At 42.1% G+C, this 52,980-nt stretch overlaps 1 protein-coding gene across 3 annotated transcripts; it reads left to right on the top strand.

Annotated features, from left to right (window-relative positions):
- The first annotated feature begins 24,958 nt into the window (after positions 1-24,958).
- On the top strand, positions 24,959-51,040 carry NAA30 (N-alpha-acetyltransferase 30, NatC catalytic subunit). 3 transcript variants are annotated; one of them, XM_048855218.2, is made up of 5 exons: positions 24,983-25,107; positions 25,375-26,136; positions 34,833-34,956; positions 37,174-37,229; positions 47,761-51,040. In XM_048855218.2, exons 2-5 carry the CDS (start codon positions 25,378-25,380, stop codon positions 47,896-47,898), a joined length of 1,077 nt encoding a protein of 358 aa, XP_048711175.1. In that variant the 5' UTR covers positions 24,983-25,107; positions 25,375-25,377; the 3' UTR covers positions 47,899-51,040. The 3 variants fall into 3 exon arrangements, with proteins under 3 accessions (XP_048711177.1, XP_048711175.1, XP_048711176.1); XM_048855219.2 differs by lacking the exon at positions 24,983-25,107 and having other exon boundaries at positions 25,158-26,136; XM_048855220.2 differs by lacking the exons at positions 34,833-34,956; positions 37,174-37,229 and having other exon boundaries at positions 24,959-25,107.
- Positions 51,041-52,980: the final 1,940 nt, after the last annotated feature.

Here is a 52,980-nt window from a genome sequence, read left to right as displayed (position 1 = left end):
GCTGGAGTGTGAGTCAGTGTGTTGCACTGGGATTCCCTGACCCAGTGGTGAAACTCTCCTGGGCTGGGACCAGGTGGAGTTGGAAGGGCCCGGATCCCCCTACCCCTACTACCCTAACCCTGGGGTGGCAGCCTCCCCTCCTTTAGGCCCAGAGGCCTGCATCTGTCGGCAGTCCACTGGAGTAAGGACGCCCGACTGTTTGGTACCCTGCCCTGCTTGAGGTTCTGGGCCCCTAGACTCCTTTGCTACCCTGCCCTGATTGCAGGCCTTGGCTGTTTGGTATCCTCCCTCCCCGCACCTGAAGGTGCTGGCCTATAGATTGTTTGTGCTCTGCCCCATCCAGGGGGAGAGAGCACCCTTATAGACTGTTAAGTACCGTTGGCCCTAGCCGGACATGCTGGGCTATAGGCTATTTGTGGCTCTGTCCCACCCAGAGGGCTGAAGTTTCCCCTACAAACTGTGGCTTGCTATCTGCCTGCGCCCAGGCAGGTTTTAGTTCCCACTCGAGATCGAGGGACCACTGCAATGAGGAAAGACAGAAGGTGGCAGTAAAGGGGTGGGGGTAGGGCCCAGATGCCAGGGAGCCAGCAGCCCTTTTCCAAACACTACACTTTTTATTATTCATATCACTTCTATTCATTGTTAACATACATCTAAAAGCCCTGGGATCCCATCTCCATTTAGTTTCTTTCTGGCAGCTCTCTGGTCCTTAAGAGGATGCCTGAGTCCAAGCTTGAGTCCAAGGGCTCCCACCAATATGACTTTGCCTGTGGACAGGCTCTGAGGGAAGAGAGACTCTTTTTAGATTTAAGCCTCTCTCAGTTTTTTGCAGCTCGGACCCGCCCCTCAGTAATAATACTTGATGCGACAGCACTTTACATCTTTCAAATGCGACACAATCATTACCTAATTAATCCTCCCCACATGCCTGGGAGGTACTGCAGGGAAGCAGATGTAAGCAGTGTCAGGATGAGCTCCACCCTGACATCTGGTGGTGAGGTGTGGCAAGTTGTGGAAAAGAAGTTCAGGGGCTGATCTCATTTGCATAGGCACACCTCCCCCAGCCTAGAATGAGGCCATAGCTGCCCAAATGGTCACTTTGGCTGCTGTGGGATCCCCAGTGTCTCTGTTATTGGGGCAGGAAGAATAAATTGTTATTACCCTGATTATGGGAAGTGTGCTTGGAACTGTACTTGGCCTTTTGTTATGATGGAGGGACTCACCATCAACTAAGTAGCACTCGCTAGGCAAGGGTCATGGGTTCCAAAACTCTGTGAATTGAGAGAGGCTGGGGACAAGTATTAATACTTGGTGGTATGGGTTCCTTGGTGAGGGCATTACATGCTAATTGTACTTTTTCCTCTCTCTACTGTAGAATGTCAGAGCTAATTTTGATTCTATTAGAAATCTAGTTACAGGCTACTGAGCTCACTTTGGGCTAATGGTGCACCAACACTGAGGCTCCCCTACTACAAGCTGAATTCACCAAAGAGCTGAACTGACTAAGAGCTGAAATCACTGAGTGTTGTGTTAAGTAGTGGGGGAGCCTGAAGATGTATTGTGGAGCAGTTTGCAGGATGGCTGGAGTGCCTTGTGGACAGGCTGGTGGAGCAGTTCATAGGATGGCGGGAGCGGCTGGTGGGATGCGGAGCAGTTCGTGGATCGACTGGTGGAGCAGTTCATGGGACGGCGGGAGCTGTGTGTGGGCTGCGGAGCTGAGCGAAGCAGTTCGTGGGGCGGCTGGCGGAGTGGAGTGAAGGCCTATGGAGCTGTGGGGTGGTCAGCTTCAGATCACGTAAGGTGCCTTTTACCTCCGCCCCCATCTCCACCCAGGTTGGGAGGTAAAGCTCTGTAGATAAACTTTTGAACTCTGGGGCTGCCCTGACGAGGGATAGAGACTTCTGAGTCATTGGACTTTTGGGACTTTGGGGTTGCTGGACTCAAGAACCAAAGGGAAAGGGTGTGCCCCAATTTGCTTGGGGTGGTTTTTTTGCTCATGGGTTGTGTTATGAATCCTGTTGGTGGTGTTTCCCCAACATAATGCCACATTGTTTCTCTCTGTTATTAAAAGGCTTTTTGCTACACTCAGACTATGTGCTTGCGAGAGGGGAAGTACTGCCTCTTGGAGGTGCCCAGCCGGGGTGGTATATATTTGTCTCATGTCACTGGGTGGGGGCTCGAGCCGGTTTTCATTGTGCTATTGGAATGGATCCCCTAGATATTGAACCCGGCCCTTGTTGCTGCCAACTCTGACGGGCAGAAGGGTTACACAGGTATTATGAAATGTCTTTCAAAATGTCCTCTGCTGCTCCCAAGCACCTCTGGGGCTCTGTGAGCAGGTCCCCAAGCTACCTGCCTGTCTGCTACTTGCATTTCCTCTTCAGAGAGTGCTGCCAGGGCCGCTCAGAGCCCGGGAGGAAGTGAAAACCTTTGAAATTGACACAACTTTCTCTGATCAGTCAGAGAGCTGGAGGGAGAGGTGTTTTTACGCCCATTGCTTTCAGAGGGCAATGGGGGAAGGGTGGCGGCTGAGAGCAGCCGAAGCGAAGGATTAAAGGTGACCTGCTAAAGGAAAATGAATTGGGCTTTGCTTTTTCACAATGCATGCAGAAGGCTCGAGGGGCTTATGTGCCTTCCCTTGCAATTTTTTCCCCCTTTTTTTTTAATGTTAGAAGTTCATGTTCTAAGACTACAGTGACTAGAGGGCTAATGAAATGGTGACTTTATCTAAGTCAAGAGGGAAAGCTGAGCAACTGAGAGGGCAAGGGATTTTCAGTCAGACCATTTAAAATTCTTTGGGCCAGATTCTGCCCTATGTCAAGGTCACTTTGCGCCCTGACCAAAGTTACTCTAAAGGGGCATGTAGCTAGGCAGTTACCCCGCTCCTGAGAGAAAAAACTAGGCTGACTGGGGAAGCAGGCCATACCTGGACCTGTTATAAGGGCAGGGAGGAGGTGGGTCTCTAGCTGTGGAGAGAGAAGGACTGGCTGCCTGGGAGAAAAGGGTACCTGGAGTGGAGCAGGGCCGGGGAGGGCATGTCAGGGACAAGGTCAGAGGGCACTGTGCTCTGGCTGATCCATACCAGTGTAATGGCTCTTAGGGGGCCATTGTAAGATGGCAGAAGTTAAAGCAGAGCTGAGGTTGCTTTAAATTGCAGCAGAAGCCAATCTGGCCCCAAGCCCACCCTATGCCACCCTTCTACCTCCCCTAAGCGTAAATCAGCTCACAAAGGTACAAAAAGCAGGGTATGGGTAACGGGATGGATCACTTGATTGCCTGGTCTGTTTATTCCCTCTGGGGCACCTGGCATTGGCCACTGTCGGAAGACAGGATACTGGACTAGATAGACCTTTGGTATGACCCAGTATGGGCATTCTTATGTTCTTGTATTACAAAGTTACACGATCCCAGTTCAGCAAATTACATAAGCCTATGTATAACTTTAAACATGGGAGTAGTTCCAGGTTGTGTTTAAATAACTTGCTGAACCAGAATCTTAGGCCCTGATGCTCAAAAGGCATTTAGGTGCCTAACTCCCATTAAATGGAAGTTAGGTGCTAAATACTCTGAGGATCTGGGCCTTAGTGATTTTAAAAATGATTTTATGAATGCACAGTAAACAAACAAAAAAAACCGACAGTGCTTTAAATTGCATAACTGCCTACCCTGTGGCATTTTGGAGTTGCTGTATCTAGGCATCTGGAATATTTACATTGTGTCTGAGTTTAAAACCTAGGGAGTTACAAAAGCTGGACTGGGCAAATCCACCATGCAGCACACAGGGTTTTCCTTTTCTTTCCTTTCTTAAAAACAAACTGAGGAAGTGTAAAAGCCTATATTAAAGCTCCAAATTGAAATGTGTAAAATTAATGGGTGGGTTTTTTTTGTTTTTGTGATTTTTTGCACAAATATGTAGGAAAACATGATCCCTGCCTTTCTTTGTTTAAAGGAAAAGTAATGAAGATTAGGGTTTGTTTCCCGCAGGCAGATTTTAAGATTATATATTATCAGAATAAAGATACATAGTCTTGATTCTCAATCTGCCTTAGCTGTGAGGGAAAGGTAGATTTATACTGCTTTATACTTCTCCATTCTGTAGTGCCAGCCGGGGGTGTACCCCAGCCCCTGGCATCAATTAGACAAGTCTCAGGGCTGCTCTAACTTAAGCACAGCTGCAACAGTCCCCTGAGGGCTATTGTGTTAGCTGAGAATAGCCAGTGCAGCAGTGTTCTGGACATGCAGCCACAACTGAGCCTATGATGGGGGGAGGGGCGTAGAGCCAGCTACCTTAGCTATATGCTCCATGGGGAAATCACTACGCTAGCAGGCCCGGATTTCCAATTAGGCACAGTAGGCACGTGTCTAGGAGCGTTCTAGGGGCGCAAAAATTAAAAGTGGGTTAAAAGTTTCATTTTTTTAATGGAAAACACAAAGGTCAGCTGTCAGCAGGGAGCGTGCTGAAGATGCTCTGCCTAGGGGCGTGTAATGTGTAAATCGGGCCCTGTACATTCGGGATTTGCTACTGGATCAGTATAAAAAGGCCACATGCCCCCATAACGCTTAATAATAATAATTAATCCTGCCATGAGTGCAGGGGACTAGACTAGATGACTTCCCGAAGTCCCTTCCAGTCCTCTGATTCTATAAGCATTTGTTTAATAGTCTGTGAGTAGTAATCTACTATATAATTAAGTACCAGTTATGTAACAACCTGCTAGTTCTAACCTCATTTTGCTTCAAATGAAGTGTAGGTTACAATTTTTTTTTTGAACTAATGTTGTGTATCTAAATTTATAGTAGAGCTTTGTGGCTGATATCCACCCATCTGTAGTATAAAATCCACAGTAGACTACAGCTGAGCAGCATAGTGCTACAATCCAAATAAGATGATCATAGAATATCAGGGTTGGAAGGGACATCAGGAGGTAGCCAGTGCTTCACCACCCTCCTAGTGAATTGTTTTTTTACTAATATCCAACCTAAACCTCCCCCCCTGTAACTTGAGACCATTATTCCTTGTACTGTCATCTGCCACCACTGAGAACAGTCTAGATCCAATCTCTTTGGAGCTCCCCTTCAGGTAGTTGAAAGCAGCTAACAACTCCATTTAACTCAGTACAGTAAAAACAGTGACCTGCTGAAGAGTTTAAACTGCTGTAGACAGATTAAGGGTTAGATTTTTCAAAGGCCCTCAGCATTGGTCTAACTCTGCTCCCACTGAAGTAACTGAGGGTGTCTGCATTGCAATTAGACACTCAGCACTGGCCTGTGCCAGCTGACTGGGGCTGTTTAACTGCTGTGTAGATGTTCAGGCTCAGGTTGTAGCTTGAAATCTGGGACCCTTCCACCTTGCAGGGTCCTAGAACCCAGGCTCCAGCCTGAGTCCAAATGTCAACAGTGCAATTAAACAGCCCTTTGGTCCCAGCTCAAGTCAGCTGGGATGGACCAGCCATGGGTATTTGGTTTTTTGTTTGTTTTCATGTTTTTGTGTCTGGTTTTTTTTTTTTTTTTTTGCAGTGTAGACATATGCTGAGAGTTTTACCATTAACTTTAAATTGGTCCGATATTAGGCCAGCAAGCACTTTTGAAAATTCCACCCTAAATCTTCAGTTCTCTGACATGGGAGGTTTTAAGGTAGATGAGAAACCTATTGGCTACTGTACAGTTTTCAGGAAACTCACGTAAAGGATACAGAGACTCAATTTTAAAATGGACTCAAATGATTATCTTTTGGGTTTGGTAGAGTTGATTAAAGTGGTTGAACTGATTCTGAAACTGCTCACTGGCTTCACTGGAACACAGCTTGTACTTGTGTCAGATGTGTTCCTTGCCCCTGCTTGCTTCACGTAATGAAGTAAGGCTGTGCGAGAGAGTGGTTATGTGGTTTTGGTGAGAAGATTAAAGCATTAACTCACTTGAGGTACAATCCCTCCTGGTGCAATATGGAATATCTTGTGCTATTCAGGCTGCACTTTTGTTGACTGTGTCAGTAAATGGCTTCCATGGAGCCCACTTATTCTTTCTTTCTCCATCATTTTGATCATACATCTGGATGACTAGGTGAGAAGAGCCGTTCCTAGTGATTCACATGAAATATGTGTCATTTGTAATCCAACTGTTCACCATTAGCTTCATCCCCACAAAAATCTGGTTGTACTGCACAGTAGAATCTTCATTTAGTGAAGGCATTTTTTTTTTTCATGGGATAGCTTAATTGTGAGCTGACCCACCAGGGGAAATTTGGTACATCATGTTCCCCGGAGTCCCACACCCTCCCATTTCACTTTATTTACACAGATGTTTGGGGGGAACCACCTGAGCTCCAGGCCCCAGTACAATTGTCTCCTCTTTCAACCCCTCTCATCAGCCCTGAAATTTATGATACATATTCTGAATGGGCTTGTGAGCTCCCATGAGGCCCAAATGCAGCAGGAACACTAGGAGCATCCTTCATTCCCTTCTGCAACTTCAGCCAACTTCAGAAAGGGCTAATATGTAGCTATGAGTGTGGGAGAAGCCAGTGGCAGTGCAGCTACCAGGGCAGACATGCTAGTATCAGCAGAAGCGTTGATACAGAGGAGTAAAAACGGAAAGGTCCTCCCCTAGATGGTCGAAGTCCTGCGTGATTGGGAATAACACTCCCTGCAGATCATTAGGTTTTTTGGCCAGACCTCTTGCCCTTTCCACTGGGCCATCAAGTTTTCCTCTTCAATGGAGCATGAGACACCAGGAATTTATGTACATTTCAGGATTTTGGCCCATGTGTCCAACTTTAGTTACCACGAAATCAGGGAACCTCACCAGTAGTACAAAAGAAAGAAACTGAATAAACAATATCAAAGCTAACTCACCCTGCACAGATCTCTGGTTTTATTACTGTATCAAAATCTGACCTGCCAAATCTCTATTATTTATCATTTCATACATGGCTTCAGTGTAGCCAAAAAGGTGAAGATGGCAATTTTTCGGTTGTATTGATGTTGAAACCAAGTCCTCGCTTTACATGTAAACAAATGTCATCTTCCCAGAGTTTCCTGTCTGAACAGAATCCTGGCAATGATTTGAGTTTTCTTCTGGTAAAAATAAGCTCAGCTTATTAAGAGTTGGTGCTTTCGGATTTCAGAGACATTTGAATCCGATGCAACACTGCCCTCTTGTGATTTCTCTTGTTAAAACATTCTCTCTTTTTTTTTCTTTCTTTCTTTTTTTTTTTTTTTCAAGCATTGCACCAGATCAATGGAGGAGTGTTAGTGGGCCACTTTACCTGGAATCAGAAAGGAACTGTGCTGGAAATGGCCCACCTGTTGATCACTTTAGATAAGCTATTACCAGCAGGACAGTGGGGTGGGAGGAGGTATTGTTTCATATTCTCTGTGTGTATATAAAGTCTGCTGCAGTTTCCACGGTATACATCTGATGAAGTGAGCTGTAGCTCACGAAAGCTCATGCTCAAATAAATTGGTTAGTCTCTAAGGTGCCACAAGTACTCCTTTTCTTTTTACCTGGAATGGTTCCTTGAAATATGGCTTAACTACTTCTGCTAAACAATCTGTTCCATCGTATATTTAGCAGTGACACAGTTAAGTTCCCCACACCTGAAGAAGAGCTCTGTGTAAGCTTGCAAGCTGGTCTCTCTCACCAACAGAAGCTGGTCCAATAAAAGGTATTACCTCACCCACCTTGTCTCTCTTTTTCAAGAACACATATAGAGACCAATTTTAAAGAGCAGACTCCCTTTCTGAGAACATTTTTAGTGGCACAACTCCTATCATTTAGATAGCTAATTTCCTGATTCTCACAATCAGGTGTTTAGTCATCTAATTAGTAGTATTTGATACGTACACATAAATTTGGCAGTTTTGTTTTTACTGAAGTCCTCTTTTCCTACGCATAAACCTATGACTTTCTAGGAAGTTGAGTCCCATGAGGAAGGTTTCAGAATTTCTTGTTTCAGCTGACATGGGCCAGGTATTTCCACTGAAAGCAGAGGGCATTGCACCGTATAACTGAATGCAGAATCAGGTCCAAACATGCTAAATATACTTGAACATTTTTCCTTGCCATTATACTAGTTAGAGGTGTGGAGTACAAGAGTCAAACAGCTTTAGTTTAATTACACAGCATCTATGTCAAAAACAATTTCTGAGGGACAGAAGACAAACAGGTCCTACCTACAAGAAGGAGATGCAGAGTCTGACAGAAATTTTCAAAGGAGCCCACATGACTTAGGATCATATGTCCCATTTTCAGAAATGACTTTTACATCTACACTACAAACACTACAGTGGGACAGCTGCCGTGTTTTAGCTATGTCGTAGTGTAGACACTTACTACAGCGACGGAAGGGGTTTTTCTGTCACTGTATTAAATCCACCCCCTTGAGAAGCCGTAGCTAGCTGCATATACAGTGGTGGTTAGGTTGACCTAGCTACATCACACAGGACATGAAACTTTTCACAGCCCTGAGCAATGTAGCTAGGCTGACCTCAGTTGAAGTGAGCTGTAGCTCACGAAAGCTTATGCTCAAATAAGTTGGTTAGTCTCTAAGGTGCCACAAGTACTCCTTTTCTTTTTGCGAATACAGACTAACACGGCTGCTACTCTGAAACCTGTCAGTTTTAGTTTTAGACTAGGCTCCTAAATGCCTAATCACTTGAAAATGGGTCATAGGCTCCTAAATCATTTAGGAGTTTTAGAAATTTTTATCCTGAGCCATTAACTCCTAATAAGGTTTCAGAACATAACCTGAACTAGAAGGTACAGGGAAAGTTCTTTTTTATTTGAATTGCTGCTCTGAGTCTGAATAACACATTTAATATTACAGGTCAGTCAACCCTACTTGGCTTTAAAATATCTTTACATGGGGCCAGCAAAAAGGAACCATGTGGCATCAAAACCTAACTAGAAACTATTTAACAAACTACTGATAACACATGGGAAAATTTGGAAAATGTTTTATTTGGAAGCAATTCTACTCCTATGTCATACTTTGTTATTTTTTAATCTATTTTTTAAAAAAAAATTGGAACAGAAGGCTTGGTAATTAACAGTTCACTTTATCCTGCTGGCTTACTCCACAGCTAAAGTCTGATTCCAAATTCATTTTCCATGACATCACCATCATCGACATAGCAACAAGCAGTGACATCACATATAGTATTATGATTTCAAGCGGGGAACAACACCCCCACAGATTGCCGAATCCCACTAGGGTTTCCTACAGCATATCTTTTGTGGAGCAACACAGAAGCTACATTGGAGACCAGCTACTCACGCTAAATATACCAGAATGAGGAAGCGATGCCAATGACAGGCCACTCCCTCTTATGGAAATATCATGAGTCTATGGGAGGGGCCTGATGACAGCAGGTTTGTTACTATTTATTATTATTATTTAATGGCATTGTTATAGAGACCCATTGGTATACATGGCTATTGAACAGGTAGGAAGGAAGGATGTAGGAAGGCAAAGAGGCTACTGTTGAATAGAGAAGGCTACTTTTAGCCCAGTCTCCACTTCAGAAGATAGTGTGATGGTGAGGTGAAATGAAGCCACTGGTGGCTCACTCCTCTTTTGTGGAACAGAGAGATCTCTTCCCCTGACCTACTCCCAAATCCTCCTGTTTGCTTTATATACAGCGCTGGGCCTTTTTTCCCCACTGTGAGTTTTTTGTTTGGAAGTACACTCAAAATAACAGTGTTCCCACCTGTTATAAGAAAAAACACGTGCACCATTCTGTTTCAGCCATCAGAATTTGAATACTGTTAGCACGTCCTGCTTTTGGGGGGGCGGGGTGGGAAGAGGGGATTACTTTTGGCAGAAGATGGAAGAATGCCAGGAGTGAGGTGGAAAGACTCTAATTAAGCCACAATGTAAAAATAACTGCACTGAGGGCATAATCAAGACTTGGTTAGCTGGTCAGACAGCACAGTCAACCAGCAGCGGGAACAAGTGAACTCTGCTTTTTTACAGAAAGTGGAAGAATGACAACATTAAGGGCTAGCAAAAAGGGCTTATGCCAGGTCTTCAGCAGCCAGGGAGGGCTCTCTGTGCAGAGGGTATTCTCAGGGGGCCATTTCCATCCACTTTAAGACCCTTTCATGGTGCCAGAATGGTGTAAGAAGTCATTAGCGTAACTGAAAATCAGACTCTGAATTTCTCTGTGCAGAAGCAGTGCATAGCTCCCCACAATACTTCTCCAATATGCCTCAACCCTGACCTGCAGTGGCAGTGCCTGGGGGAAGAGGGGGAGAGAGAGTGCATTTTCCAGTACTCCTTTATTTTCTTCTCTGCTGAAATTGCCAACAATTGTATTAATTACTCTGATCCAGTAGTCATGGTAATTATTTTGAAGTGGACACCTCTTCCTCCTTTATAATCCTTTCAGTAGTACAGATAACCTTCACAGTGTACATGATCCTGCACTGTTGCCATGTTGACATAGCCTTGCTGATAAATGGGAAGTAATAAAGAGGAGACATCTATATACACCCTTCACCTCACTGCAGCATTAACGCAGGAGCTTAGTTGTGACCAGAGCAATTTACTCCATCCATGTTGGCTGTATTATTTTTATACAAATATTTTATAAGAAATCCAGATTCTGGGCACATTTTATACACTTTAGAATGATGCCATGCAACAATTTCCCAAAAGTAGGGAGCACGTACATTATGATTCTTCATAGCAACTCCCCTGGGAGACAGGAAAGTTGATCTTATGGTGAAAGCCCTGGACTGGAATTCATGAGATGGAGGTTCAACTTCTGGCTCTGCTGTGAGCATCCTGTTTGACCTTGGGCAAGTCATTCTTTCTGTCTCAGTTCCCCATCTGTACAATGAGGATAATGTTATTCCCATCCCCCAACCATTGTTTGTCTTCTCTATTTATATTGTAAGCTCTTTGGGACAGAGACGTGTTTATACAATGCTGGGGACCAATTCTTCTTAGCATAATGCAAATAATAAAGAACATAAATCATAACAATGAGAAGACCAGAGACACAGTATGACTGTCAGTGGACTAAGGGTAGGACAACGAACTAACAGCCCATTACCCTGGCCCCACCTCAACTTGTGTGGAAAATGGTTCGGCTGCTAGCATGGATGGGACAAAGCTGTTTTCAGCATCGTAACAGAAATCATTCCAGCAGGTCTCTCATGCTTCCTGTGACTGTGCGGTTGATGGCACAATATTTTTTTTGCAATAACAACTCAACCATTTTCACCCCAGTTGACAACTGTTGCCAGCAAGACATCATTTTCCTGACATAGATGGACTCACAATGTTGCGGGGGCCATTCATTTCCAGCTCCACTACTGCAACAATCCGCACTGAGCCATAACACTTCTTGATGCCATCATGCCCACTTTTATGCCTCTTCCATCTCATGCCTTCCTCTGTAGACTTAGGAAGTTTCTGTTTCTCTTAACAGTGGTTCCAATGATAAGTAAAATTCCCCTCCCCGAAAACTCCCTGAATTGCCAAAGGTTGTGAAGGATCAAAAGAAATCATCAGTCACTCCCTGAATTTTAAAGTTTGTTCCTTCTGTGACCGTGCTGGCTGGCGAAGTAGCTATACTTTTGTGGCCTGTATTCCAGTTCTGGTTTTGAATGGATAAAGCTATACACTTGTGTTGCTCAGCTTCTTTATTATTTTTATTTCTTGGAAGCGTTTTCAATTTTACCTTGCTATTTTCTGGCAGGGAAGACACTGGACCCATGCACACACATCCAAAGCCAATGGGACCAGTCTCATGAGTCAACTTACTTGTGTGTGTGTTTGCAGGATCAGGCTCTTAGATTGTAGGCACCTCAGATCAGTGAGCATGGCTTCTTATCTCGCTGTAAAGTGCTATATACACTCACTTTGCTATATCAGTAAGAGCTGGCTAGGAATTATAAATGTCAATTCATAAAATTAAAATAAAATACTAGTAAATAATGTGTAACAAAAGCCGCTATTGGGTGAATTCTCCACCCCCGACCCCTGTACATACTTCTATTAATGCCAATGACAATTTCAGACAGCATAAGCAAGACAAGGCAGCATAAGGCACAGACCAGTCCGACCCTACTCCCTCTTGACCCAAAATTGTGAAGGGGAGACTCCCCGACGCTCTGGGGGTAGTAGGTTCCAGATGGTAGAACTTGTAAAACATGGGGTAACGCACTCAAGCCCATGCAATCCCCTTCCATGGGCTGAGGCAGGCCTTTCAATTCCTATCCCCATCTAAAGGAGAAGGCTAGATAAAAGCCCCATTTGGCTACTCCCACAACATAATGGAGGTATATCCTTTCCTCCTGTCCTTCCTTTCCCACTCCAACCACTCCTTTGTGCCCATTGTCCATACTGGACATTCAGGGTTAGAATCATAGAATATCAGAGTTGAAAGGGACCTCTGGAGGTCATCTAGTCCAACCCCCTGCCCAGAGCAGGACCAATCCCCAACTAAATCATCCCAGCCAGGGCTTTGTCAAGCCTGACCTTAAAAACTTCTAAGGAAGGAGATTCTACCACCTCCCTAGGTAACGCATTCCAGTGTTTCACCACCCTCCTAGTGAAAAAGTTTTTCCTAATATCCAACCTAAACCTCCCCCACTGCAACTTGAGACCATTACTCCTTGTCCTGTCATCTGCTATCACTGAGAATAGTCTAGATCCATCCTCTTTGGATCCACCTTTCAGGTAGTTAAAAGCAGCTATCAAATCCCCCCTCATTCTTCTCTTCCATAGACTAAACAATTCCAGTTCCCTCAGCCTCTCATCATAAGTCATGTGTTCCAGACCCCTAATCATTTTTGTTGCCCTTCGCTGGACTCTTTCCAATTTCTCCACATCCTTCTTGTAGTGTGGGGCCCAAAACTGGACACAGTGCTACAGATGAGGCCTCACCAATGTCGAATAGACGGGAACAATCACATCCCTCGATCTGCTGGCAATGCCCCTACTTATACACCCCAAAATGCCATTGGCCTTCTTGGCAATAAGGGCACACTGTTGACTCAGATCCAGCTTCTCGTCCACTGTAACCCCTAGGTCCTTCTCTGCAGAACTGCTGCCGAGCCATTCGGTCCCTAGTCTGTAGCGGTGCATTGGATTCTTCCGTCCTAAGTGCAGGACTCTGCACTTGTCCTTGTTGAACCTCATCAGATTTCTTTTGGCCCAATCCTCCAATTTGTCTAGGTCCCTCTGTATCCTATCCCTACCCTCCAGCATATCTACCACTCCTCCCAGTTTAGTGTCATCCGCAAACTTGCTGAGGGTGCAATCCACACCATCCTCCAGATCATTTATGAAGATATTGAACAAAACCGGCCCCAGGACCGACCCTTGGGGCACTCCGCTAGATACCGGATGCCAACTAGACATGGAGCCATTGATCACTACCCGTTGAGCCTGACAATCTAGCCAACTTTCTACCCACCTTGTAGTGCATCCATCCAGCCCATACTTCTTTAACTTGCTGGCAAGAATACTGTGGGAGACCGCGTCAAAAGCTTTGCTAAAGTCAAGGAATAACACATCCACTGCTTTCCCTTCATCCACAGAACCAGTTATCTCATCATAGAAGGCAATTAGATTAGTCAGGCAGGACTTTCCCTTGGTGAATCCATGCTGACTGTTCCTGATCACTTTCTTCTCATCTAAGTGCTTCAGAATTGATTCCTTGAGGACATGCTCCATGATTTTTCCGGGGACTGAGGTGAGGCTGACTGGCCTGTAGTTCCCAGGATCCTCCTTCTTCCCTTTTTTAAAGATGGGCACTACATTAGCTTTTTTCCAGTCTTCCGGGACTTCCCCCAATCGCCATGAGTTTTCAAAGATAATGGCCAATGGCTCTGCAATCACATCCGCCAATTCCTTTAGCACTCTCGGATGCAACGCATCCGGCCCCATGGACTTGTGCACGTCCAGCTTTTCTAAATAGTCCCGAACTGCTTCTTTCTTCACAGAGGGCTGGCCACCTCCTCCCCATGCTGTGCTGCCCAGTTCAGTAGTCTGGGAGCTGACTTTGTTCGTGAAGACAGAGGCAAAAAAAGCATTGAGTACATTAGCTTTTTCCACATCCTCTGTCACTAGGTTGCCTCCCTCACTCAGTAAGGGGCCCACACTTTCCTTGGCTTTCTTCTTGTTGCCAACATACCTAAAGAAACCCTTCTTGTTACTCTTAACATCTCTCGCTAGCTGCAACTCCAGGTGTGATTTAGCCTTCCTGATTCCATTCCTACGTGCCCAAGCAATATTTATATACTCATCCCTGGTCATTTGTCCAATCTTCCACTTCTTGTAAGCCTCTCTTTTGTGTTTAAGATCAGCAAGGATTTCACTGTTAAGCCAAGCTGGTCGCCTGCCATATTTACTATTCTTTCTACACATCGGGATGGTTTGTCCCTATAACCTCAATAAGGATTCTTTAAAATACAGCCAGCTCTCCTGGACTCCTTTCCCCCTCATGTTATTCTCCCAGGGGGTCTTGCCCATCAGTTCTCTGAGGGAGTCAAAGTCTGCTTTTCTGAAGTCCAGGGTCCGTATTCTGCTGATCTCCTTTCTTCCCTGTGTCAGCATCCTGAACTCGACCATCTCATGGTCACTGCCTCCCAGGTTCCCATCCACTTTTGCTTCCCCTACTAATTCTTCCCAGTTTGTGAGCAGCAGGTCAAGAAGAACTCCACCCCTTGTTGGTTCCTCCGGGACTTGCTCCAGGAAATTGTCCCCTACGCTTTCCAAAAACTTCCTGGATTGTCTGTGCACTGCTGTATTGCTCTCCCAGCAGATATCAGGATGATTGAAGTCACCCATGAGAACCAGGGCGTGCGATCTAGTAGCTTCGACGACTTGCCGGAAGAAAGCCTCATCCATCTCATCCCCCTGGTCCGGTGGTCTATAGCAGATTCCCACCACAACATCACCCTTGTTGCTCAGGCTTCTAAACTTAATCCAGAGACTCAGGTTTTTCTGCAGTTTCATACTTGAGCTCTGAGCAGTCATACTGCTCCCTTACATACAGTGCAACTCCCCCACCTTTTCTGGCCTCCCTGTCCTTCCTGAACAGTTTATACCCATCCATGACAGTACTCCAGTCATGCGAGTTATCCCACCAAGTCTCTGTTATTCCAATCACATCATAATTCCCTGACTTTGCCAGGACCTCCAGTTCTCCCTGCTTGTTTCCCAGGCTTTGTGCATTTGTATATAGGCACTTGAGATAACCCTCTGATCGCCCCTCATTCTCAGTATGAGGCAGGAGCCCTCCCTTCTCACATGCTCCTGCTCGTGCTTCCTCCCGGTATCCCGCTTCCCCACCTACTCAGGGCTTTGGTCTCCTTCTCCCGGTGAACCTAGTTTAAAGCCCTCCTCACTAGGTTAGCCAGCCTGCTCGTGAAGATGCTCTTCCCTCTCTTGTTAGGTGGAGCCCGTCTCTGCCTAATACTCCTCCTTCTTGGAACACCATCCCATGGTCAAAGAATCCAAAGCCTTCTCTCCGACACCACCGGTTGGCTCTGGGGTCCAGATATAAGCTATAATGCAGGCTAGAGTTCCTCAATTCATACGTTCTCTCCAGAAAGATATAACCGAAATTCGAAAAGTCCAGAGAAGGGTGGGGAAGAAGTGACTAGTGGTCTGATAAGGTTAATGCATGACAAAAAATGGGAAAGATCTGAAAGGGAAAAAAATTGCACAAGGGCATTTAAGCAAGGTATAAGAAATTATGAAGGATGAATGGAAACAGATGCCAAGTATAATAAAATATGTGATAGAATGAAGACCCCAAGAAAATGAAAGGTGGTACTATTTACCAGAAACAAAAGGGAACACTTTGTTACACAGCTTCTAAGTCAACTGTGAAATTCACTGATGTAAGAGGTCATTGAAACTCTGACCTTCTCTACACTAAAAAATTTTAGCAAAACATTCCCTCTGGGTCCTCGTATAGATGGCTCTCTGCCTTCTGCAGCTGTTGTCATCACTATGTCACATAACCTGGCAGAGCTGGAAGGCTGCTAACCCTACCCATACAGTTGCACCACTGTTCGCATTGGTGGGCATTTTTTGCTAAACAAAGACAAAGAAAAATAGTGTGGCTGCATTTAAAAAAAGGACTGGATACGTTTGGCACAGCTGCAGATGCTATGGGTGGTCAATGTTACAAAAATATTCTGTCATCTGATCACCTTGGTGGCTGGGAAGGAATTTTTCACACATATACAACATTGCACAATTTGGTTAGGTGCACTCGCTTTCATTCCTAACTCATCAGGTATTAGCCAGGCCCGAGGTATTGATTGGATCTTATATGGTAACACCTATTTACCTCTCTGTATTTAAACTCCTTATCAGTAATTGAAAAGATTAGGTCTCCGAGATGAAACATTTTAAAAATTGCTTTAATATTTACCAGTATATAAACATTTAAATTTACAGTGGTGCAATTATCTTTTAAGCACTTCTAGTTATCATCTTAAGAAATTTGTAATTAGTAAACTCTCTGGGCCAGAATAAGCTCTCAGTTGTACCAGTGTGTATTTGGAGTAACTCCACGGAAATTACCGTTGTAACTGACAACAGAATTTGGCCCAGTGGTACATTAACAGGACTTTCTTACAGGGTAACACACTTTCCTTTTGGTCACATAGGGTGACATTCACTCATCTTGCATAAAACTAGAGCATCTGGACTCCCTCCAAGCAGAGAGCAAAGCAGCGGTAGGACAAGAAAGGCCAATATTACTAAGAATAATATGCATACATTTTTCTGAAGGAAATCTATTAAAATATTTAAATATAAATGAATATAGGTTCTATTTCATTCTTGAAACTGACAGATTGCTGTTATTAATCTCTGTGGTTTAAGAAAAATAAGGCGATTCATTCATTTTCAATCAGCATTTTACTTTTCTCCTACTTTTCTTCAGAGCTCAGCAATGCATAGAGGGAAGCTTGAAACTCAGGGGTATTTCTAATTAAAGAATCCTGTTATGACATGTACAGCAATCACAGGAGTTTCCTTTTAAGTCCAGACCTGTCTCGTCTTTGAAAAATACTTAAATGAAGATGAGTAAGTTCTACATTCAGCAAACCTGCAAAGTTTCTTTATTTGGGGAGGAAGAAGCCACAATTTTTACAGGCATTTTAAGATGCTTTTAAAAGTATCTCCTTCTTGTTAGACAGGATTTTGCTTTGTTTCAAAAAAACATTTAACATTTCACTGATAATTTCTTTCAGTCTCCATTTGGATAGTCCCAAACTCTCTACAGTCCCACATGGAACCGGGTAGAGAAGATGATTTCTTTGAATCATAGAATATAAGGGTTGGAAGGGACCCCAGAAGGTCATCTAGTCCAACCCCCTGCTCGAAACAGGACTAAATCCCAGTTAAATCATCCCAGCCAGGGCTTTGTCAAGCCTGACCTTAAAAACCTCTAAGGAAGGAGATTCTACCACCTCCCTAGGTAACGCATTCCAGTGTTTCACCACCCTCTTAGTGAAAAAGCTTTTCCTAATATCCAATCTAAACCTCCCCCACTGCAACTTGAGACCATTACTCCTCGTTCTGTCATCTGCTACCATTGAGAACAGTCTAGAGCCATCCTCTTTGGAACCCCCTTTCAGGTAGTTGAAAGCAGCTATCAAATCCCCCCTCATTCTTCTCTTCTGCAGGCTAAACAATCCCAGCTCCCTCAGCCTCTCCTCATAAGTCATGTGTTCCAGACCCCTAATCATTTTTGTTGCCCTTCGCTGGACTCTCTCCAATTTATCCACATCCTTCTTGAAGTGTGGGGCCCAAAACTGGACACAGTACTCCAGATGAGGCCTCACCAATGTCGAATAGAGGGGAACGATCACGTCCCTCGATCTGCTCGCTATGCCCCTACTTATACATCCCAAAATGCCATTGGCCTTCTTGGCAACAAGGGCACACTGCTGACTCATATCCAGCTTCTCGTCCACTGTCACCCCTAGGTCCTTTTCCGCAGAACTGCTGCCTAGCCATTCGGTCCCTAGTCTGTAGCGGTGCATTGGGTTCTTCCATCCTAAGTGCAGGACCCTGCACTTATCCTTATTGAACCTCATCAGATTTCTTTTGGCCCAATCCTCCAATTTGTCTAGGTCCTTCTGTATCCTATCCCTCCCCTCCAGCGTATCTACCACTCCTCCCAGTTTAGTATCATCCGCAAATTTGCTGAGAGTGCAATCCACACCATCCTCCAGATCATTTATGAAGATATTGAACAAAACCGGCCCCAGGACCGACCCTTGGGGCACTCCACTTGATACCGGCTGCCAACTAGACATGGAACCATTGATAACTACCCGTTGAGCCCGACAATCTAGCCAGCTTTCTACCCACCTTATAGTGCATTCATCCAGCCCATACTTCCTTAACTTGCTGACAAGAATACTGTGGGAGACCGTGTCAAAAGCTTTGCTAAAGTCAAGAAACAATACATCCACTGCTTTCCCTTCATCCACAGAACCAGTAATCTCATCATAAAAGGCGATTAGATTAGTCAGGCATGACCTTCCCTTGGTGAATCCATGCTGGCTGTTCCTGATCACTTTCCTCTCATGCAAGTGCTTCAGGATTGATTCTTTGAGGACCTGCTCCATGATTTTTCCAGGGACTGAGGTGAGGCTGACTGGCCTGTAGTTCCCAGGATCCTCCTTCTTCCCTTTTTTAAAGATTGGCACTACATTAGCCTTTTTCCAGTCATCCGGGACTTCCCCCGTTTGCCACGAGTTTTCAAAGATAATGGCCAATGGCTCTGCAATCACAGCCGCCAATTCCTTCAGCACTCTCGGATGCAACTCGTCCGGCCCCATGGACTTGTGCACGTCCAGCTTTTCTAAATAGTCCCTAACCACCTCTATCTCCACAGAGGGCTGGCCATCTCTTCCCCATTTTGCGATGCCCAGCGCAGCAGTCTGGGAGCTGACCTTGTTAGTGAAAACAGAGGCAAAAAAAGCATTGAGTACATTAGCTTTTTCCACATCCTCTGTCACTAGGTTGCCTCCCTCATTCAGTAAGGGGCCCACACTTTCCTTGGCTTTCTTCTTGTTGCCAACATACCTGAAGAAACCCTTCTTGTTACTCTTGACATCTCTGGCTAGCTGCAGCTCCAGGTGCGATTTGGCCCTCCTGATATCATTCCTACATGCCCGAGCAATATTTTTATACTCTTCCCTGGTCATATGTCCAACCTTCCACTTCTTGTAAGCCTCTTTTTTATGTTTAAGATCCGCTAGGATTTCACCATTAAGCCAAGCTGGTCGCCTGCCATATTTACTATTCTTTCGACTCATCGGGATGGTTTGTCCCTGTAACCTCAACAGGGATTCCTTGAAATACAGCCAGCTCTCCTGGACTCCTTTCCCCTTCAAGTTAGTCCCTCAGGGGATCCTGGCCATCCGTTCCCTGAGGGAGTCGAAGTCTGCTTTCCTGAAGTCCAGGGTCCGTATCCTGCTGCTTACCTTTCTTCCCTGCGTCAGGATCCTGAACTCAACCAACTCATGGTCACTGCCTCCCAGATTCCCATCCACTTTTGCTTCCCCCACTAATTCTACCCGGTTTGTGAGCAGCAGGTCAAGAAAAGCGCCCCTCCTAGTTGGCTCCTCTAGCACTTGCGCCAGGAAATTGTCCCCTACGCTTTCCAAAAACTTCCTGGATTGTCTATGCACCGCTGTATTGCTCTCCCAGCAGATATCAGGAAAATTAAAGTCACCCATGAGAATCAGGGCATGCGATCTAGTAGCTTCCGTGAGCTGCCGGAAGAAAGCCTCATCTACCTCATCTCCCTGGTCCGGTGGTCTATAGCAGACTCCCACCACTACATCACTCTTGTTGCACACACTTCTAAACTTAATCCAGAGACACTCAGGTTTTTCTGCAGTTTCGTACCGGAGTTCTGAGCAGTCATACTGCTCCCTTACATACAGTGCTACTCCCCCACCTTTTCTGCCCTGCCTGTCCTTCCTGAACAGTTTATAACCATCCATGACAGTACTCCAGTCATGTGAGTTATCCCACCAAGTCTCTGTTATTCCGATCACGTCATAGTTCCTTGACATCACCAGGACCTCCAGTTCTCCCTGCTTGTTTCCAAGGCTTTGTGCATTTGTATATAAGCACTTGAGATAACCTGTTGATCGCCCCTCATTCCCAGTATGAGGCAGGAGCCCTCCCCTCACAGACATTCCTGCCTGTGCTTCCTCCCGGTATCCCGCTTTCCCACTTACCTCAGGGCTTTGGTCTCCTTCCCCCGGTGAACCTAGTTTAAAGCCCTCCTCACTAGGTTAGCCAGCCTGCTGGCAAAGATGCTCTTCCCTCTCTTCGTAAGATGGAGCCCATCTCTGCCCAGCACTCCTCCTTCATGGAACACCATCCCATGGTCAAAGAATCCAAAGCCTTCTCTCCGACACCACCTGCGTAGCCATTCGTTGACTTCCACGATTCGACGGTCCCTACCTAGGCCTTTTCCTTCCACGGGGAGGATGGACGAGAACACCACTTGCGCCTCCAGCTCCTTTATCCTTCTTCCCAGAGCCACGTAGTCCGCAGTGATCTGCTCAAGGTCATTCTTGGCAGTATCATTGGTGCCCACGTGGAGAAGCAGGAAGGGGTAGCGATCCGAGGGCTTGATGAGTCTCGGCAGTCTCTCCGTCACATCGCGAATGAGACTACATGTATTCTTTAAATATATACTTTGCAGTATCTCCACTCAGCAAGCTGAACCACTTTCTTAGAAACAATGAAATTGACCCACAGGAGCTACACCAGAAGAGGAATGGTGCTGCTAGTTGTTGTTTCTGGCAGGAAGGGAGAGGATTAAAACTGCTATTCATCCCCTCTGGTCTGCAGGAGAGGAGCTGAAATACTGCTAGTGACTAACATGTCTACTAGACTGTCCCTGCAGAGCCTGCCAACTATATTTAGTGTCCTGTAACCAACCAGATATGGACTAATACTAATGACTGTCCCAAAAGCAACTAATATCTGCTAGTGACTATCTCTATAGGAGCTAATAACGCCAGTGCATAAAGGGGAAGGAGTGATTTCAGGAGAAAAGAGAGGTCACATACAGGGATTACTCTTTTAGGTCCCAATGAACACAGTGCAAGCAGATCCTTGCGCCTGTGCAGAATCCATTGCAATTTTGGGGTCTTAGTGGGCAAGTGGGTGGTATGTATCATTTGGGCAGCCAATGTTATAAATAGCGTGACATTAGGGGGTTTCCATATAAATAAGGTGAGCCCACATTGTCATAACTCCAACTACAGGAAACCATAGTGCCTGTCTGCCTGGAGTTGGGGACAGGCAGCTTCAGCCCTCAAAAATAACACTTAGTTTCATTTTCCATTCCTCCAGCCTCTCTCAAATTCTCTCTCAGCAGTGACCAGCCCAGGTAGTGGGAGAAGGGAAGCCCAGTACATTCTTGTCACTTGAATGTTTTAATCTCTTTTCTTAAACTTGGTAAAAAACCCAAGAGTCAAAGAAAAATGCTTCAGTTATAAGTCAAAGGGAATGTACACAAATAAAGACAGGTTTCAGAGTAGCAGCCGTGTTAGTCTGTAGCCGCAAAAAGGAGTACTTTTAGCTCACCTTACCTGATCGCTCTTGTTACAGTGTGTATGGTAACACCCATTGTTTCATGTTCTCTGTCTATATAAATCTCCCCACTGTATTTTCCACTGAATGCATCCGATGAAGTGAGCTGTAGCTCACGAAAGCTTATGCTCAAATAAATTTGTTAGTCGCTAAGGTGCCACAAGTACTCCTTTTCTTTTTACACAAATAAAGTGGCTCTCCTGGGCTAGTCAAAGAGGGGCTAACAGTGCAAGTGGTTGTCCTGGTGGGGTTTTAATATCTATGGCTAATGGGCGAGACTTTAGTCATGTCCTCAAACTAGCCTTATAGGGGCTAGAAGAAGGTCAATAACTGTTCCTGGGAGGGGTAATAATGCTAGTGCATCCCCCCTGGCTACTGAGATGGGATAAATGATCCTAGTCACTGGCCCTGTGGGGGTTAATAACACCAGTGTCTACCCTATGGAGGGTGAGAGGGGGGTAGATGGTGCTGTTGACTGGCCCTGTGGGGTTCATAACAGCAATGTGTGTCCCACAGCTGGAGATGGGGAGATGATGCTGGAAATTCCATGCTCTAATAATAAGAATATTGTGCTAGGGATATATCACCAACCACCTGACCAGGATGGTGATAGTGACTGTGAAATGCTCAGGGAGATTACAGAGGCTATTAAAATAAAAAACTCAACAATAATAATGGTGGATTTCAATTATCCCCATATTGTCTGGGTACATGTCACCTCAGGACGGGATGCAGAGAAAAAGTTTCTTGACACCTTAAATGACTGCTTCTTGGAGCAGCTGGTCCTGGAACCCACCAGAGGAGAGGCAATTCTTGATTTAGTCCTAAGTGGAGCACCGGATCTGGTCCAAGAGGTGAATATAGCTGGACCGCTTGGTAATAGTGACCATAATATAATTAAATTTAATATCCCTGTGGCAGGATAAACACCACAGTGGCCCAACACTGTAGCATTTAATTTCAGAAAGGGGAACTACACAAAAATGAGGCGATTAGTTAAACAGAAATTAAAGGGTACAGCGCCAAAAGTGAAATCTCTGCAAGCTGCGTGGAAACTTTTTAAAGACAGCATAATAGAGGCTCAGCTTAAATGTATACCCCAAATTAAAAAACATAGTAAGAGAACCAAAAAAGAGCCACTCTGGCTAAACAACATAGTAAAAGAAGCAGTGAGAGGCAAAAAGGCATCCTTTAAAAAAGTGGAAGTTAAATCCTAATGAGGAAAACAGAAAGGAGCGTAAACACTGGCAAATGAAGTATAAAAATACAATTAGGAAGGCCAAAAAAGAATTTGAGGAACAGTTAGCTAAAGACTCAAAAAGTAACAGCAACATTTGTTTTAAGTACATCAGAAGCAGGAAGCCGCTAAACCACCAGTGGGGCCACTGAACAATCAAGGTGCAAAAGGAGCACTCAAGGACGATAAGGCCATTGCGGAGAAACAAAATGAATTCTTTGCACCAGTCCCCACAGCTGAGGATGTGAGGGAGATTCCTAAACCTCAGCCATTCTTTTTAGGTGACAGATCTGAGGAACTGTCCCAGATTGAGGTATCATTAGAGGAGGTCTTGGAACAAACTGATAAATTAAACAGCAATAAGTCACCAGCACCAGCTGGGATTCCCCCAAGAGTTCTGAAGGAACTCAAATGGGAAATTGCAGAACTACTAACTGGAGTCTGTAACCTGTCATTTAAATGAGCTTCTGAATCAGATGACTGGAGGATAGCTAATGTGACGCCAATTTTATAAAGGGCTCCAGAGATGATCCCGGCAATTACAGACCTGTAAACCTGACTTCAATACCGGGCAAACTGATTGAAACTATAATAAAGAACAATATTGTCAGACATATAGATGAACATAATTTGTTGAAGAAGAGTCAACATGGTTTTAGTAAAGGGAAATCATACCTCACCAATCTACTAGAATTCTTTGAGGGGGTCAACAAGCATGTGGGTCAAGGAGATCCAGTGGATACAGTGTACGTAGATTTTCAGAAAGCCTTTGATAAGGTCCCTCACCAAAGGCTCTTACGCAAAGTAAGCTGCCATGGGATAAGAGGGAAGGTGCTCTCATGGATTGGATAACTGAGTAAAAGATAGGAAACAAAGGGTAGATATAAATGGTCAGTTTTCAGAATGGAGAGAGGTAAATAGCGGTGTCCCCCAGGGATCTGTTCTGGGACCAGTCCTATTCAATATATTCATAAATGATCTGGAAAAATGGGTAAACAGTGAGGTGGCAAAATTTGTAGATGATACAAAATTACTAAAGATAGCTAAGACACAGGCAGACTGCAAAGAGCTACAAAAGAATCTCTCAAAACTGGGTGACTGGGCAACAAAATGGCAGATGATATTTAATGTTGATAAATGCAAAGTAATGCACATTGGAAAGCATAATCCCAAATATACATATAAAATGATGGGATCTAAATTAGCTGTTACCACTCAGGAAAGAGATCTTGGAGTCATTGTAGATAGTTCTCTGAAAACAACCACTCAATGTGCAGCGGCAGTCAAGAAAGTGAACAGAATGCTGGGAATAATTAAGAGAGGGATAGATAATAGGACAGAAAATATCATGTTGTCTCTATATAAATCTATGGTACACCCACATCTTGAATACTGTGTGCAGATGTGGTCGCCCCATCTCAAAAAAGATGTATTCGAATTGGAAAAGGTTCAGAAAAAGGGCAACAGAAATTATTAGGGGTGTGGAACGGCTTCCGTCTGAGGAGAGATTAATAAAGCTGGGACTTTTCAGCTTGGAAAAGAGACGGCTAAGCGGAGATATGAATGAGGTCTATAAAATCATGACTGGTGTAGAGAAAGTAGATAGGGAAGTGTTGTTTACCCCTTCTCATAACACAAGAACTAGGGTCACCAAATGAAATTAATAGGCAGCAGGTTTAAAACAAATAAAAGGAAGTATTTCTTCACACAAGGTATGGTCAATCTGTGGAACTCCTTGCCAGAGGATGCTGAGAACAGCGGGGTGCGCTCATGGTGGCTGTGGGGGGCGGGGTGCCAGGGAGAACGGCGGGGTGTGGCTCGGCGGGGGTGGGGTGCCAGGGAGAACGGCGGGGTGCGCCCACGGCGGCTGCGGGGGGGTGGGGTGCCAGGGAGAACGGCGGGGTGCGCCCACGGCGGCTGCGGGGGGAGGGGTGGGTGCCAGGCAGAACAGCGGGGTGCGCCCACGGCGGGTGAGGCGGCCGCTGACTCGTTGCTGCTCGAAGGACGGTCACAAGTGACGCGACTCGCAGGCCCCGCCCAGCATCCCCCGCTCCCTTCCCCAGTCCCCGCCCCGGCCGAGGCCTCTCCCGCTGTCACGCGGCTCCAGCCTCTGCCCGTCCCTCACCAGGGCCAGCCGCCAGGCAGGGAAGTGTCGCAAAGCCTGACAGGAAACTTTGCTGTGGGTACGACAGCGGCGGGCTCGCTTTCCGGCCACTGGATGAGTGGAGAGTGGGAGCCGAGGAGGAGCTGAGGAGACGCTGGGGTTAGTGGCCGCGGGCGGAGGGGGGGGGGCGGGGAAGAGGCCGCGCGGGGGAAGCGGCCCGGCGGCGGGGTCAGGAGCCCGGGCAGCCGCCGCTGGCGGCGATGTGAGGCGGGGCCGGGGGCCGTCTCTACCTTTGTTGGCTCCCCGCCGCCCCCGCCCGGCCCGGCCCGGCCCGGCCCGGCCCGGGAGGGGAAGCGAAGCGAAGCGAAGCGGCTGCCCCGTCTCACGCTCTCCTTCTCTCTGGGTCTGTGTCGGTCTCTCTTCTAGGACATGGCCGAGGTACCGCCCGGGCCGAGCAGCCTCCTCGCCCCGCCGGGGGACGCCCTCTCCCCCTTCCCCGGAGGAGGGGGGGCCGCCGCCTGCCCCGGGGCCCTGGACGAGGAGGAGGAAGAGGAGGGCGGCCAGGCGCCGCAGGCGCGAAGCGGCGGCAAGGGGGGGCCGCCGCAGCAGCACCGCCTCCTCCACCACCACCACCACCCGCCGCACCACAACCACCAGCTCAACGGCCTCCTCAGCCCCGAGCTGCGGCACCTCCGAGCCTCCCTCAAGAGCAAGATCCTGAGCTCGGAGGGGGCCGAGGGGCCGGAGAACAAGCGAGCCGGCAAAACAGTGGGCTCCGGACAGCCGCCGGCCGCAGCCCCGTGCTCGCCCCCCGTCCCCAACCACCTCCCGGAGCCCCAGGCCAGGACTGCGCCCCCGGCAGCCACAGGGGACAGGAGCCAGCCGGCGGCCGCCACTGCAGCCCGCAATGGACTGGCTGGGGGGCCTGGCCTGGAGGAGGGGGATGAAGGGGAGGAGGAGGAGGAGTCTCTGCTGCTGCTCTCCACATCCTTAGCAGCAGCCTGCAGTTTGAAAGGCTCGGGGACGGACTCTCCTCCCGAGGAGGACCTAACGATACGATACGTCCGGTATGAGTCCGAGCTGCAGATGCCCGATATCATGAGACTGATCACCAAAGATCTGTCTGAACCCTACTCCATTTACACGTATAGATATTTTATCCACAACTGGCCACAGCTTTGCTTTTTGGTAAGTGGTGGGGGAGGAGGGAAGACATTGGGAAGGGTCTGGGGTAGAGGGAGCTGGTTGGAAGGGGGGTGGAATTCGTGGGGAAGCTTGAACTGCCAACTGATGCTTTTTCATGGTCAGGGGATGGAGAGAGTTCTGGAAATACCCTGTCTTATTTACCGGTGATGTGCCCTGCGCACCTGTGGTGCTCTATGTAGACAATTCAGAAAGTATACGTAGTCACGCTCGTAAATGAATGATTCAAGTAGAGTAATGGGGTTTGCATGTGGGACTGAAACCCAGGAACTCCTGAGTTCTAAGCCTGCCATTGACACTGATTTTCTTTACGATCTCTTGCAGTTCATTTCTTCATTCTCTGCCTCAGTTTCCACTCTTGTAAAATTGAAGTAACAGTACTTAACTAGCAAGTCTTGTGAGTTAATTTGATAACTTTTTTCAAGGTTCTGTACAAAACAGTCCAAAGTAATTCACTTATACGATATGGTCTGAGTTAAGTTGTAAATGTAATGGTATGGACAGATATCATGGAATTGAATTTTTGCAAACCTCAAACTTTTTATCTGCAAAACTAGTTGAAAATGAAACATAAAATACAACTGTATCTTCTAGTGCAAAAGTCACAGTATATGTAAAAACATAATTGTCATGCTATGTCCAAATACTGTGCTAATAACACATCCAGTCTTGTTTCCTGCCTGCTATATTATACTAGTAGTCCATTAGTCTGCCTTTGTCAGTGGCTTGAACTTCTTTATCTTAAAGAAAACATAGTAAGTTCTAAAGCTTTTTTAGTAATGAAAAGTTTAGTGTTATACACTAATCATATGGGTGTGAGCACCATATGTAAGTTGTCTAGAGAAACATTTGTACCTCAATCCTGTAGACGTTTCTGCACGTTTGACTTTATGCACGTGAATACTTATGTTTAAAACAAAGTATGTGTGTAAGTGTATGGCCTTGATCCTGTAAACATTGTCCTTGGTAATAGATAATAGGTAGTTTCCATTTACACAAGGAAAGTCAACATTTGTATGAAAACATTTTTATAACAGTTATCATATTGAAATGAAGTTGAATACAAAGTAAAAGAAGGAAAAACATGTTATGGATCTTTTGGGAACAGTTTAAAGACTAGCTATTACACTACAGACAGGGTGTAACTAATTTTGTGGAGGCAGAAGTTCTTTCTGATAAGTTATTAAACTCTTCTCCTTTATGTACAATAGTATTCATTCATCACATGTGGCTTGCAAATATTCACTCAGGAATAATTATTATTACATGGGAATAAGATGTGACTTTACCTTTACTGTGTATTACTGGTGCTTATGTGCTTATATTTTCTGTGTTAACCGTGGGCATAATTTAATGGTCTGTACTAGAGTTTCCAAAACTGTGGGCCTTATGACCCCTACAAGGGTATACAGCAGGGGTATGGAAAGTTGTGCAAAAAATGTGAAATAGTTAAAAATGGATATATAACAGAAGCCTTATAATGGTGTATCCTATTTGGACCACCATATTGTTGAATGTAGGAACCTCAGTTAGTGGTTCAATGCAGAGTAGCGCAGGATGTGAGTGTGTACAGCAGCCTGCTATAGCTTCTTCTGATAAAATAGTATGAAGCCTGTACTTGGGTGTGTCTAGATTTACCTTATACAAAACAAGTCCTATTAAAAACACTTGTGTGACATGAAACTCAAGTACCCATATGTGCACACGGCACTGAATTGGGATGCTGGATGTGTCAGCAGAAATCAGGCCAGAAGGCACTGTTGAGATCACTGCATGATCTTATAGGATATGTTGTTTAGTCTGTGGAGCTCAGTTCTTGCCAAGGAGTGATTTAGGAAGACTGTTCCATGAAAAGGACAGTGACAAGTCATTCAGTGACATTCTCAAAGAAAATGTGGGAACGTGACACATGAGACATGGTTTTATATCAGTGGATTCAAAACCAGCATGTAGAGTGCTCTGAAGTGCTGGCTGTGGAGCTATAAAGTCTTTGCAGCTATAAAGTGATTGCAGCATCAAAGGGGAAAGAAGAAACCTTAGGTTTATCTTTAAGGGTGTGTTTTGAGAAAACTTGAAGCCTTAAAAAAACAACAAAACTTGAGTATTCAAACTGGCAGTGTTGATACAGATATCCTTCAGATTTGGTATTTCTGAATCACAACAGTGTAAAGCACATACAGTTGTGGAAAACCTTACACTTGTGACTTCAAATGTTAGTCTAATGCAGCTGACAAATTGAAAACAGTGTCTTTATCAAATAAGTTTTTCGTGTTATATTAGTAACATGGATGAGAATATTCAAGAGCAACTGCTTTCAAAACTTGGGAAAAGAGACTTCTTAAGCCTTTCAGTGTGCTGAGTCAATTGATGCCTCTGATGCAGCACAGATTTTAGCATTTGTGAGGTTTGTTTTTAAAGGGTCTGTTGAAGACTTGCTTTTTTTGTAAAGCTGAGCTATGTACACACAACAGACAAATGCATATTTGAGACATTTCAGGAATCAAAGTTTTCACATTTGTGGGGAGCATTCTATTGTAATTTGCATGAGCAGTGTCAAGATAACAGGAAAGAATAGAGACCTGGGCCTACAGAACCAAAACATCACATCTAATGCTTCATGGCTTCGTTGTTTTTCCCTGCACAGCAAGAACTTGGCAATTAAGAAAACTCCTCAAAGATTGCACCACTCCTTTAGGAAACTTATAGAGAAGTGAACTTCTTAAAAGTTGTCCAGTGAATACCTGACTGTTTGCATTGCTCTGATGGGTTCCCTTCACTGGCAACTTCTTTCATGCTGAAGGGAGGTGGCTTTCACAAGATAAAGTGCTAAGTCCACTCTCAGTTAAGACCAAGATGGCATGTTTTCGTGAATCATCCCTTGCTGAAACCTTCAACATGTTGGGCAACATACTTATCCTAACTAGTTGACATCTTTGGGCACCTAAATGAGCAGAACTTTCTCTTTGGGAGTGGACTAGGAATGCTGCATACATGGTTGCTAAGGACACTTGGAACACTTGGAAATTGGCCTTCATGAGTGCAAAAAGGAAATTTTGAGTTTGCTCTTATTTCAAATTTATAGGGCATTGGTTTCTTACAGCTTCAATCAGGAACTTATACATTAAAAACTGAGGGAACTGAAAACTCAGCTGGGAATACAATACTGTAACCTGCTTTGGAGGGAGTAGGGGGGAAGCTGAGGGGAAGCTGGATCACCGGCTCTTTCATCCAGCATGTTATTGATTTGACTGCATTGTCTAGGCTAGTGCAAGTCATAAGAATGGTCAGACCAAAGCTCCATCTAGCTCAGTATCTTGTCTTCCGACAGTGGTCACTACTAGGTGCTTCAGAGAGAATGAACAGAACCGGTATTTATCGAGTGATCCATCCCCTGTTGCCCATTCCCAGCTTCTGGTAAACAGAGGCGAGGGACACCATCCCTTCCCATCCTGGCTAATAGCCATTGATGGACTTATCATCCATTAACTTATCTAGTTCTTTTTGAACGCTGTTATAGTCTTGGCCTTCACAACATCCTCTGACAAAGAATTCCACAGGTTGACTTGTCATAGGAGTGGCCTGTCAAACTGACAGTCTTCGCCTGTGACAAGACCCAACAACTGACTTTAGTTAGGAACTTAGATTTGTGGCCATCTCTGATAACGTAGGCATCCATCTTAAGTTGCTGATGCCTTGAAAGTATTTTTTTTTCTCATCTCTGAGGGTCCAGTTTCTCTACAATGGTGGCAATTAAAAATGAAGCATGGCAATCATTTGTCAATCAAAAATGACTTAAGACCACATGTTTTTCCCCAGTTCAGCCTTGTGTATAACATCTTCAGTTAGAACAGGTTCATACGTCATACAAAATTGTGAGCGTATTTTTAAAAAAAATTGTAGCTCCTTTTTAACTTTCTAGTTTTGGCATGGTTAAAGTTACAAAACTTCTCCCATTTATGGCTGCCATTAGAGGGCTCAGGGAAGATGTTTATTTTAGTTTAGAAAGGGCAAGTTAAGTAAACCCTGGTCTATTTCAAAGATTTGGTAAAATAGGACATGTTGCTTATTATATAGAAGTAGATTTCTTTCTGATTATTGATACCTTTTGCAAATCTCCCTCTCCCCCCCACCCCACCCCCAAAAAACCCAGCTATAGATCCTACTCAAGTTCTATACCTTTATAGGGTTCTTAACTTCATGTGATTAGCAGTAGTAGTAGTTCTGTTTCAATTGAATTCTACAGGTTCTAAAGGTAATTTTTTTGTACTTCCAGTAAAGAGACTGCAGGTGTTTGGATATAAATCCCTAATGATTATAATTGAGATTTTTATGATTACTATTAATTTTTTTCTTCTGTATCATATTCCATTCAAGGATCTCAAAGCATTTTACATTAACATAAGACCCCTTTGAGAAAAGTATTTACTACTTTTCAGTGGGAAAAACTAAGGCATTGAAACTGAACCATAGAGAGGCCAGGAAATTGCCCAGACCTTCAGAGCAAGGTCACTGCAGACCCAGGAATAGATCTTAAAACACCTGACTCCCAGTCTTGCAGTCTACCACAACTATTTCTTTTTGTATTTCAACTTAACTCAGTTAAGAACACACAAGTTCCTCCAGAGCTTGTTACTTTTTTAACTGAAATACTTTGTATGTTGCTTCGGTCTATCTAAGGCAGTGGTTCTCAAAGCCGGTCTGCCGCTTGTTCAGGGAAAGCCCCTGGCGGGCCGGACCGGTTTGTTTACCTGCCGCATCCGCAGGTGCGGCCGATCGCGGCTCCCACTGGCCGTGGTTCGCCGCTCCAGGCCAATGGGGGCTGCAGGAAACGGCGCCCTTCCCGCAGCCCCCACTGGCCTGGAGCTGTGGACAAGGCAGGTAAACAAACCAGTCTGGCCCGCCAGGGGCTTTCCCTGAACAAGCGGTGGACCGGCTTTGAAAACCACTGATCTAAGGTACTTGTATGGTTCCCAGCATTGTATCTGAGCACCTCTCAGTCTTTAATGTGTTTATGCCCACAATGCCTTTGTGAGGTAGGGAAGTGCTGTTATCCACATTTTACAGATGGAGGAACTGAGACACAGAAAGGCTAAGTGACTCCCCCAAGGGCAGACAGGAAGTCTGTGGCAGAACTGTCAAGTCCCAGGCTAATGCCCTAACCACTGGACCACCCTTCCTCTCTTTTCACAGTTGGTGATATGATAGCAAAACCTGAGACATGACATATGTGGCTCCGAAAGGCACTCTAGCCTTTGGTTTCAAGACTTAATTAGGTTTTTATTTTAGTTAATGTTTCAATCCATATGTAGACGCTTGTGAAGCAAAATGTAGACAGTTTAGTAATAACTCTTGCAATTTGTGGATGAGATGAAATCATCTCTTTAGTTAAATATTTAAATTTTCTTGCTTAAAAAGCAGGTAACATGATGAAATTGAATTTATGCAAGTTAACACTCTTTGAGATTTAGACTAACATAGGTTTGAAAAATAATCTCACAGTACAAACACCTTTAGTACTGGGAATATTTAATACTTGTTTTGTGGAGTTGGTATCTTGGGGCCAAAATCTGCTGTTAAAAACTTACATGTGATTTCACTGGGAGCTGCATTCATGTATTTGAAAGCAGAATTTGGCTCTTAATCATTTGCTCTGAAATGATCCTTTATGGAAATTTCACTTTTGCTTCAGTCTGTTTTTATTTAGGCTGTTTCCACTTTCTCCTTCAGAATGCCAGAGAACTAAACTATTAATTTTACGTGCTGGAGTAGGTTTTTCACCTTTCAGTAAGAGGGAAAAGGGAAATAAGGGCCTGATCCTGCAGTCCTTATGCAAGTAGAATGCTACTGGAGTCACTGGGAACCTTGTCTAAGAACTGCAGGAAAAGATCTTCTGAAAAACATGTACAATACCACTTTGTTACTTATCACTATTTTCTGACAGTAACCACAAAGATCAATGAATCTGCAGTTTTGTGTCAGTGAACTGCTAGATCAGTAGTGCAGTTTTATTTTTAAATAAAAATGAACACTATTTGTAGCCAATGGAATGTTGGTATATACATTTATTATTTCCTGTTTATCTCGAATTTCACTTCTCTCAACATGTATCAAGTATGTTATCTATAAAGTTTTCTGTATGATTCTAAGTGAACAGTAATTTGCACCATTATGTTCTCTTAAAGACGAGGTGTGTGTTTGCTTTAAATCAAAGTGTGGGATCACATCAGGTACTCTGCATAATTGTAGCAGCACTATTTAAGAGTCTGTCAGTTCTTCCAATATACAGTATAAGCTATTTTATCTGGCATTTCACCAACCGGAAAGCTCTATAAACCAGCATTTCTGATTTTCATTGAAATTCCAATTTATAGTCTGGTTGGTGTGGGGCTGGCAGGGGGTTGGGGTGTGGAACACTGGCTCTGGGAGGGAGCTTGGGTGCGGGAGGGGGCTCGGGACAGGGGGTTGGGGTGCGGGAAGGGGTGCTGGATCCAGGGGGGTGCTCACCTTGGGCGGCTCCCTGCAAGCGACTACCTGTCCCAACTGCTCCTAGGTGGAGGTGCAGCAGGCAGCTCTGTGCACCGCTCCCGCAGCTCCCATTGACTGCGGTTCCCGGCCAATGGGAGCTGCAGAGCTAGCGCTCGGGGCGGGGGGGGCAGCAGATCGCAGAGCCGCCTGCTGTGCCTCTGCCTGTGAGCAGCCAGAATTGGTCGCTGCTTGCGGGGAACTGCCAGAGGTGAGCGCACCCCAACCCACTGCCCTGAGTCCACAGATGCACACTCTCTCTCTCTCTGCCCCCCACCCCCGCCTGCATTCAAACTCCTTTCATCTTAGTTAACCGGCTTTTTTCACTTACCGGCACCCCCCATTTCCCCAACATGCCGGATTAAACAGCGTTTACTGTAATGCTTTATGTTTCTCAGGGCCTGAGCTATACAAAACTTGCCTTGGGCTGAAACTTGGCATACTAGGTCTTAGTGTTGAAGAGGTGTTTTTTCTTTTAAAGAAATGGAAAGAAATTTACTTGATTTGCCTGTTTAAATTATGAAATGTCAAGCAAAACAACTTGTAGGGTGTGTTATATCTCAAAAGTGTTTTCTCCTCTCCCCCCTGTTTTTTAAATAGATCTTTTTAAAGCCATTTGTCTAAATTATAGACCAGTTCTTCTGGGTACATTAAGAAAATTATTCTTGCTAAGTTTAATTTAGAAACTTCTTTCAGTGCTTGATGCACTTTTGCCCAATAGTCTGCACACAAAATCTGAATAAACTGTTATAATCAAGGGAATAAAATCTTTCCCCCCATGTCATGGTGCTACTCTGCAACCACTGCTAATTTGTCAGTTGCTGCACCTCTCCTTCAATGGGGGCTCTTGGCGAGTGGATTTGTGTAGACACAATAATAACCCACCACTCATGAGCAGGACTATTAAAAGGACTAAAGGAAAATATTTTTTCCTGAGGGGAAACTTTGGTCCTCATCTTGCAACAGGAGCCACTTGGATGGATCCTTGTACTTATACACAGCCTCATTGTGTTAAATCTGTGTGAATGTGGTTAGCAATTATAATCATTCCATTTATTTAACATTTCATAATATGAAGTATTTCAGAGTGACTAAGTCATCATGACCATACCTCTCATGGCAAGTGTCACTGGGAGTAACTGTTAATGAGGAATTCTTAAGTAAATGAGAACTCTGAATTAAAGGTACTTGAAAAGCGTGAAATTACTGGTAAAACTATTTTTGTCTGAATGGTTTCTTTTCCTTGTTACTGGAATGAAAAGTGACACTTGTTAAAGATAAAACATTAGGGTTTCATAAGAGCCATTATGTTCTTGGGGTTAAAAAATTGCTAACAGAAACTTAAAACAAGTATAATCTTTCATAGCTTTTGTAAACAAACATGGAAAATCGTATGCAAAAATAAATTCAGTTTGTAGTTTATACGCTAGTCTTGACAGAATTCAGTTGGATTCTTTATAAATTTGATGGATAATAGCAATGTTTATTTTTAAACTTTTTTATTTTTATATACTCAAATTTTCATAGATAAAAGGAGTTATGGGGCAGGGAATGTCAGACAATTATTAAATAATGGTAGACTTTGAGACTGTTAAAACACAGATTGTCAACATAACGTGTCAAAATATACAAAGGAAATATCCATATATGAAAGTTCTCAAGCAGTGGCTTTTTTGGTTTTTTTTGCTTTGCCTATCTGTACATTTAGATTGTTGTTGATGCAATTTTTGTCGGCTTCCATGTGTACAGTGAAATTGTTGATAAAAATCTAATCCTTCTAAGCCTATTTCTTTACTCAGGCTGCCATGTCTTTTATTTTTAAATGTGAGTAAATAAGGATGGATTGAAGGACCTATTTCTAGAGTCTTGTCTTATATACAAAGTCTGCTCCCATTGAAGTTCTGTGTTGAATGACTTTAAACTCTGGTTTTTATATCACTTTGAGAAACACTATAAAGAGTGGTGTTGATAAAGTTTCCCATCTGTACTTTGGATATATGTTTGAACTGTATATACAGTTTTACAGTGCAAGCTATTATTTGTTACTTTTGTGTACGTAAGATTGTAATTTAAAAGGCAAACAAATTCACTTTTGTTTTGTTGGCATTCATTGTATATCACATACTTAGAATGTACATAGATATTTGTTTGTCTTTAAGGCCATGGTAGGTGAGGAGTGTGTAGGTGCCATCGTCTGCAAGTTGGATATGCACAAAAAGATGTTCCGCAGAGGTTATATAGCCATGTTAGCAGTGGATTCCAAATACAGAAGAAAAGGCATTGGTAAGAATAGCCTCTCCATGTTCTTATTCAAACTCTGATAACCCTGTTGGGATGGTTGTAACTTTTGGAATAGAAGAGTGCCACAAAAATAACAACAGGCTTCTGCAGAGGTAAAAGACTGTTTTCCTAGAAAGCTTTTTTTTCTTTAACTCAGAGTAACTTGAAGTGGTTTGGAGACTGTCTGCACTTACTATCATGTCACATATTGTATTTTACAACTTTGGAGTTGCAATAACTAATTCTAGTTCATTTCCAATGAAAAATGAAGAACAATTTTATTTCATTTTTTACTTGAACTTTTTTTTTTTTTTTTTTTTTACTAGGAGGCTGTTTACCCAAGAAAAATCCTATTTTCTGGTAGTAGCAGTCTCCCCAAAACCAAGTCTGGACAAGCAACACTTACTTGCTACCTTCCTGGAGCATTCTTGATGTGCACTTAAATTCCTGGGTGTATTGAATAATTGGTAAATTTGGCATAGGTCTGAAATGAAAGATACCCAACCTGCCACCTCAGTTTCTCTTGTAAAATGTCAGTGCCAAATAGGAAAAGAAATGGATAACTTGTGTAGCCGTGTTTGCACATAAACCCATTCACAACCTCCTACTCACTATCCCGGTGAGCTGCTTTAGTAAATTCTTCCTTTGACTCCTCTTGATCAAATTTGCCACATACTGCCCTTTGGGGAGCCATACATATAGCTAATTACAGCATGTATACTTAAAAAAATCTCTCTTCTTATGAGGCAACCAAATTTGAGATAGTTTGTTGGACAGTTTCCTTAACATCCGTGCCAGGAATTTCTTCCTTGTTATCTTCACTTACCAAATCAACGTTGAACTACTTTTTTAAATAGGCCATCTTGAAACATTGTCCCCTATTTTGCAGTACTTTTGAAACTTAAAATGTATATGTCAGCATTTCAGGACAAGGAAATGCTTTGCTACTAATTCATTATGGAGCAAACTCTTGCTTCCTGTATGTTTAAACTCTGTTTTTGTTATGGAGGACAGAGAGCATGACTTGCACCAGAAAAATACAGGACCGATTTGTAAAATATTTCTGTTGTGCTTCTCTGACCCCTTTCTCTTCCTGCAGCTCCTCCAAATATGACACAACATCAAAACAAGTTTCACCCCAAGTGCACAAACAATCTTGAATGTAGTCTTGGTTTTTATAAAAGCAAAATTTTGGCATAGGCTTCCAAGTTTGGGGCCAATAATGACTGCCCTAATATAGTCACAGTAGTATATAGGGGAAAGGATACAGGGAGATCACTCTTCCTCCTTTCCCTTGAGCACTGTCATGCAGGAGGCAGCCATAATTTAGCTGCAGATGCTTGGGAGTACAAGGGGATGCCAACTAACGCTACATTTATGTCCACAAAGCGTGCTGTCTCTGCATGACTTCTCCCCTTCTCTGCCCCGTCTGTATCCTGTTCATGCCACATCAGGGTAGCACTGGCTTCACTTTTTAACGTGAAGCAAATCCAAAGTACCTTCCCTCAGTACTTCTCAAGATGTTTTTTTTTTCCCACAAAGAGCATCACTACTCATTAGATTTACCTTTCCCTGTCCCCAGCATATATCAAACTTTGTAAGAGGTGAAATTTCATCCTCTATATCTATTTAGTTGGTATTTTAAATATACAATCTATAGATTGTTTCAGGGTGTGTGTTTTTCTTTTTTTTTTAAAAGAGCAATCTTTTTGCAAGAGAAATGTTCCTCAAATATGCTCAAAGGGGATTCCAATCATAGGTGCAACAAAAGGGAATTAAACAAGTCTTGAAATTCATCTTTATTATGTAAAATATGAGGATATTTTTAAACATGAGAAGCCTGTTTATAACAACAGAAAGACAAAGAAAATAACTTCAGATTCCAAGGAGAAGCTTGTATATGTTATATAATACCTGTAGACCTATTATACTCTCATGGGTGCCACGTAGAAGTCTTTGCAAATACAGAATAGTTAGTATGTACTTAAAGGCAATTTTAATGACAAAACCTTGAAAGCATACAGTGAATCTGCAGTCTAGTTTTGGGTATTGTGACTATTATATGCCACTGTGCTGTGTATTGAAATGGAATATGTGGATGTAATTAATATATATATTATAAAATTAGTAATCTGTAAACTGTGATTCTCTGAATTTAGATCTCTTCAAAAAAATCTATACCTGTATTTTACTTTAATGCTATTAAAATCTATTTTCCAGGTACAAATTTGGTTAAGAAAGCTATTTATGCCATGGTTGAAGGAGATTGTGATGAGGTAAGTTTTTATAGGTGCTCAAAAATTTTGAGGGAGTACTCTCTGCTGTGTTTGTGTTATTCTCCATACCCATGGATTTATTTTGTAGGCATTCTTTTAGACACTTGATTATCTTGTAAACAATTCTTCCATTTATTGTAGGAGATGGGATACCTTCAAAAAGGCAAACTGAGGAGTATTTTTTCAAACTTAAGTTTAGTTAACTATAACATAATGTACAAATAAGAAGAGTTAATACTTTTGATATATACTACACTAAACAGTTAGATACATCTCCTGAAATTTGATTCGTGTGCTCTGGGCTCCCAAACATTCTAAGAATAAATGCTTCTGTTGAACAGAGAGAGCTTGTTTTGGAATTTGAGTCGGTTATTCTACCTAACTCCTCATTGTATTCAGGATATGTGAAGTTAAACACTGAAACAGTATCAACTGTAATACTGTAAAACATGGTCTTATCAGAGTATCATCAAATTTTCCAAAAGAAACCCATACAGAGTACTTCCCAATAACATAGAATTATCACAAAGTGATTTAGTGTGTATTCTCTTCAGAGAATTTAGTAAAACTATTGCAGTATCATAAAATCAGACTTTACTTTCTGTATCCTAAATTTTGTTAATATCCCTATTCATCTTTTTTGCAAAATTCTTCCAACTAGATGAAAACTTATGAGTTCTGTTTGACTATACAAGAAGTAACTAATGTAGTCTTAATATGATTGGGGAAGAGGAAAAATAAGGGAGGGAGAGAATAAGGTTCTTCACAGGCTTGTCTGTTTACCGCAGCTATCTATTCCTTAACACTAACTCAATAGGATAGAACCATAAACCTGTTGTCCTTAATGTAAGTGATTTAAAACACTAAATCATATTCACAGTTCCTCAGGGAGGTTAGCTAGTCCTTTGATCTTTCTTGGGTATCCTGATTAGCTGTGCACTCTGCTAATGCAGTATTTAGGTATGTTGTGGAAATTTGAACTAAAAATTGCAGGTTTTCTTTAAAAAAACCAAAAACAAAAGCAAACCCTTCTAGAACGTATTTTTTCTCTCCCTCTCTCCCTCCCCCTCTTCCCCCCCTCCTCCCAAATCAAGACTACTGATAAACTCTGCCACTTTTTCTATAATCTCTTCGGAATCTTATTCTCTGTTATCCCCTTCATCGTTATTGCCAATTTCTTGGTCACCTCTCACCTCAATTACTGCATCCGCTTCCTTTGGCCCTCCCATTTCTGGGATTGTGCCTCTCAATTATAACTCATGTGCTTCTGCTGAAATAGTTGTCCTCCCCCACAGCTCTTACCTCTACCTCCTCCTTGAGTGGTCTTCAGATTTTGTTCCATAACTCATTCAAACCCTCTTTCCCAGGGCCCTTCAGAGCTCTACTCTAACTGCATGTGCACTTACCTACTTATGCTTTGGCAACATAATGAAGCTTGATAACTCTCCATTTCCTTTTCCCATAAGCAGCTCCATGTCTTGTCCCATGTCATCCCCTATTCTTGAAATATACGTCCTGGTCCTGTCACTACATATCCCTTTCCTTGTTCAAATACTTCTTCAGTACTTCCTCATTTTTATCAGTCTTCCATTGCTGATCTCCAGTTTGGCCTTGAATTTGATCACCATTTACAGATAAATAGCAATATTTCCCCCATTACCATAGTATCTAAGCACCTCTCAATCTTTAATGTATTTGTTACAACAGCCTTGTGATATAGAGAAGTGCAATTATCTCCATTTTCGAGATGGGGAACTGAGACCCAGATAGGTGAAGCAGCTTGCCCAAGGTCACACAGGAAATTTGTAGCACAGCAGGGAGTAGTAACATGATCTTCTGAGTCACAGACTAGTGCCCTAACCATCCTTCTTCACTAATAAATGATTATTTTTTTAAAATGAGAGGAACTAATAAGACACATACATAATATTAAGTACATCTCATGAGTTTTTCGTATTGTAATCTTTGTGTTCCTTGTCCCATACACCTTATTGTTTTTATTTCTCACTGTGTAAAATCTAATGTGGACTACAAGTTCCTCAACACATAGACCCTGCTATTTCATTTTTGTTAAACGCTATGCCCCTCTGCTGTATAAATAATTTTCCATGTTAGGTCGTTTATATACTTTTCAAACTCTCCCGTTAAATGTGCTACATTCTAGGCTTCGCTGTGATCCATTATTATGAGATATTAACATATATAAACTATCTACAGTAATATAGCAAATATGTCTTGATATTTTTTCTCTTCCTTGGCACTAAGTCTGGGCGTAGGTGACTTCCTCCAGATGCTTGTGATGCAACAATACAACAACTTTGGCTACTTGAACCAATGTCTATTCGACATTGGTGAGGCCTCATCTGGAGTACTGGGTCCAGTTTTGGGCCCCACACTACAAGAAGGATGTGGATAAATTGGAGAGAGTCCAGCGAAGGGCAACAAAAATGATTAGGGGTCTGGAACACATGACTTATGAGGAGAGGCTGAGGGAGCTGGGATTGTTTAGCCTGCAGAAGAGAAGAATGAGGGGGGATTTGATAGCTGCTTTCAACTACCTGAAAGGGGGTTCCAAAGAGGATGGCTCTAGACTGTTCTCAATGGTAGCAGATGACAGAACGAGGAGTAATGGTCTCAAGTTGCAGTGGGGGAGGTTTAGATTGGATATTAGGAAAAACTTTTTCACTAAGAGGGTGGTGAAACACTGGAATGCGTTACCTAGGGAGGTGGTAAAATCTCCTTCCTTAGAGGTTTTTAAGGTCAGGCTTGACAAAGCCCTGGCTGGGATGATTTAACTGGGAATTGGTCCTGCTTCAAGCAGGGGGTTGGACTAGATGACCTTCTGGGGTCCCTTCCAACCCTGATATTCTATGATTCTATGAACCTTCTAATATATTTCAGAAAAGTTTTCGCTCATGACAAGGATTGGAAAAATCCACAGACCTGCTCGTCACTGGAGAGTGGGAAGCTTCCCCTGATGAGCGAGGAAGCCCATATCACCCATTTCTGCAAAATTTAAGTTTTTTTAATTCTTACTTAAGTTTCTAGTCCTTATGATTGGTACATAGCCAAGCAAGTATGAAATGATGCAGCATTACAGCTTGTCTTCCTGTACCTATAGATTGCTGCAGTATGTCTGCTGCTATTGGTTTTTTTCCAATCAGTGGCAGAGAGAAATTAACAAGATGTTCAGTTTCACTGCTGCTACTCAGAATACAGTGAACAGTAAGGGAGAAAAATGTAAAAAAATCTTATTTTTGTTCAAAAGTGTGCTTGAAAAATGAGCATGTTGTCCCATGTGTAAACATCAGTTTTTCCCAAGTGCCTGTTTGTTCACCCACTTAAAACATGTTTAGATGCATCTTTGAAACTTTACCCGTAAATCTTACCTTGGAACAAAGGTGACAAAAGTACCATGTTCCAGTAATACTTGGGCAAGAAATCTGACACGCTTGTACAATACTTTTCAAAGTATTGAAGAGCAAGGGGTAGATTTTAGGGAACAGTAGGTGAACTGTGATGTACATTTAGTACCTAAAGTATATGGTGGTGCCCATTTGTGGTGTTTGAAAGTTTGCTGCAACAGCATAATGGTAGCTGTAAAAAGTTTAATCTCTGTTTTGTTTGCTGGTGGTAACAAACTAGGCAAACTTACAAAGTCCCAAGGTAGAATCAGATATCTGAGGCCTTGTCTACACTACTGCAGTAAGTCGACCTAAGTTACGCTACTCCAGCTACTTGAATAATGTAACTGGAGTCGATGTAGCTTAGGTTGACTTACCACAGTGTCTACACTGTGCTGCGTCAACAGGAGACACTCTCCCGTGGACTTACTTGACTCTTCTCATTCCAGTGGAGTAGACTGGAGAGTGCGCTGCTGTCGATTTAGCGGGTCTACATCAGACCTGCTAAATTGCCCCCCACTGCATTGATCACAGCAGCGTCAATTTCCAATAAGTGTAGATGTGGCCTAAGGCACTGTGTGCTTAACATACTTTGGTCAAAAGGCCATTTTGAGCTACAGGTAAAATTTAAGTCTGAAGAATGTACCGCTAGCGAAAGATTACTTTAAATACGTGTTCATGTGTGTAAATTTAACATTCTGCCAAGTCCCTAAATTTCACTAATGTAATTTTTGACATGGTTTTCTGAGATACTTAATGATAGTGAATTTTGATGATGATCGTTCAAGATTGTGGACTAAAGATTTTGGGGAACTAAATGAGCCAAAGTTTATAGTAGATTATGGTAAATTAGCATAATTTATTGGCATGATCTGAGAGCAATATGTAGAAAATGTGGTCTACCGGAAACAATTTTAAAAGCTATGCCTCTGAAATACATAATTACATGAATTACTGTGACTGTATTTGCATAGCCCCAAACTCCGCTAAAAGTGAAAACTCAGTGGTTTGATAAAAAGCCAAATACGTCTGTCTTCTTGATTTCATGAATACTCAACTTCTTAGGTGTTATAAGCATTTCATTAGTAAAATGTCTTGGGAGGATATTTTCAATGATTTTCAATGGCAGTTGGCCTCTTAACCACTCTTTGTTTGTTTGAAAATTCCCCTTAAAGCAGATCTGGCTGAAAAATTGCAGCATTTAGGGCCATCCTGTAGATTTGTTTTCCCTTCTTGAGGGAATTTGATTCTTTAAAGGAAAAAATGGATTGTTCATTAATGTATAATCTTTCATAGTAATCGAAGTATAACATTTCGTACTTGCACAGTGTCTTACATCTTCATAGCACTGTAAAACTGCTAACTAATCAAAATAAATTGGCAGTACATGCTAAAAATACTTAACATTCTCACAATTTTTCTGAAAGTTAGGAAAGAAAATTGCTTATACAAAATGTGAAAAGGAATCGCAGCTTTTTACAAGCAGCCTCACTGAAAAACAGATAACAGTCCACAGCTGAAAGTCACCATGAATACTATTATCAGCTAGGTTGGTCTTTAGCATCATAAATACACCTACTAAACAATAAAGTGTGACGCTTTGCTTACCTCACTGGGATCACAACTTTAAGTCAGCAAAACTCGAGAGTCCAGACATCTGGTTACATGAAATACTGCATCATAATGTGGCTTTTTTTATTGTATATGTTGTAAAGGATGATGTATGGTATCATGAAATATTTCAGATTATTCATTGGAAATATGGTCTTTCTTCAGAAACTTTGTGTCTGTAGAAAATACTATTCTATTGATTGAGCTGGTCAGGACTCATGCAGGTGGACAGAGGAGATGATGATTCTGAGTTATTAAAAGAATTAACAGGCATACTTGTACACCGAAAGCAAATTGGTTGTAGGAAATGCTCTAGGACAGAAGTGAGTGGGAACACTGAACACGCTGTCTTGCATTTGAAACTGAATACAGGAATGGGACAAGTCTTTGCGCAACCACACCCCTCCAAACCAAATGAAGCATGAACAAAAACAACCAAGAGAATGTAATTGGGCTTCTTGATTATGTGCAAATACACATTTCAGTATCACTTGCATATTGTTTATTCAAGCAGGGTGACTTAGGTCCTTCTTGTCTGCAAGGTACATATATCTTGTCTATTCAGTGTTTAAGATTAAACTTTTTCCAGCAGTATATTTGATCAATTTTATACTTAATTGAAGGTTAAAATTACACTAGATTACACTAGCCTTCTAAATTGTAAGTATCAATCGTAATAAGGTGACATGGACCAGTGGCCAAGGCACTGGCTAGGAGTAACGAGGCCAGCGTTCTTTTCTTGGATGAACCAGTAATTTGCTGTACTCTAATTATTTAATCTATTTCCTTCAGTTTTCCCATCTGTAAAATGGGGACAAAAATACTTATCACCTCAGATTCCACGGTGATGGGTGTTATAAAAGAACCTATTTAGAGCTGCTGTTCCTTTGTAGAGCATCAGAAGTCAGTCTTTTTGTTTTTCTTCTCCACTCTGAAAATGCTGGCATTCTTAAAATCAGAGCTCACTGCCTTATTTAATTTCAGTAATTTTTCACTTTGTATGACACTATCTATCCCTTCTTATGGTGTGATGTAAACAAATGTACTTCAGTGTTGTCTGTTTCATTGTGTCTTGGTGAATGGAGAACTGAAGAATTGGGATTCCAGCAGACCTGAATTTCAACATTTAACCACTCTTAAATAAGTGACTTGCAGGAGTGGTTGGCAGCCCTTTGGCACTGCTTGCAAATCAGCATGAATATGCAAAGTTGAAACTGGACACAGGCATGTTATAGTACTCTGCCAAGTTGCTAAACTTCAGTGAGAACGAATGCTGTTGACAAAGTTCAAATGACAGGGGGCTTCCTGCTCAGTGTTACTTATGTGGGTCGTATTTCCTGACCTCTATAATGCTTTGTTTTAATCTGAGCTCAGAAGTAATTTGAGGCTTTTAATTGTAATTAAGTAGAAAATAAGCATTGATTCTTTAGTTCTAAATTGCTACTATTTCAGTAAGTGATTGAGTCAATGTTTATTTAATCAATTCAAATTAATATGGTAGTACTAATGAGCCCAGTCAGAAGTCTCGATGATGATTCCAGCGAAGTAACAAGGTGTATTGAAAACCAGAAACCCAATGTCTAATTCTTCCCAGGAGGCTTAGAATTGAATTAACATGTCTTACAAATACAGATACAGTAAACTGACCACCATGTTTTAATCACCCTGGATATTTTTTTTTTTTTATTTTACATCACTTTGTCTTTGCTTATTTAAAAAAATGAATTATTTTAGCCTTTTCTTCCTTTTAATTTTCCCTGCTGTGCCTATCCCAGGACATGGTTTATTTGTGGGGGGATTAAGGGGGGATGAATGGCTGGAATATGTGGTCAGAGATGTTTCAGATTTGGCCATTAGTCAAACTTGTAAATGTAATGAATATGTATTACGTTTTAGTATATGCATTCAGAGTTCATGGTGAGCACATTTTCTTTTCCATTGTCTTGTATTTTGTGTAGCCATTTGTACCTTTGCAAAGTGGATGTGAAATGCTACAGTTTGACAGTGTTAGAAGCTCTTTCTTGAGCATCAACAAGAGAATTGATTCATAGTTTGCTGCAAATATTATGCAAAATGTTGCTTTAATTCTGTGGTCTCTATTACCATGCGCATCATTATAGTATTAAATGCTTTTTTGTATTTAATATGTAAATTCACTTCATCATGGATTCATCTGTAGTCTGAAGAGCTTGTCATTTTCATTTTGGTGGGCAAGTATTGTGTGTTCTTGTGCATACAGAGACCATTTTTAGTGTTAAAATAAGATCTGCTTGAGTTTTGGTAGAATATTGTGAAAATGTGTGTATATTTTACAAATTTAGATTAGATTCTCTGATGTGCCAGAGCTCTGCTCAGTGCAGCTGAGAAAAGGGATGAAGAGTGGAACCAACACTGATTTTATGACACCTTTGTACTCCCCCGTGCCTGGGGCCAGTTTGGTTCTCAGTGTAACTTAAGCCAGGCTCAGGTTTGCTGTAAATTATACATGGCTGCCATACTTCCAGGGGGGCCTTTCCACATCCAGCAATTGCCAGAGCACAAGGGAATAGAAAAAAGCGGCTCTCCATGCTCAACTTATGCCAGGACTAGCTGGGAGTGGTGTAGGGCAAACTGCATGCCACTCAGGAATTTCCCGATATAGAATCACAGGACTGGAAGGGAGCTTGAGAGGTCATCTAGTCCAGTCCCGTGCACTTATGACAGGACTAAGTATTATTTAGACCATCCCTTACGTGTTTGTCTAACCTGCTCTTAAAAATCTCCAATGATGGAGATTCTACAGCCTCCCTCGGCAATTTATTCCAGTGCTTAACCACCCTGACAGTTGGGAAGTTTTTCCTAATGTCCAACCTAAACCTCTCTTGCTTCAATTTAAGCCCATTGCTTCTTGTCCTATCCTCAGAGATTCAGAACAACAATTTTTCTCCCTCCTCCTTGCAACAACCTTTCATGTACTTGAAAATTATCATGTTCCCTCTCAGTCTTCTCTTTTCCAGACTGAACAAACCTAATGTATTCAATCTTCTCTCATAAGTCATGTTTTTTAGACCTTTTATCATTTTTGTTCCTCTTCTCTGGACTGTCTCCAGTTTGTCCACTTCTTTTCTGAAGTGTGACGCCCAGAACTGGACACAATACTCCAGGCCTAATCAGTACGGAGTAGAGTGGAAGAATTACTTCTCGTGTCTTGTTTACAACACTTCTGCGAATACATCCCAGAATGGTGTTTGCTTTTTTTTACCCCCTCAACAGTGTTATACTGTTGACTCATATTTAGCTTGTGGTCCACTATGACCCCCCGATCCCTTTTCGTAGTATTCCTTGCTAGACAGTCACTTCCCATTTTGTACATGTGCAACTGATTGTTCCTTCCTAAGTGGAGTACTTTGCATTTGTAAATAGGATGAAATTCAATAAGGACTTTAGACCATTTCTCCAATTTGTCTAGATCATTTTGAAATATAATCCTATCCTCCAAAGCACTTGCAACCCCTACCAGCATGGTATCATCCACAGACTTTATAAATGTACTCTCTATGCCCTTATCTAAATCATTGATGAAGATATTGAACAGAACCGGACCCAGAACTGATCCCTGCAGGACCCCACTCGTTATGCCCTTCCAGCATGACTCTGAACCACTAATAACTACTCTCTGGGAACGATTTTCCAACCAGTTATGCCCCCACCTTAGAGTAGCTCCATTTTGGTTAGTTTGTTTATGAGGAGGTTATGCAAGTATCAAAAGCTTTAGTAAAGTCAAGATATACCACGTCTACCACTTCCTCCTATCCACAAGGCTTGTTGTCCTGTCAAAGAAAGCTATCAGGTTGGTTTGACATGATTTGTTCTTGACAAACCCATGCTGACTGTTACTTATCACCTTATTATCTTCTAGATGTTTGCAAATTGATTGCTTAATTATTTGCTCCATTATCTTTCCAGGTACAGAAGTTAAGCTGACTAGTCTGTAGTTCCCTAGGTTGTCCTTATTTCCCTTTTTATAGACTGGCATTCTATTTGCCCTTTTCCAGTCTTCTGGAATCTCTCCCGTCTTCCATGACTTTTCAAAGATAATGGCTAATCAGATATCTCCTCAGTCAGCTCCTTGAGTATTCTAGGATGCATTTAATCAGCCCCTGGTGACGTGAAGACTTCTAACTTGTTTAAGTAATTTTTAACTTGTTCTTTCCCTATTTTAGCCTCTGATCCTACCTCATTTTCACTGGCATTCACTGTGTTAGACGTCCAATCTCCACCAACCTTCTTGGTGAAAACTGAAACAAAGACATCATTAAGCACCTCTGCCATTTCCACATTTTCTGTTATTGTCTCTCCCACCCCACATTGAGTAATGGGTTTACCCTGTCCTTGGTCTTCCTCTTGCTTCTAATGTATTCTAGAATGTTTTCTTGTTACCCTTTATGCTTCTAGCTAGTTTGATCTCGTTTTATGACTTGGCCTTTGTAATTTTGTCCCTACATACTTGTGTTATTTGTTTATATTCATCCTTTGTATTTTGACCTAGTTCCCACTTTTTGTAGGACTCTTTTGATTTTTAGATCACTAAAGATTTCTCCTGGTTAAGCCAGGGTGGTCTCTTGCCATACTGCCTGTCTTTCCTACGCAGTGGGGTAGTTTGCTCTTGTGCCCTTAATAATGTTCTCTGAAGAACTGCCAACTATCAATTGTTTTTCCCCTTAGACTTGCTTCCCATGGGATCTTACCTAAAGTTTGCTAAAGTCTGCACTCTTGAAATCCATTTTCTTTATTTTGCTGCTCTCCCTCCTACCATTCCTTAGAATCATGAACTCTACCATTTCATGATCACTTTCACCCAAGCTGCCTTCCACTTTCAAATTCTCAGTATAGCAGAAAGCAGCCATTTGAGGGGTCCAGGATCTGCCTAGAATTTCATTTTGATTTGAAAAAAGAAAAGGAGTACTTGTGGCATTTATCTGAGCATAAGCTTTTGTGAGCTACAGCTCACTGTCATTTTGATTGAGTTTGCACTTTTTCTGTACACAAAAAATGTTCATGTAAATATTTCGTCTAACAAATGTTCATGGAAAGCTAAACTTGGATCTGTTGCCAAATCTATTTAATCACGTAGCTAAACTTGTTTGGGGCAAAGTGTAATTAGTTTACAAAGGTTAGAGCATTCATTGAAAGAACTGAAAGGGTACCATGTGACTTAGGTCCCTAGCCATTCAATTTGAATAATAAATTCCAAATATCAAATACTTGATTGAAGCAATACAGCAAACAGATGAAATTTGATTGCACAAAACTTTAATTGATGTTGAGTAGCTGCCACATTTTTTAAAATTGGGTTCCATTTGGACAATTAATGAACAGAAAAAAAAAGCTAATTCTATTAACAAATTGTTTATGGGTACACATTAGTCTATTAATCTAGAAGAGTTTTGAAACCGAACAGATAGCTGTGTAAATAATTTTTCTGAAATAATGCAACTCTTCTCAAAATTGACTTATTTTTTTCATTGTCTTTAAAGGTTGTCTTGGAAACAGAGATCACAAACAAGTCTGCTTTGAAACTTTATGAAAATCTTGGTTTTGTGCGAGATAAGAGGCTGTTCAGATACTATTTAAATGGAGTTGATGCACTGCGTCTTAAACTGTGGCTGCGTTAAAAGAAACCATCACATCAATCAACTGACTTCCCAACAACACAGAGTTGTCCTTTGCATGCAATGCAATTTGTACAGAATTGCTTTGCAGGTGGACTTAGTAATTTCCATGCAGCTCTTATCTGTCAGTGTCTCATTGAGTGTCGCACATATTTGTTGCACTTTGGCATGGCGCATTTGTTCTGAATTAAAACAGATTGTTTCAAACTTCGAGTTCTTTTGGTACCAGCAAGACGTGCCAGTTGATAGCCAAGATATGTTCATTCATTTGCAAGTCTACTGACTGTATTACATACATAGTGAACACTTGATCAAAGAAACGGTATGTGGAACACAATGCTTGGTTCCAGAAAAAAGCCAATCTAGATTGTAAAATTCTATAAGTATACTAACATTTCATACAAAACTTGCCATAGTTTTCTGGAAAAAGGCTTCAATTTTAGGTTTTATTTTCAATATTGAATTTTCCATTCTTAAATATTGGTACCTCAGTGATTAGTGAATGAAAAAAATGTATTGTAGGGTGGGGTGTGTGTTACAATGAGTAACAGTAACAATTAAATTGCGTCTGCCAGTGCCTGTATAGATAAGTATATTTGTCTTCACCTCTAATTTTTGAGTGCATGCTTTTTTCTTTTACTTTTTTCAATTGTCTTTGCAAGCAAACTTCTGCTTTTATTTAAATTCTGAATTTGATAATAAATTATTTCAGATTTTTATAATTTGGATACTTCTCCCAGAAAAGGGTTTGGAAAGCCCTTCTTTTCTTATAGCAAGAAGTGTTAAGCTATTTTGAAAAACCTTGAGTAGCTGCTGAAAAAAGAACCTGATGTCACCAGTACATCGCTGCTGCTTTTGGATGCACTTTTTCTTTAAAAGAGGGATTTTAAAAAATATATAGAAAATTAATGTAAATTGGTATGATTTTATTTAATCAAAATTATCTCTAGAAGCTCTGAAGAACAGCTATTTTAAAATAGAACAATTTTTTCACTTTGATTTGGATTCAGATTGTTTTGCTTCAGTGTTCTAAAATGCTTCTATCTTCGGTTCTCGAGCTTTGAAATAAATGTCAAGGTGTATTGTATCCATTTTTAGCTGCTCTCACCTTCTCAAAACTTATTTGAGCTAAGTTATTGCAGGGGTTCTTCCCCCTCCCCCTTCCCCTTTAAAATAAATGTAGCAGAGAAGGGACTTCCCTTTTTTAAATGGGATATATAGGTCTTGCCCTAAGCCATCAACTTGTTCAGCAGTAATGCTGTGTTTATGCTCTCCTGATTGATCAATGTGATATATGACCAAATTTATAAATGGATTGTATTTCATCTTGAAAAAAGGTGACATTGGTTTATTTATATAAGTGGAAACCTAGGCAACCCATGAAAAAAGGATGAACTCTCAATGAGTCTGCTCGTCTGTACTGAGTGTAATTTTCAGATTTGCCTTATTACACTGTGTTTTTAGGGTTTGGTTAGAGTCATGTTTTTTAATTGTTATAATTACTGTACATTTAAAAACCCTACCTCCTGTAAGTTTGGAAAAGATCCCCTTACAGGAAAACTGGATTTAAACGAAAGCCAGCCTTATTTTGCACAGACAAACGTTCACATGGTGACAGGCATTTCTCACCATGTACAAATTGTGAATTGTATTTGAAAATAAAGATTTTTTTTTTTAATTAAAATTGGCACTTGGAAGTTCTCTGCTTGTGGACACCATTTGTGCTTTTCACTTTTTCCATTTCTAAAATGAAATTAATCCTCTAAAACAGTGCCAGAATAAATGTAAACTGAAGACTCTTATTTACAGAACAGGTATGGTGTGGTCAGCGGCAGTGCATGTTTCCACCATACTACCCTGTAATGTAATTCATGCTTGTTCTGATTCAAAAACTTCTAGGGATAAGAATATTATTGACTCTGCTTAATCAATCATTGCTTGGCCTCTTGTGAATATACTGTCAGTAGGTGCCAATTTTAGTTAAGATTTCAGTGATATGGACTTCAGTCCACTAGAAACTGAACCTTCACCACAAACTTATTTCCCATATGTGTTTTGGTGTCCTATCAAATGGTAACTACTTTGGTTCATTTGGCACTAATGATCTAGAGAGGAGATACTTCATGTCCTGTTACCAACTGTTGGAGACTATGCAGGGGATCCAGTGTTGGAAATTGCAAACCAGTCTTGCTTCATTGTTTAAAAAACAGCAGAAGAGAAGTCTTTTGCTGGTCAAATCTGAAAACACCTACTGTTTAAATATTAAAAGCAGATTAGAACCTAGCTTACAATAGCTCATACAGGTTGTTGCACAAATACCACTTTTGAGCAAAATTCAAATACAATTCAGTCTAGCCGTGGCAAGAAGTGGTTCTCACCATGCAAACTTTCAGAATTCTGAGCAAAATGGGGGCAACTTTCTTTTAAGAGTGCTGTCTACAATAGTCTAATATTGCTACTGTATCACACACAGTTCACTACAGAAGATACTGAAGCTGTACACATTGGTATTCAAAAAATTGGTATAGTCTCACTTTGTTGCATAGGGTGGGATGTCCTGAATTTGCAACAAGGTGAGACTATCACTAACATGAAAACAGTTCAAATAGTACTTCAGATAGAAAGGCATAATCAGGGTTTCTTGGGGGTCTTTGTTGCCAAGACATGCTCCCTGCCCCTTTTTGCATTGACAAATCTAAACTAAGGAGTTGGTATTAAGTCACTTTTATGTTTAACTTTATATTGCCTGAAATACTACTATTGGCTGACATGTCAGAAATGTGTGCATTACAATGCTTTAAAAAGGAAAAAACGTTACGACTATCAGGTTCACCACTAATCTAATTGGCATTGCATAGCGCATCCCAGTTTCGGTGCACTACAAGACATCACTAAAACTGAGTGCTAAGTTACAAGGTTTTCAGGTTTTGTAGAAATGCGACCATAAATTATACTGGAGTTCGGGGATCAGGTGGGTAGCTAAAAAATATCAAGTGTATCTCAAAATATTGGACTGCTGTTTTGCGTGGATTATGTTCTTCTGTCCTTTATCCTTTGGCAAGAACAAGAACCAGTGAGGTTATGGAATGTGCAAGCTGTCTAAATAAGATGCAGTCAAATAAAATATGGTTAAGTTGTTTATGCATATCATTTTAAATGCACATTTTAATGTTCTAGTTTGATTTTTTTTTATTGCCAGTAAAAACATACATAATTGTGTGTGTGTTTTTACTGTCTTCAGAGGATGAATGGAGAAATATTAGTAAGTGAAAACTGTACTCCTGACCCCTTCATACACGGCTATATATTTTTGATTTCCAAATCTAGTTCAGAATCACGTTGAATATTATTTATAGGAACTTCATTTCTGTGGCTGGACTAAAATATGAGATTGTTTGCATTATGCATCAATTAGTGTAGACAGGCAACCTGTGAGCCTGACCCTGCAAGGTGCCAAGGTGTCCCGTGAGGTAATATGGGCAGTTGGCTCCTATTGAAATAAACAGGAGTTCAGGGCCATCAATAGCCTGTTCAAGGGCACTGAGGACTGGATTGTTAAACGTATTTAGGTGCCTAAACACAAAGATTAGCACCTTGTATTTTCAGAAGTGCCAAGGCACCAAACTCTCACTAGGTGCCTTTTCAAAAGTGCCTAACTCCCATTGACTTCAGTGGAAATTAAGCATTTAAGCACTTTTGAAAACAGCACTAGGCACCAAAGGGTGTAAACACCTTTTTAAAATCTAGCCATATAAGTAACTTGCAGGATTTGGCCTTATGTTTGTAAGAGGTGTACAACACAACTGAGATTAACTTGTTTACATCTTGAATTACTGATCAGCTGACATTTTTATTGGCTCTCATTACTCCAGGCTGTCTTCCAGCTAGATTCAGTCCTATTGGATTATGGGAATGTCAGTCACCAAAATGAAATGGAGCAGAACAAAACAGTTTTGAAGAATATTGCACACACAATGTTTTTGTGGTCCTAATGGTGGTAATCTTTCCTAATGGAGTATTCTGCTGCTAGAAAATATGGTGTATAAATGGAAAACTTTTTCCAGCACAAGGAACACCAGTGTGCACTGAATTTTTCAGCTCTTTTGGTGTATCATGTGGTAAAGCAGTGTGGCAGAAACTGGCCTAGAGCATTGCTGCTGCCTATGTTCCAGAAGCAACCTCTTGAATTCTGGGCAAGATGTAGATTTAAATGTTTTCTTGTTTTGTACTGCAATGTAGTCACAGCAGGAATACATACAGTTAATATATGTAGACTAAAATAGGTTTGGAAAGATCCAATAGCATTGGATTTTCAACCTATGACATTGGGAAATGAACCTTTCAGGGCTGTAGCTGAAGATAGCTTTCAGTACTCTGGCAAATATTTTTATGAATAGAATGCTTTTAAGAAATATATTGTGGTAACGTAACCTACATAATTTTAACACAGAGTATCCTGTTTGGGAGCCTTTAGTTTCCCTAAACTTAAAGTGCTGTAGTAGCTGAGCTATAAATAATGGAGGAAATACCTCCCTACCTGTCCAAAGGCTTCAGGTGAGGAAGTAGAAATTCTTTCTCCCTTGAGCATGCAGATCTCTGAATTTTTGAACGGAAGACAAAGAATTGTCATCTTTGTGGCACAGTTTTTCCCGTGCCTGCTCTGTGTTGTTGAGCTTAGTGTAGGGGTAACTGGGTGAAAGTATATGGCCTATGTTTAAACAGGAAGCCAGATTAGACCAAATTTATGAGAATGTAAATATTTTAGGCAGTGGCCCTACCTGGATGGAGCTCTGGCAGGCTGGAGAATCAGATAGTGGAGTAAGAGAGATAGTGGTCTTTGGGGTAGCACCATTCCATGCTATGCAACAATATTTCCACAATGAAATGGGCAAGGAAGAAGAGCAGAAGTATGATCTAATTTACATGTACAGTCCTTAGATTTTTACAGTGATGGTTTCTGTGTGTGTGTGTGTATATAATATAAAATAAATAAAATCCTCCGATTGGAGAGTAGCTATACATTTGGGGCCCTAGTCACTGCATGAGGATCCAGCTAATGGCAATGTAGTATGGAGCTATGCCATG

Source organism: Caretta caretta, chromosome 6 (assembly GCF_965140235.1).
Source record: "Caretta caretta isolate rCarCar2 chromosome 6, rCarCar1.hap1, whole genome shotgun sequence".
NCBI classification, from domain to species: domain Eukaryota; kingdom Metazoa; phylum Chordata; order Testudines; family Cheloniidae; genus Caretta; species Caretta caretta.
The sequence above is the reverse complement of the archived record's forward strand: the minus strand, read 5'-3'. Positions and strand labels throughout refer to the sequence as shown.

Excerpts from the sequence above, each read along its gene's own strand:
- NAA30 (XM_048855218.2), top strand. The coding sequence starts at position 25,378 with ATGGCCGAGGTACCGCCCGGGCCGAGCAGCCTCCTCGCCCCGCCGGGG. Across the intron at positions 34,957-37,173 it reads ATACAGAAGAAAAGGCATTG|GTACAAATTTGGTTAAGAAA; the intron begins GTAAGAATAGCC and ends TCTATTTTCCAG. Across the intron at positions 37,230-47,760 it reads TTGAAGGAGATTGTGATGAG|GTTGTCTTGGAAACAGAGAT; the intron begins GTAAGTTTTTAT and ends TTGTCTTTAAAG.